Raw genomic sequence first — 72089 nt, 5'->3', positions numbered from 1 at the left:
GTGACCAGGTGGCGAAGCAGGAGAAATCTGCCGGGAGGTGCCGCTTTTTTACGTTAGGGACTATAATTTATGTTTAACTTATCTCTCAGGATAAGGCTTTGGTACTTCCTATTTCAAGGAAACTTAAGTCAAGGAGAGCAGTACGTGTACCTGCGGGGAAGGTGGCAAAAAATGAAGCCAAAGGCAGTGAAGAGAGGGCTAACTCTACCAGAGCATTTCCCACTTTGAATTTTCCTAAAAGTAATTTAGGGAAATTACGATGATGATGATGATGATGATGACGATTACAGGTAAATATCACCACTACTAGCATTTATTAAGCACTTAATATATGCTAAGAACTGCAACAAGTATTTTTCATACATCAGCTCTTTATTCTTCCCAGTATCCCTATAGGTAGATTTCTTTAGTCAGTGAGAAAACTAAGTTTCAGAAAAGTAATGCACTAAGATCACAGGGCTGTCAGTGGAAGAACTAGAACTCAAACTCAGATGTGTTTTCTGTATCCCTTTGAATTTTGGCTACAATTTATTCATCTGTGCTAAATCACAATAGTCCTGACTGAAGCAGTCTTCTTTATTCCTCTCCACTTGTAACTCCAGCTCACCCAGAAGGAAATGAAGAGACATGAAAAAAAATCATAAGAATACACACACATTATCTCTCTCATCTGTCTTTATACATCTATATAGAGTGCTAAAGCAGCATTAATTGTTAAATTATGTAAATACTGAGCTATTTGGTTTTAAACATTTAGTGAGACAGTATGAGAGACTCAGGCATATAAGAGTCATTCTCCCTGGGCTCAGGGAATCTATAATCCAGTTGGAGTGATAAGACAAATGGCACAGTAATGTAGTAATGAAGGTCATATGTATCACATGTAATGCAGTCAGGCAAACACAACGCTATAGGAGTCCAGAAAGGGGAAAGTTCCCTTTGATCATTGGAACTGACTTCATGGGCAAGATTGCAGTTCAGTTAGACCTTCATAGTATTCTGTGAAAATCAGCTGACTCAAACGTAGGGCTTTGTCTGTACCAGGGTTATCGAGCCCAGTGCCCAAGACATGTAGAAGTCAATAAATGTTTTGTGTTAAAAGAATAAGCCAGTGAACTATATCTTGACCATTTAGCTTCTGAGCTTACTGCAACAGATTTATGGCTGCATACAAATCATTCCTTTTGTACAACTGTTGTGTTTTTAAAAGATAATTACATTTACCATTAAGCTTTTGAATGTAATAATCTTCTAACATTTGTGGTTATTGTAAGGAACTCTCAAAAAAAGTTGGAAATGGAAAAAAAAAAAAAAACACCACTCTGACCTGGGAAAGAACTCAAAGTGTTTTTAATTAGACTCATTAAATTGTGCATATCTGTATTTTTCCACAAGTAGAAAGTTTCAAAATCTGGTAGACAAGCAGTTCTTATTCTATTGAAAGAGACTCGAACTAAAAATATTTCTTTTGTCATTAGTAAACTAATATTAGTACGTTATTCTCTGCTAATTACAAATAGCTTAAATCTTCTAGTCTTTCTCTTCCAAGGCAATTGCATTAGTTATCTATTTCTGTATAACAGATTACTCCAAAACCTACCAGGTTAAAAAAAAAAAAACATTTATTATCTCAGTTTCTGAGGGGCAGGAATTTGAGAGCAGCTTAGCTGGGTGGTTCTAGGTCAGCATTTCTCATAACTTTGTGGTCAGGATGTCAGCTTGGTTTTAGTCATCTGAAAGCTTGTCTGGAGCTGGAAAATTTACATCTAGGCTCTATCACGTGTTGATAGGAAGCCTCATTTTATCACTGGTTGTTGGTTGGAGACCTCAGTCCCTTGCCATGTGAACCTCTCCTCAAGGCAGCTCACAGTATGGCAGCTGGCTTCCTTCAGAATGAGTAATCCAAGAAAAAAAGAGAGAACAAGATAAAAGCCTGCCTTTTTATGACCTAGTCCCTGAAATCTCACACCATACTTTTGCTGTTGTCTATTAGAAATAACTAAGTCTATCCTCTCCGCAAAGAGAAGGGAATCGAAGAAGGGGAAGAGAAGCAAAAAATTTGTGAAGAGTTGTTTAAAACCACCACAGACACATATTTATATTCGTCTCTGTACATTGTCATTCTGCTTTAGAATATGAGAAATAGTTTTTTTTTTTTTTAAGAATGTTGTGTATTTTGATATATCTCTCTCTCTATACTACAAATACATTGACACAATGGCATGAGATTGTTTCGAAGGATATTTTGAGAAATGGACCTGTGTGAAACTAATTGTTCTGTGGACTAAATGAAAGTTTATCATGCTAAATAAAGAACAATTTTGCTTTGTCTGAACAACTAATTTTTTGCTTTTTGGACCCTAATAATCCCTAAAATTATCAGGTTTCTTCTTCATGCTACCTGCAAGAAAACTTAGAGTAAAATTTCTGGCCCAAGTTTAGTGAAATTAAAAATCTTTTTTATGTATTTTAAGAACTAATCTGAGTCTCAACTTCCTCTTCTTACCATAATCTGCCCTATCCTAATTTTTTAGCTTTTGTAAATTTAGTATTAAGCATGCAGTTTTAAATATGTCTTCTTATCCTTTTGGGGACAAGACATGCTGTAAATAAGAGTGTGTGTGTGTCTATAACATTCTAAAATAACAGCTATCATTTATTAAGTGCTTATTATTTATAAATCATTTTATGGATATTATTTAATGATTACAAAGATCCTTCGATGTATGAAAGATTAGCTCCATTGACAAATGATGCAGCGAGGTTAAAAACAGCCAGTAATTGGCAGGATCAGGATTCAAACTCATGGCCATCTGACTCCAAAGCCTCCAGCACAACTCAGAGTATACATAAGTAGATGACCATGATGCCTGGCCGCTCTCCCTCAGACTTTCCCAGCGCAGCTGCTGTGACAGTCACTGACCAATCCTGCTTGTTCAGAAGACATTAAGTTGCTGTCTCTGAGTCACATTCTTGAACTGAAACCTTCCTTTTTGTGGTACAAAGGGTTTACTTCCTATTTTCTGTTTTGTACACCCCTCCCCACCCCCGCAACAATAAAAAACAAAAAAATAAGATGGCATTAATGGAATATGAACTAAGATTTATATTTTGGGAAGTCACAAACAGCCTTTTGGACTTAGAATATGTGATAATTATTTTTGAGGGTTCACTTTGACTCTCTAAAATTTCTTTTCACATTTATATATTTGGACTTTGAGATTCAGATTAATATTTCACTTGATAGTCAGTCCTGCTGCCAAAATGTAACTATGGCCTTCTTGTTTTAAAAAAATCCTGTACAAATTACTGAGCCATGCAGAATTTCTGTGTTAATAAACTGATGACCTAAAATCAGCGAGAAGGGAGGCATGCTGCAGACTTCATTTGATCTGTGGGCTGATAAAGGCAAAGAATCAAGTTTATAAGATTCAAATTCCCATTTTGCTTTCAATCTACCTTTTTAAGGTCCAAAGTAATATTGTTTTCACTCTCATTTTCCACATGAGTAACTTTGGAGTAATCTATGCCAGCCGTTTTATGAAAGGTTGACAGAGATGGAAGCCTTTGATAGGCATAACTCTCTGAGCCACATGTTGTCCGTAATATTCATCTATTGACTTGGCTGGGGAACTCAATTTATTCAAAATTGATTCGGTGATTGTAGAGCCTCATTTGCTTCATTTAGATGACGGGCCACTTTAGACCCCAAAATGTAAATGAGGATTCGAAACTATTGTACAAATAGTTTATGCTGTTATAGCAATCTCTTTATATCTGTCTTCGTGTTTGAATTCTTTTAGAAGGTAGATTTAGTAGAATGTTAAAGTATATTAGAAGTTGAATATAGCAGAGGAAAATGAGTCTCAGGGATTAAAGTAGCATATTTTTTAGATTTTATCTAAAGGAAAACAACCTCAGATCTCAAAGTATAAAAGAAATTGTCTTCTCAGCAAATGTATAGAAAACTCTAAAAAATTCTTAGGGGGGATTTTGGAAAGACATTGGCTGGGGTGTCAGTTTTTCTTCATTTTTCTGGCCCTAGTCCTCTGTTCAAATTTGTAATTCCTGAAGAAATGAGCTAAAAGGATTTTATCTGACATAACCAAGTAACTGAAGACAAATTAGGATCTTTAAATTATTCAAATTCTTCCTTAAATTTCTCTTGTCACTTAAACTATTATTGAGGAAAAAAACCCCACAACTATTGGAAATGGTATAGAGTTTCTGGGACACACACAAAAAAGATGTCAGTCAAGGATTTGGGATAATCGTTTATCATTCAACGACTTTCTGACAACCTACTATGCACTAGGCAGTGTTCTAGGTACTGGTGATTCAGCAGTGGAAAAAAAAGTAAATAAAACAAAGACAAAAAATATTAGTTTTCTTGGAGCTTACATTTTAGGGGATAAAACAATATATGACATAAGTAAAACATATAGTTTGTTAAATAGTGGTAAACATTAAAGAGAAAAAAACAGAGAGGGGTTGGAGGAAGTGTTAGGGGCAGGAGAGACTGAAAGTTTACAGTCTGTGGCTAGAGAGGTCTCCATTGAATTGAAAGCAACAAATGAACAAGACAAACAAAAACTCGTAGACACAGACAATAATTTAGCTGTTACCAGCGGGAAAGGGGGAAGGAGGGAGGTAGAAAAGGGTAAAAGATCAAATACATGGTGACGACAGGAGATCTAATTTTGAATGATGAAAACACATGCAATATACAGATGATGTATTATAAAATCGTGCACTCAAAACCTATATAACTTTATTAACCAATGTCGCTCCAATAAATTGAATAAAAATTTTTAAAAAAGAGATGGCATTTGAGTAGAGACATGCCAGGAGGGAAGGAATAAATCATGTTGAGATATGTGGGAAAGGCTTTCCAGGCAAGGGAACAGTAGTGCAAAGGTCCTGGAGTGACAGCCTTTCTGACTAGTGATGGAACGGAAGGCAAGGAGGCCAGTGTGGCAGGAATAGAGTAAGGAAGGGGAGAATTAGATGAGTTAGAGAGGTAACATTTGGGGGCAAGAGGCAGATTCTGTAGAAGGTTGCATGTCATAGCAAGAACTATGGCTGTTAGTGTAAGTCAAGGTTTCCCAACCTGAGCACTATTGACCATTTGTCACGAAGTTGTCCAGTGCATTGTTTCATGTTTAGTGGCATCTCTGGCCAATTCATTAGATTACAGAACTCTCCCAGGGTGAAAATAAAAAATGTCTCTGCACATTGCCAAATATTTCCTGAGGAGCAAAATCACTGCTGAGAATCACTGCTTTAAGTAATATGAGAGGCCACTGGAAGGTTTAGAAGGGAAGGGTGCATGATCTGGCTTAAAATTTAGTAAGATCACTGGCTGCTATTTTGAGTATAAACTTGAAGGAGCAAGAGAGAGCATACAATATTTCTGTAGTTCAGTAGATCCTGAATTTTAACACTGGATGTTATCTATCAGAATTCTGTTGCTATACTCAAGAACCCCTTCTCCTTACCTGGTGAGATCAATAGTTAAAGGAAATTTGTGGCAATCATAAGAAATCCAAGTATGTCATCCCTCTTCTCCTTTATAAAATAGAAACTTAAACTTTTCCTAATTATAAGAAAGAAATCTTTCAGATAACCAGTGTATCAGTAAACTAACACTGGAAGACTGAATTTAATATAAAAATTTTAAAGCTTTTCTCTTATAAAATGGCACTATAAATATAGTAAAATAAGACTATTGACAAACATTATTTTGTATATATTTCTAATATAAACATTTTATTTATATTTTGTATGTACAGATTTTATATATTTGAATATATTATTTGTTTAACATATAAAGGATTAATATAATTAAACAAATCTATTTTAAATTAATAAGGAAAAGAGACTTCAGTAGTAAAGACACATGGTATCAATATGAAGCACACAAAAGAAAAAATATAGATTAATAATATAGAAAAATTTGTTTGACACCACTAAGAATCCAATACATTTAAATGAAATAATGATATACAATTTTTTACCTATCAGACCGGCAAGGGTAAAAGAACATCTTATTTAATATTTACAAGGAACAGATACATCACTGAGCAAAGAGTAAAAATCATAATCCATGAATATTCTACTTCTAGGAATTTTTCCTATGGAAATAATTAGAGAAGTACCCAACAATGTACGCATGTGTTTTGTGGTTGCCACATGAGGGCAGGATCAACCCCTAACCCAAAGAGATTTAGGTGATGATACTGATAAAACCATGAATGTCCAGATATGGGGCAAAATGGGCAAGGGGACAGGTGGGGTTTGAAAGCTATCAGTGATCAAAAATAAAAAATGGAGTCAGATCGTTAGAATTTACTCCTGATATCTGATAGATGATGAAAATGTGCCATGTCTTATTTAACTGAGTTTGAACTTGTGTAAGTAAGCCATTATGACATTCTGTGAAACCTACAACCTAACTGGTAAGAAAGGTAAAAGTTCCATTAAGTGCCTCGTTTAAGAGCTCAGTGTTGTGTACTCTGAGAAATTTGATTTATATTTTGGGTATCTGTGAGGCAAGAAATTCCCTGAGTTTTTTATCCCAATGGGAACAACCTTGGATAAATAATTGCTGCTGCCATTAACTGGAACAGATAGCTAGACCATTGTCAGTAGCCCAAGAGTCTATAAAAATGAGCAGAAAGGGCTGAGTGCTAAGACAGTTTTCTCAAGTTGGTCAGCAGTTCCGATCCTTGGGTGTTGTCTTTGATCAGGGATGTCTCACTTGGAAGATGGACAGTAGCAGCTCTCTAGGGAGCGCCATCATGGGTGCCAACCCTCAAGCGTATGAACTCTCTTTCTCATCACTCGGTTGATTCCTCTGGGCTTCCCAAGTGGCCAGTGGGTCTGAAGAGGGGTAACCTTCTCTGGTGCATTGAATTTGACAATGGAATGAGAACAGGAGAAGCTACTTCCTCTTACAGGTGGAATATACCAGAGATTCCAGGATTTGGCTCTATTTGTAAGTAATGTTTCCATTTTAATAATGAAGTCTTAGCGGCCATGCCAAGCCTTTCGGGTTCTGTCTCCATGGCCCAAAGCATAACAGTCAGCTGGGCATGGGGAGTCATAGGCTCAAGGCTTGTGAGAACCTCCATCTCCACAAGGGTTCAGTATGTGGCCAGAAGTTGCTGCTATAATGGAGTGTAGCCTGGGACTGAGGAGGGCAGTTTCTTGTACCAGAAACACATGGGCTACTATGGTTATTGAGGATGATCCAGAAACTTAAGACATGATGAGAGGAGGTTGCGAAAGCCTCGACAGTGACAGAAGTGTCTCTTTGGGGACACCAATGAGAGTGCCTGTTGTATAGTAATTTGGATAGATTTTAGAGCCTTCTTTTTTGGTAGAGGACACAATTCAGAGTGGGGCAATTTGTAAACAACAGTATGCTGGACTTTTATTGGTTACAGATTATGCTGGAACTGAGACACTTGATTCAAACTGAGTCATGAGGATAGTTCTTGGCCAAGACACACAATCTAGGTCCACTTTATGTAGAGGTCCACTCCCATACTGTTGTCCCTAATGTCTTTTATTGAAACTTGTGAGTTAGGCAGACTAATTCTATAACAGAGGCTTGGTAGAACTCTTATAAATGCAACAATGTAGGACAGCTCAAAAGACAAGCCTTCCAGCAGGCAGGAACACAACTCAGAGCTCATGTTCGTTGGTGGACAGCAACTCAGAGTGTGTGTTTGCTGCAGACAGATGATCCACTTTAGAAGCCAAATGCAAGAGAAAAAAGATTGTCAGGTGGTGGTGGTCGTCACCTAGACCGTCCTGCTTGCAACACCAACTGTATTGTGGTAGCCCTGTGCTGGGTGGGATCAACTCCTTACTCAATTTGGTTCAGATTCTGAGAATGATAATGTCACACATGCACCAAGAAGATAGGAAAATGTTTATTACTCAGATAATAGGACCATCCAGAGTGACATGAACAAGAGGAGAGACAAGTGGCTGTGGTTTTTATTATGATTGGGGTTTGGGCCTGGGGTGAGAGTCCCTCTGAGTTTGTGGGGTTTGAACTTCCCCTCTGATGCCAGAGGCTTCTTTATGGGGCGTGAGAGAGAAGAGGAGGGGTGGGGTTTGAAGGCAGTCAGGGATCGAACATCAAAAATGAAGCCAGACCCTTCATTAGACTGTATTCATCATACTTTGACTTACATTTAAAGATTTAGAACTAACCTGAATACCCGAGGACAGGACTGGGTAAACAATTTTGTAAATCCACACAATGGAACACTATGAGGCCAAAAATATTGTTAGGTGAGGAAATTAAGTTATGCAGCATAATTCTGTTTTTGTGTATATCCACACAGACATCTAAACACATATACACACAATTAGAAGGAAATGCACCAAAATGTTAACGGTATTTACTTAGTAAGATTACAAGTTTCACACTGTTTTTATTTATTTATATTTTCCTTTAATGTATATTATGTGTATAATCTTTTTTTTTTTTAGACTTTTTTTTTGGAAACAGTTTTTTCTTGAAACCTTTGGTTTAATGTCATTTCTAGCCATGGGGCCACACACACAGTTGAGGTAAAAGTTGGCTTTGCTGCCTATGGCTTAGGTCCTTCTGCCTGTGTGTTTCATCATTTTTTTTTTTTTTTTTGGTCTAAAGATGATCCAGATGGCCAAAATGTTATGTTGTGTATATAGCTTTGCTGCATGGTCTGCTTAATTCTAATTTACCATGGTTCAGCACATCTTGAATTACTTTTGTGTTTATTTCATAATTTTATAAAATGCCCAAATTTTTGAGGTAGAAAGATAGGATTATTCAGTTACGATGGTAAATTACCTGACCTTCCACTTTTTAGTGCCTTCCCTAGAAAATGATAACATCTCTATAATAAAGTTATTGAATTCTGATGATTAAATAGGGTGAGAATTTGGTCCATGATAATGATTACTTCATTAGTAAAGCAAATTTGTAGAAGAATGAACATTTGTAGAAGACGTAGCACAAATGAAGGTTAATAAATGTGCCGATTAAAAACTTCTTTGCATGCTTGAAAACAGCATTGCTTTCTATTGACAATGAAATACTTTCATTTTTTAAAAAAATGAAAGATCATTAAACATGTATTAACACTTTTTAGAGTATTAATACTAATTTCTTAATCATAATTTCTGAAAGAAGTATATGTTTAAAAGCTTTTCAGCAGGCAATCTAAAATTAAGAAGTCTTATGTGGCATTTACTTTCATTACAAGAATATTTAAGATGTAACAAAAATGTACAATGAGTAACACTGTAGAGCCTTTTAAACTGGAAAAAAAAAGGTTCATTGAATTCAAAATTCTGGCAATAACTGAATATAATACATTCTAATTATTTTAAAATTGATAATTTATATAATGCACACTTACCATTTAAACATAATCCATAAATCAGAAAACTTATCTTCCAATTGCCAAACATAAAGAGTTTACATAACATAGTTTCTAGAGAGGTCAGTGTCATAAGACTGAGAGAAGAAAATACATTCATTACTTATCTATTATGTGCCATGCGGCTTGATTGAGTCTTTACCCATATTGTTCATCTAGTTGTTGCTTTTTAAAAATTCATTATTTTGACGACTTTTCTTGAGAATACATTATGTGCCAGTTGAATGAGGGGTCACAGTCTCTTCCTTGATAGAATATATACTTGTCTATATAATTTTAGTCTTATTACAAGTCTTCGAATGAAGTCTTTATAGTTGACTGATGGGCAGAGCCTGTCTTCCACTTCATTTTCTCAGTCTCCCTCATAACTAAGAGGTGGACACATTGACCCCAGACTTTGAATAGGAAGAGAATGTCCTGATGAAGCAGAAACAATTAAAAAAAATCTTTGCCTTATCGTCTTCTCTGGTCTTCCCTGAAATCCTGTAAACCACCTATTATCCTTTAAATAAAGTCTTCCCTCCCTAAAATCAGTGTCTTGCTCGCTTCTAGGAATCTGAGTCATTTAATATTATTTATCTTATTTCACCAAGGAGGGAACAAACTCAGAAAAATGTAAGATCAGTTCGTCTTCAAAGCCGATGCTTTCTTTTTAATATGTCATGCTGTAGAGATGGCTTCTCTTGACAGCAAAACTGACTCTAGGTTTAATTTTACCACCTGCTGGAAAATCACTGGTGACTTATTATAGTCTGTATGCTCTTCTGCAGTGACAACTCTAATGAAGGCAGGAACAAGCTTTATCATCTTAACTCAGATTTTGTCTGTGGTACTAGAATAATCTTCCATTCATTCAATTTAGTGAGAAAAACAGTACAAGAAATGGCTGAACAAATAAAGCTCAGCACTGTGAAAGTGGCTAATTGACTTATTGCATGTTTTACTTTTCAGGTCATTGTTTTGCTATCAAGTATAAAATCACAGTGTGAAAGTAAAACCTGGTCATCTACTAGAGAGGGCAAAGCTGTTTGAAGTGTTGCAGAGCTGGGGCTGAGGCTGTGGTAACATGGTGCATTCCACACACTCCTGCTGTTATGCAGAACAGGCTCTTGAGATTAATGTTTGTTTTGAAGTTAATTAGCCCAATGTTAACCTCATGTGCTTTTGATTAATCGGTTTCACACTGGTGGACTCCCATATGCATGCATGATCTAATGCCAACACAGAAATGGAAGAACGCAGGCCAGTGGTGGGGAGGGACTGGTGGCGAGATGGGAGGGGGGGGGAAGTCCTGCCATAAGATGGCACTCCGTTCTCTTCATTCTCAATCGTGTCCAAACAAAAATCTGATTACACTTTACAGTCTCAGAGGAAAAATTTGTGTTTTACAACCCACGTCATGATTTCATGATCTATCACATTTCATGTTTGACCTCACTTCTGACAGTTACAATATGTGTGTTTTGTTAACCTCGGCATATATTTTGTGAAATTATGAGAGTTGTTATAAGTCTCTTTGTTGCGTACCAGAGGCTTTTCTGAGTAAATGCTCAGTTTTTCAGATTCTGTCCTTTCCTGTTTTCTTCCCAAACTGAGTTCTTGGCCTTTGGGCAGTTAGAAATGTATATGTGATGGAGGTAGGCAAGGCAGCAGATCTGCATGAAAGTCTCAGAGTTGTTTTCTGGGTCCTTGCTGGGTCTCTGCTTTATGGTGACTCTTGTCCATGAGGTCACTGCTTGGCCCGCTGGCCCTACCGCTAAAGCCTATGGCTGGAGAGTATATTAAAAGAAGTTGTCACTGCTGTTCCCCTTTTCTCCCCTCCCCTCCTGAGCCTGCCCTCTTGCTCTGCCCATCCTTCTCCTGTTTCCCCCTACTCGTCCTGTTCCCTAGAAGGAACCACTCAGGCTTGTCCTCTCTCACAGGGTACATAAAAACCTTTGGATACCGTCATATAAGGGCGGCTGGCCTAAGTTCTAGAAAGATAAACTCAGGCTGCGCCATGTTTACTGTGTGGTGAGCGCTCCACGTGGGTCTTTTCCCATAAATGGGAAGCCAGGCAAAAGCCCTCCCACTTGGTTTTCCCCTCAACCTGTCAAATATGCCTCCTGCCCCAACCTGAGATTTTGGTTTGACCACTCATCACTGCTAAATCTTTTACTCTTTCTCTCATCTTCTGGGCTCCTTCCTCCTTCTCAGGATGACATCTGTCCCATCACCATCTCTGGGTCATGATAGGTGGTCAAATTGCAACAAAAGAAATTGGCTTAGTTTAAGAGAATTTCCAAAATTTTTATACTGTGTTTGTGTGTGCATTAGTTCTATTGAAATCGGATATGTACATAATATTTTTCTGCACCTTGTATCTGTAACTTGGCATATCTTTCACACCATTCTCTTAGGGAAGTAGGTCTATATCAATGCTTCAATGATTTTGGAAAAAACAAGAGGCAGGCATCCATAAGTGAAGCCTAGCTACCTGCTTTTCTCTTCTCTAACTCTTTCCTGTCCCCCAGAGGGAACCATTTTTAACTTTTTATAGTTTCTGTTTATATTTTTCTGTCTCTATATCACTAGAAAGTCCGTTCTCATTGTGAAGAGGGAAGCGGTCAGCCAACAGAGAAATTCTCACTCCACCTGGAGATGAACTTGGAATTGAGTCCAGGGGTTATGAGGTGATGCGTCAGTTGCATCTGCTACGCTGTCTCTATGCAGACTTATAACCATCTATTTCTTCTCCAGAGCTCATTACATACTAACTATATGGGCATGATTAAATTTACTATAGCATCTAAATTAAGCATGCCCAATTATTTGCAGATGTCTTAAAATGTGAAAGCCACAACATTTATAATAAAGATTACATATATGTATTAGGTATTTGAAACTGATAAATTGAATGTATGACTCATGAGATGTGATCAAAGCTTTGTCTCCCAGTGCCCCTTTCAACTTTATTCAATGGAGGAAGACTTTTCTCAGGTGCTCATTAGTTATTGAAGTTATAGACTGTCCTGGAGTCAATTTATGTCACAAAATAGGCACAATTTAAAAACTAAAAGCATCTGGTCCAAGCTATTAATTAACACTACAATCTCTATTCAAAGACACATCTTCTAACCTTCTCCCAGCTGGAACCTGAGGCATAGTGATCACCTACACTCTTTTTTATTCTGTCCTTCAGTGGCTGTTCTCTACCCCATCAATGATGAGGCATGGGAAGAGAAGAGAGGTAACAGGATGCAAGTGTTGGCTGGATGGCTTCATACCCTCTGGGATTAGCATGGTTAAAGCCCACTCTTTCAATTGTGGTTCATTATACAGGCTCTTTTAAGACTCTCAAACGGGGACCTCTAACTTGCTGTTTCCTTGACCCAGGAGATTGTCTGTCTACTATGATTAGTGACTTGAGCCTCCTGCTAGCTTCTTGCTGCAGGATCTCTGCCCCATCTATAATAGGACTCAAGGTGACCTCTCACTAGCTCTCACTTTATTGAGGCTGCAGGAGCTTACCAAAATATTTGTTAGACTCATAGATGAAAGATTACATATCAAATAGATCTTGAGAATGTATGTTCTTGCAAGTTGATGTGATTTCTAAAAGAGCAACAAGCTAATCATATACAAGGAGAATAAAAGCACGCTAATTTTAGAGAGAGCATTCTTATTGCCAAAGGAAGGAGATGTTAGTTGTATAGCGATGAGGCCAAATGGTGTCTTGGAAGTGAATAAAAAATGATAATCTGGTATTATGTGGTTTTCCTAAAGTTAGTCAAAGAAGGAACCAAGAAAAGTATCATTAACAATTTTAGCTATAAATACAATCGGAAAGCTCAAACAAATTAATATATATTTATATGGTCAGTAGAAATAATGGCTATTTTTTGGAAACGTAGTATGTGATAAGCATTGTGTAAATGCCTTCTGTATATAATCATAATAATTATCCCGTCAACCTAGGTACTATCGTTATTCCCCCTAGTAACTGGGGGACTGAGAATTAGCAAGATTATGTGAGTTTTCCAAAGTCACACCAGTCGTAGGTAGAGGAACCCAGATTTAGACCCATATGTTCAATTATACTCTCAATCCTTCCCATTATATTATATACTTCAAAATCCTCTCTAATTCCCCTTCTTCCTACAACCATGCAAATGAAGACATCAAGGCATGGAGAGATCAAGAGATTATTTCATGGCCACACAGTTTTTGACAAAGCTAGAACCAGACTCCAGGTCCTTTGATATTCAGTCCCAGGATGATACATGTTAGGCATCAGCAGGAGTAAAAAGAAAGAAAAATGAAGAGGTAAAAAAAGAACTGATGTAGAAAAATGGGAAAAAGCTAATACAAGAAAAGAAAAATAATAATTAGAGTTAACTAAAACAAAAAGGCATTTGTGGTGGGCAGTGGGAGACACTGTTGTATTTTTCTGTTATCTACCCAGAGTACTTGCATTCTATTCAGCTGAACTTGGGAATAATTTTATTCCCAAATTCCCAGTATTGTCTGTTTTTCCCCAGTGGGCTGAAATCTAAGCTGTGTTGTTTTTACATACTCATGAGCCATTGACAATATCCAAGTTGTATGGTCAGGCAGGGGATCATTTAAGATAAGATTATTAAGGGCACGCTCAACAGAAAAGTCCGCTATGGAAACAAATTGGCATTACCTGGCTCTTGACTGAGGGCAATTAGATGGCTATAAATTTGGATGCTCTTTTCCATTGGATGGCACCTGAGAGTCACACAGATTACAATGACAGCTCTATCCTTGTCCTTGCTTTGAAGACACCCTTCTCTACTTCTGGGGTCACCTTTGGTGTGAAATAATAAATCCTAAATTCTTGAAGGGTTCTTTGCTTCAAAAAAAGGACAACCTGGCTCATCTTCAAGGCTGAAGACATGGTGACCCCAGGAAGTGTGGGGAGTTAAAGAAGAAATATCTTCCTCTGCAATATCTATATGGATAGGTAGCTCCAAGCTCCTTCTTAAAATGGTTCCAGGAAGTTGTACAAAGTGAAAGCTTGTCAAAAAGTTGGCAAAAATATTTTATGTTCCCTTGATAGGAAGACCTAAATTTAATGAGCCTCTAAAACCAGGATGTAGACTAAGGGGAGACAAACTGCATTTCTTCCAGATGATCTCTCTCTCTCTCTCTCAACTTAGCAGCGATTCCTCAACAAGTCTTGTATGAAACCTCTGCAGGCAGTTGGCATTAGAGAATAGAATGTTTCTCTTGCCAGCAAGAACAGATAGGATGGTAGTCTCAGCTCCTGTTCAATTCCTTTATAAATGAATGAGAGCGGGAATCTAGATTCCATTCCAGGAACATGGTCTACCGTGTGTCTAGCCATGACTGATTCTAGCACAGCTCTCCGTGGGTGGTGGGAGTAGGCCAATACAAGCTTAGTCCTATAACTTTTAAGTTTTTATGTCTCATCCCATGTTTGATGATGGTCTTGTGATTTTTTCAGAGTTTATCTGGAAAGTGAGGAATAAGTCATTTTTAGATTCTGATCCCACAAGTCTACCTGGGGTCCATTTGAAATTCTCCCAATTTGGTGCATCACTATCCAGATCTATTTTATATGATATAGCTAGGTGGAGGTCAAGGTTGTGGAGTCAAGGGAGATATATTTTCACTCATGATGCATACTCCTAAATCCATGCTAGGGGTTCTCAAGTGGAAACATGAGAGCTAAATCTGGCCTTTTATGATCAACATGATGTTTAATTATTTGTCATCATTCAAAAATGAGAACATATTATACTTCAATTGGGTATCTGTTTTTTTTTTCTTTAAAATCTCAAGTAGCAATAATTAATTGGTGAAAAGTAATGGGCGGACATTTAACGAACATGTCCTCTCCAGCTCATTATAGTCCCCACTATTTCCCATTGTCCCTTCAACATGACACTGTGTCAATTGCTATATATTATCACATGTACTCTAATCTTATAGTCTAAAAGTATGAGAATCAATAATTTTGACTAATTTGAGCACAGCCGAATTGTCTATAATTGCTTCACATGTTCTGCTGAATTTCTACAAAAGAATAAAATGATTAGAAAAGAGTTGAATGAGCATTGGAATAGAATAAACATGTAAAGTTAAGTCAACCTATATACTTTAAAAGGGCATGAAGATAGTCATTAATAAAAAACAGTGAGGCAGTGATGTTAGTTGTAAATTGCCACAATGAAGACCAATAATTATTGCTAAAATATCTTTTTGATTTTTGACTTCAGTGAGACAGTGTCTAAGGACACATGAGAAATGCCTGAAACCCTGTTTTCTAGACATGGCCATGGCTCATTTCTTCATCTCCTTCAGCTCTGCTCAACTATCTTCTATTGGTGAACCCTTCTCTGCCCACACTATTTAAAATCTCAACACTGCTTACTCCCATCTCTTTTTCCCTTCTCTGTATTATTTTTCTTTGATGCAGTCATCACCTTTTAAAATATCATATTTTAAAAATATTTGTTTATTATTTACCCCATCCTACCTTAACTAAAATGTAATTTCTACGAGGGCAGACATTTATATTTGTTTGGTTCATTTCCATTACCTTAAATTTAATAAGTGTTTAATCAGTTTTTTTTTTTGAATGGATAGTTACTGAAGGAAGAATCAGAATTTGTTAAATAAAGAATGTGTGCGTCCATTTTAATAATATAAACTAATTTTTCCTAAATAAACTTTTCTAAGTTTTGAAAGTTGCGAATTACTTAAAAACAAGTTAAATCAATCATTTGCTTATTTTTTTACTATAGTACTTTGCATTGTTTAAGATGAAACAGAAGTGATCTCAAGGAAGATTACAGAAGATAGTGTTCCTGTCATATATTTTAATGTAGAATTTTCCCAGAAGAGTATGAATATTTTATGATCAGCAAAAACCATAAATATTTAGTGTTTATTTTTAATGTCTGGAATTTATAACATCTGGACTAAGGACAAACCTTAGTCCAGAGGGTTAACAAAAGGCTGTTATGGGACAGCAATTGTTACCAATTGCTACCAAATGGGACATCAATTGTTACCAATTCAGTCATTCGGAATCTCAATATTTACCATTAATTTCATGCTTCTTTGCTATGTATTTACCAGAGCTGAAGAGTAAAATTGCTAAATTCAGACAGCATCTTTACCCAAGGAGAATTCTGTATATATCCTAAGAGATTATTATAAGCAAAAGTAAGCTAGTCAAAATGAAAAGGAAATGGCACATTTAAACTTTATTCCTTTTTACGTAATTCAGAACTTTTGTTGTTTTTCTGTCTAAATCAATTTTTGGCATGCCTTTATTTTGCTTTTTTTAAATCTATGTTTAATATCACTGAGAACATTGCTTAAGGTTTGTTCTGATTTTTATGACTTTCTTTTCCTATATTTTTTAAAGCAAGAGAATGTGTTTAAGGTAACACATGTAATAATATGAAACCTGTTTAGAAAGGGTTCTAAGGTGATTTATAAAAATTGTCTGAACAGTTTTATGAGATAGTTGTGGAGCAAATAGTTCATTTGTCCTAGTTGATACATTTAAGATGAACTTATCTCCGTTCACCAAATGGTGTATTTTAGCTTTTTCACACATATTTTCTATGACCTACATCCCACTGAAGTAGCTGGGATAATTTACAAACTTTGGTATCACAGATAGATGGCAGGAAGCAGAACAGAAAAGATCCCGAATTTCTCAGCTGTTAGATGAATGTGTTTAGGTCTGACTGTAGTAGTGAAAGCTTGAGGAAGATTCTGTTGTATTATGGCTTTTGTATTATGACTGTAGAGCAATAAAGAGCTTCTATTAGAATACTCAATCACAATTTCATATCATTATAATTGTGGGCTTACGTTCTGTAAGCCTCGGTTTCCTCATCTGTAAAATGGGAGTCATTTGACATATATATATTTTACCTACCTGTTTGTACAGAAGGTCTATAAGTTATATATTCTTTTCAAACCATATGAATTAGGCATTAACTCTGCCTTTATGGTATTGATTAGAGAGGGTTAGTGACTTAAGATCTCATAACTAGTAAGTGGCAGAGTCTAGGGAAGCCTGACACAGCTTCCAATACTGCATTCTCCCCATTATGCCCCCTGAGAATCAGCACCTGCCTTATAGGACCCGTGCCATCCAAGAGATAAAGAAATAAAGAGTGGGAAATATTGAGAGACCAAGAGACATTGAAAATAAGAGGGAGAACAAATGAGAGAGAAGTGATAGCTCAGGGTCTAAAGATATTTTATTTAAATAATTTTTATTAAAATATATTTGAAATATAATATCAGTTTCAGGTATACAACATAATTATTTGATATTTGTATATATTTTGAAATGATCACCACAGTAAGTCTAGTTAACATCTGATACCGTATATAGTTATAACTTCTTTTCTTGTGATGAGAACTTTTAAGATCTACTGTCTTAGCAAATTTCAAATCTACCATACCACACAGTATTATTAACTATAGACACCATGTTGTACATTACTTCCCCATGACTTATTTTTAACTGAAAATTTGTGCCTTTGATCCACCTTCTCCCACTTTAGCCCCACCCCCATACCCCATCTCTGGCAACCACCAATCTGTTCTCTGTATCTGTGGAGTTGTTTTGTTTGTTCGTTTCCACATGTGAGATCTGTCTGACTTATTTTACATACTGTAATGCTATCACGGTACATCTATGTTGTTGCACATCTCAGGATTTCCTTCTCATTTATGACTGCATCCTATTCCATTGTATATACATGCAGAAACTTCTTTCTCCATTTATCCATTGATGGACACTTAGGGTGACTCTATGTCTTGGCTATTGTAAATATTGCTGCAGTGAACATGGGGATGCAGATAAGTTTTCAAGTTAGTGTTTTCATTTCTTTCAGATAAAAATCCCAGAAGTGGGATTGCCAGATCCTGTGATATTTCTATTTTTAATTTTTTAAGAAACTCCATATTGTTCTTCAGAGCAGCTTCACCAATTTATATTCCTCCCAACAATGCACATGGATTCCCGTTTCGCCACATCCTTGCCAACACTTGTTATTTCTTGTCTTTTTGATAATAGCCATTTTAACAGGTGTGAGGTGATCTCATTGTGGTTTTGATTTATATTTCCCAGATAATTAACGATGTAGAGCACCTTTTCATATACCTTTTAGCCATCTATATGTTTTTTTTTTTTTTTTTAATATCTATTCAGATTCTCTGCCTATATTTGAATTAGGTTGTTTGGGGTTGTTATAGAGTTGTATAAGTTCTTTATATATTTTAAATATTAATCATTTGTCAGATACATGATTTGCAAATATTTTCTCCCATTTCGTACATTGCCTGTTCATTTTTTTGATAGTTTCCTTTCTGTTCAGAGGCTTTTTAGTTTGCTGAGGTCACATTTATTGATTTTTGCTTTTGTTGCCTTTGCTTTTGTGTCTAAAGATATTTCGATTTGAGTGAAAGTGTTGTGAAGCCTAATCATGAAAGCAAAGCTGTCATACTCACATTTTACTTATCCAAACTCAACTACATGTGTTCAATATAAAAAATCATCTAATACCTATTATAGGATGGACATTACATATTAGCTAATTATCTTTATTTGGTGCCCACCAACCACACAAACAAAAAGCAAAAACAACAATTCAATCTCATGTTAGAGAAAAAGCATGCACAAAATCACAGTGTAGTTAATGATGATTTAATGGTATTTGAGGGTAGTTTTGACAACATGCAGTTTCCTCATTGCGCACTTATTTTAGAAGATAACCCATATGTTAGAGGTGATTTCATTGTGGCATTAATATAAATGGTTTTCTATGAGTTAGATTAATTTCGCATAATCTAATTTATAGAACTGGATGTTTTTCATGGTGATATGCTTATAAGTCTGTTATTTCCTAGTTTGTTCCTATCTATGTAGTTTGCAACTTATTCACATATTATATTCAGTGCATAAATGATGGTTACTGCTCTCCCAACCCCAGAAACTGCAATGTATTCGAAATATACACTCTACATTTATAATGAAAACAACAATACAATACCAACTTGAAAGCGAATTACCCTGGATGACACATAAAGCAGAAAAACCTACCCAGAAAAATGCTTTTGAAAGCCTTGGAAGGAATGTGCCACCAAAATATAAATATGTTTTCACTTAAGAAGAAAAAAAAAAATCTCTGGAAACTGGTTTACATAGGATTTGGAGTTAACATTCCAGTTTTCCAACTGATTGAAACCATTGGCTATTTTATTTACCAACGTTCTGTGGATTTAGTACCATCTGCTGTTCATTGTTAGGGTATGCAAAATTCCTGGGGTTATATATTCTCCAGCAGATTTCTTTGTTATGGTCCATTTTTGTAGGCCTGTTGGTTCAACTTTTGTTGGTAGCTCTAGTATTTTTACTAAAATCTGTGTTTTGATATAGCTCTTCCATGACCTGAACTAAAAATTCCTAATTTACAGAAAAAAAAGCAAAGCGTATGTAAACTATAATAGCTTAAACTATTCTGACCCTGTTAACTACATATTACTCTTTTGCTTTCGATAACTAGATTTGTTTTTGTTTTTTTTCCTCCTAATTTTTATTTGTTCCTCAAACTAAAATCATTTAACTTTGTTGTTACTCAAGGTATTGTTAAGTAATACTTCACTCCATCAGACCATTAAGAAAGTTCACCTTGAGCTGTTGCTTACTGTTTTGGGTTGGTTTTATTGTCCTGCCCTCTTCTCCAATAAAAAGATGTATTGGAGTCTTAACCCTCCAGTATCTCAGGATATGGTCTTATTTGGAGATAGGATCTTCAGAGAGATAATCAAGTTGAAATAAGATCATTAGAATGAGCCTTAATCCAATATGACTAGTATCCTTATAAAAAGAGGGTAAATTGGGAAACACACACACACACACACACACACACCCACCCACCATCCCCGCCGCCATGTGAAGAATAGAGTTATGTGGCCATAAGCCAAGGAGCTACCAGAATCTAGGAGAAAGGCATGGAACACATTTTTCTTTAGTGCCTCCAGAGGGAGCATGGCCCTGCTGATACCTTGATCCCAGATTTCTAGCTTCCAGACCATGAGACAATAAGTTTCTGTTAAGTCACTCAATATGAGGTACTTTGTTATGGTAGCACTAGCAAACTAATATACTTAACTCACTAATCTTGGTGCCCATTCTATCTTATGTACCCTCCTGTCTTCCTAAACTTTCCCAATTGTTTGCCTTTTTCATTGTTATTCCTTTATCATGCACTGCCCTTCTCTGACATCATATAGTCAAAATTTACCTTCCATTTAAGGTCCTTCCTGTTGCTCAAAACCCAGATTATTTATGAAGATATCTTTTTGTGCTTTTGTTTCCTTCAGATAAATATAATAGAGTTTAATGAGGGTTTTTTTTTGGTATATTTTGAATATTTACTTTTTGTCAAATATTATTTGCAAGTATTTTCTTCATTTCAGTAGATCGTCTTTTCGTTTTGTTGAGGGTTTCTTTTGTTGTGCAGAAGCTTTTTAGTTTGATGTAGCTCCACTTGTTTCTTTTGCTTTTGTTACCTTTGAATTTGGTATCAAATACAAAAAATTATCTCTAAGACCAAAGTTAAGAAGCTTACTGACTGTTTTCTTTTTGGAATTTTATGGTTTCAGTTCTTATGTTTAACTCTTTAATTCTTTTTGAATTAACTTTTGTGTCTGGTTTAGACCCAATTTTTTAATTTTTTTGCATGTGACTTTCCAGTTTTCCCAGCACTATTTATTGAAGAGACTGTCCTTTCTCATTGTATATTCTTGGCTCCTTTGTTGTAAATTAATTGACAATATAAGTGTGAGTTTTTTTTCTGAACTTTCTATTCCATTGTTCCATTGATCTGTGTATCTGTTTTTATTCCAATATCATACTGTTTTGATCACTATAGCTTTATAAGATAGTTTAAAATCAGGAATTGTGGTGCTCCAGATCCTTCCTTCTCAAAAGTGCTTTTGCTATTTGGGGTCTTTAGTAGTTTCATACAGATTTTAGAATTGTTTGTTCTACTTCTGTAAAAAATATCATTGGAATTTTGGTAGGAATTGCATTAAAACTCTAGATTGGTATAGGTAATATGGACATTTTAACAATATTAATTTTTCCAACCCATGAGAACAAAATATGTTTCAATTTATTTGTGGATTTTAATTTTTTTTCATAAATGTCTTATAGTTTTCTGTATACTAGTCTCTCATCGCCTTGGTTAAGTTTCTTATTATTTTATTCTTTTTGATGAAATTGTAAATGAGATTGTTTTCTTAATTCCATTTCTCATTGTTTGTTATAAATGCATAGAAATGTAATAGATTTTTGAATATTGACTGTGTATCTTGAGATATCTTGAGATCTTGAGAGATCCTGAGAGATCTTGAGAGAGAGAGAGAGAGAGAGATCCTTGTCTGGGATTGCCATCAGAATAATCCTGGCCTCATATAATGAGTTTGGAAGTGTTTCTCCCTTTTTTTTTTTTTTTTCTTTTTTGCGGGGAAGAGAGTTTATGAAGGATTTGTATTAATTTTTAATTTTTTCTTATATATTTGGTAGAATTCACCAATTCACCACTGAAACCATCTGGTCCTGGACTTTTATTTGTTGGGAGGTTTTTATTACTGATTTAATCTTTTTACTAGTAATAAGTATGTTCAAATTTTCTATTTGTACATGATTGTCATGGTAGGTTTATGTTCCTAGAAAATTATCCATTTTCTCCTCAGTTGTCCAATTTGTTGGTGTATAATTATACAGAGCAGCCTCTTATGATCCTTTGTGTTTCTGTGGTATCAGTTGTAACATCTCCTCTTTCGTTTCTGATTTTACATCCTCTTTTTCTCTTGGTGAGTCTAGCTAAAAGCTTGTCAATTTTGTTTACCATTTCAAAAATCCAGCTCTATTTTTTTAGTCTCTATTTCTTTTCTGATCTTTGTTATTTCCTTCCTTCTACTAACTTTGAGCTTCATTTGTTCTTCTTTAGTTCTTTGAAGTTAGGTTGTGCATTTGAAATTTTTTCTTATTTTTCATCAGTCATTTATTCCTGTGAACTTTCCTCTTTGTATTGTTATGTCTCCCTTTAGGTATGTTAGTATTTGCTTTATATATTTAGATTTTCCTATGTTGGGTGCATAAATATTTTCAAATGTTATATCCTTCTGTTGGATTGACCCCTTTATCATTACATAATGACCTTCTTTGTGTCTTATTATAGTCTTTGCCTTAAAGTCTATTTTGTCTAATATGAATGTTGTCCCAGCTTTCTTTTGGTTTTCATTTGCATAAGATATCTTTTTCCATCCCTTCACTTTCAGTCTGTGCGTGTTCCTATTTCTGAAGTGTGTCTCTTATAGGCAGCATATGGAGGGGTCTTATTTTCTTATACATTCAGCCACTTTGTGTCCTTTGATTGAAGAAGTTAGTCTATTTACATTTATTAATAATTGATACATTTATTAATTATTTCATAATTATTAGATGTATACTTATTGCCATTTTGTTCATTGATTTCTGGCTGTGGTATGCTTAGATTCCTTTCTCTTTATGTTTTGGGTATATACTAGTAGGTGTTTGTCTTGTGGTTATCATGAGGTTTATATAAAACAACTTATATTTATGTAATAGTCTATTTTAAGGGGATAAAAACAAGTATGAACGCATTCTAAAGCTCCACATATTTACCTCCCCCCCACACACATGCCATGGTTTATGTTTTGAGTGTTATAATTTACATATTTTATCTGGTATAACTATTAACAGATTATTGTAGTTATAGTTAGTTATATTTACTGTTTTGTTTTTTAAACTTCATATTAGCTTTATAAATGATTAACTCACCTTTACAACATTAGATTATTCTGAATTTTACTATGTATTTACCTTTACCAGTGAGATTTATACTTATTTTTTTCCTATTATTAATTAGTGCCCTTTTGTTTCAGCTTAAAGAAGTCCTTTTGACACTTCTTTTAAGGCTGGTTTAGTGGTGGTGACCTTGTTTAGCTTTTCCTTGTTTAGAAAACTCTCCTTCAATTCTTAATGAAAACTTTTATTCTTTTTATAAGTACTAAGTGTAAGTCTTTTTTGTTCCATTTCAAGTAGTTAATAAAATTTGAGATACAAAGTTACTTGTCATATAGCTTTGTCTTTCTATACCATTGGGTATGTAGTATAATTTTTATTAATCTATAAATTGTCCACAGTTGTGATTTTAGATTTTTCTTTTTGTTCTTATGGGTAGAAAATTGATTTTTATTTTCTATGGTTGGGATATATTTTGTTTGTTTCATTGAGTGTTTTAATATTTAACCTTGCTATATTATGGGAGTTATAGATTTTAAGTTTTTGTTTAAATTCGAGGAGCTGAACAATTTTAGTAAATGTCCCTTGACAAAAATATGTGTTTATTGCCTTTCTAGAATAGGAAGTTAATTATATCTTTTCATTGATCTTTATTTACATAAGTAAGAAACACTTGTTTCTTTCTCTTCTCTCTGTACTTGATTTGTCAAAGATTGTAAGTGGTCTGTTAAAATCTCCCACAATAATATTTTCAGTCTCTGTTTGTGCATTTTGTTTCTATGTGTGTGTGTGTGTGTGTGTGGAGGGGGAACCCCTGTGTGTCTATGTGTCTGTGTATCTGTCTGAACCTCAAAGGATTGAGTGAATCACATACTTTACTACGTAGAACGGAATCACTGATGGTCCTTCAAGGCCCTTCTCTTCTTTTATGTATATTTTCTTTAATTTTCATTCTTTATCCCATAACCCCTTGTCAATTAAGCAACCTTTCTAATTGGTTTGACAGATGTCCTTCTGTTTGTATATATGTTTGTGAATTATGTATTGTTTTATGTATTTATTTTATTTTTAAATTTTCATAAATGGTATTGTACACTGTTTCTTGATCTGTTTCTCACTTTTCACAAAGTATTTGCTTATACAACTATCAATTTTACGGTATACATTGTTTTTAAAATCTGCTTGTTGCTCCACAGTGATATGTATATATCCACTACATTAATCCACTTACTCTCTCAATAATGGGCACACAAATTACGTTCAACTACCTGCAGCAAATCTGCATAAATTTTCTTACACGTTTCCCCTATGGGCTTAATTCTTTGGGATGATATAAAGGCAAGAGAAGGACCCTCAGATATAGGAATATCAATATTCTTAATTTAAGTAGGTGATGTCAGATTTATCAAAATAGTTACACAGTCTATATTTCCACTGAGGCATGAAGATCACCATGTCGCTAATCCCACCAATATTTGGCATTATCCAGCTTTGTAATTTCTGACAGTCTGAAGTGTATAAATGATATCTCATTTTAATTTTCATTTCTAATTATTTATAAGAGCAGTGGTCCTCAATCTTTTTGGCACCAGGGACCAGTGCTCCTATGAGAATCTAATGCCTGATGATCTGAGGCGGAGCTGAGGTGATGATGATAGTGCTGGGGAGCAGCTGCAATACAGATGAAGCTTTGCTCATTTTCTGTATTTTGCTTGCTTTTTAGACTTTGCCTATTTGGCATTATGAGTATTCCTTTGTCTTATTTGTTTGCAAAGTTTCTTTTGTAGTCTATACCCAAGGTCAGCAAATTTCCATCTGTGGGCAAAATCTGACTTGCTGCCTGTTTTCATAGAGTAAATAATCTAAGAATGTGTTTATATTTTTAAATGATAGGGAAAAATAAAGAGAAGATAGATTTCGTAATACATGAAAATTACATAAAATCAAACTTTAGTGTTGATAAATAAATTTGTATTGAATATGGCCAGCTCATTGATTTATGTATTGTGTATTGCTGGCTTTATACTAAGGTGCAGAGTGGAGCAGTTCCAACAGCAATCATATGACCCACCAAGACTAAAATATTTAACTGTCCCTTTGTAGGAAAACTTTGCCGACATCTGGTTTGAGAGAGAGTTTCTGATTGATTTCAGACATTGTAAATTCCTTCTCCCAATTATGTTAATTTTGCCATTATATTTTTCAATCAATAGCCATTATTTTGATTAATCAATGTTTACATTATTTTTATCTGATATCCTGTTCTTTTAAGGTCACATTTAAAAAGTTTAGTTTCACTCCTATGTGGAAAATACACAAAGGTATTTTCTCAAATCCTTTATAATTAGGTTTATGATTTAACTTTTACATGTAGGTGTCTTATAAACCATGATTCTATCTTTGCAAATTATGTTAATGAATGCCTTTTCTGTGTCTGTTGAGATGATCATAAGTTTTTTATTCTCTCTTCTGTGAATATGGTATATTACATTGATTTTTCATACATTGAACCAACCTTATATTCCTGGAATGAATCCCACTTGGTCATAATGTACATTTTATATGTTGCTGGATATGGTTTTCTAGTATTGAGGATTTTTGTGTCTATATTTACAGAGGATATTAGCCTATAGTTTTATTTTCTTGTCTGTCTGATTTGGGGATCAGGCTAATATTGATCCCATAGAATGAGTTAGAAAGTTCCTTTCTCTTCTATTGAAGAGTTTGAGAACTTTTGGTGTTAATTTTTCTTTTATTTGATAGAATTCATGACAAGCCATTTTTTCTGGGATTTTCTTTGTGGGAATTTGTTGATTATGTAATCTCTTGATATGAATTTATTCAAACTTTCTATTTCTCTTTGAGTCACTTTTAGTAGTTTGTATCATTCTAGGAATTTGTCCATTTTATTTAAGTTATATAATTTGTTGGCATAAAATTGCTAATGGTACGACCTTATGATCCTTTTTAATTCTATAGTTAGTAGTTACTCCTCTTCTTTTATTTCTGACTTTAGTAATTTGAGTCTTCTCTTGGTCAATCTAGATAAAGGTTTGTCAGCTTTGTTGATCTTTACTAAGAACTGACTTTTTATTTTATTGATTTTCTCTATTGTTTTTCTATTCTCTATTTCATTTATTTACATTTTAATCTTCATTATTTTATTCTGTTTGAATTTGGGTTTTCTCTTATTCGTTTACATTCTTAATATAGAAAGTTAAGTTGTTTTGAGATTTTAAAATGTTTTTTAATGTAGGAAAATTTCCCCCAAGTACTGCTTTAGCTGCATCCCATAAATTCTGCTATATTATTTTTTCATTAATCTCAAGGTATTTTCTAATTTCTCTGATTTCTTCTTTCATCTATTGTTTATTTAGTAATATTTAGTTAATTTAGTTGTTTATTTTCCACAGATTGGTGAACTTTCCAAACATCCTTCTGTTATTGATTTCTATTTTCATGCCATTGTGGAACATTTTGTATGATTTCAATCCTTATTATTTATCTCGAGTCTTATCTTATGGCCCATCCTAGAGAGATGTTCTGTGTGCACTCACAAAAAATGTATATTTGGCTGTTGTTGAGTGTAATTGTCTGTAAATGTAAGTCCAGGTAGTTTTCATTGTTTTTTGTGTCTTCTATTTTCTTATTAATCTGTGTAGCTGTTCTACCCATTATTGAAAGTCAGTATTGAAGTCTTAAATAATTAATGTTGATCTATTTCTCTCTTCAGTTCTGTCAGTATTCGTTAATGTATTTGAAGCTCTGCTGTTGCATGCATATAAACTTCTCATTGTTATATCTTCTTCATCGATAATACACAAAAACTTTGTTCTTATATATTGCTATTCTCTCCCCCGTTCTTTGTGGTATTATTGTTATAAAAATTTCATTCTTATATACTATGTACCCATCAACATTGAGTTATAATTTTTATTTTATATATTTTTAATAAGATAGGAGAAAAAAAAAGCTACAAAAGATACATTTATGCCATCCCTGTCCTTAACATTTACCTATGTACTTAGTTTTGCCTGAGCTCTTTATTTCTTCAAGTGGGTTTGTTACTGTATAGTGTTCTTTTATTTCTGCTTGAAGAAATCCTTTTAGTATCTCTTCTAGTGACAGATTTTCTGTTTATATATTAAGTTTTTCTTCATTTTTGAAGGATACTTTTGCTCAATATAGAATTCTTGGTTGACAGTCTATTTTTTAGTACTTTGAATGTTATTCCACTTCATTCTAGCTGTTAATCTTATGCTGTCAGAAATATACTGTTAATCTTATTGAGGCTCCCTTGTACATGATGGGTTCCTTCGCTCTTGCTATTTTCAAGATATATACTTTTCATATATAGTGGTAAAAACACTGAACATGAGATCTACCTTCATACCATATTTTTAAGTGTACAATACAGTATTATCTATAGGCATAATGTCATACAGCAGATCTCTAGAATTTATTAATTTTACATAAATGAAGTTTTATACCTGTTAATTAACAACTCCCATTTCTTCCTCTGTCAAAACCCTGGAAAATACCATTTCACTCTTTATTTTCATGAGTGTGACTATTTTGGATAACTCGTAAAAGTGGAATCGTATTTTTCCTTCGGTAACTGGCTTAATTCACTTAGCATAATGTTCTCTGGGTTTAACTTTGTTGTTGCTTATTGCAGAATTTTCTTCCTTTTTAAAGCTAAATAATATTATATTGTATGTATATATCACTTCTTTTTTTTTTTTTTGCATCATTCTTCTTCATTCAGTGGCCGCCCAGATATTTCCACACGTTGGCTTTTGTGAATAAATGCTACAATGACATGGAAATACTCTTCAAAACCATGATTTAAATTTTATTGGCTAAATACCAAGAAATGAAACCTCTGGATCATAGGGTAATTCTATTTTAATTGTTTGTAATACTTTCATACTGTTTTCTATAGTGGCTGTACCATTTTATATCTCTTTCAAACAGGGAAGAAGTGTTTCAATTTCTTTACATCCTCTCCAACACTTGTCTTTTGATTTTTTTTATAATAGCAATTCTAACAAGTATGAGATGATAGCTCATTGTGGTTTTAATTTTTATTTCCCTGATGATTAGTGATGTTCATGTCACCCTTTTCTTACCATGGTAGATATTCTGTACATGCATACCTCTCTTTCCATCAAGAGAGACAGTTATTTTTTCTCCGCTTGAATCTGTGCTGGCCTATAACTTTCAATAGAATGTAACAGAAGAAATGTTATGCTAATTCAGGCCTACTCTTTAAGAGACCAGGCAGCTTCTATACTATCTTAGATTCTAACACACCAGCTAAGAAGTCTAACCTTCTACTTGAGAGAGATAGGTCCAGATTCCATGAGGAACCAAACAAGGCCAATGTGGAAATTCCAGCCTCAAATAACTGATTCCAGACAATACCGATTGGAACAGAACAACCACCCAGCTGATCTAAGCCAACCCACAGAATCATGAGAGTAAATAACTACCAAACCTCACTTCTTAAGACATCAAAATTACAAGCTTTTTGCTATATCCAAGTATCCCTTCAAGCTATGCTTTGTGAGCAGGACTAGAGGGTCTCTAAACACTCAGATCAGGAAAATAAAGTGCCCTGATGCTCATCAGGGGTGAGGAGGGTGGACCTTATCAAAAGTTAGCAAAATTCAAAAAGGGTTTGAAAAGAGGGTTCTAATAAAATATATTTGAAAAGTCAAATACATATTTGAAAAGGAGTTATGATATTTGTCAGAAAAGCAAAGAGAAATATATTAAAGATCGGTAATGTAATTATGAAGTTTGTTCAAGTAATAGACTAATAACTTTTGTTCAATTTTTAACTAAATGTATAACATGAGATTTTTTGAATGGGCTGATTTCCTCAATTTTATAATTTTTGTTTTTATGTTGACTGTTTCTAGTAATTAGAACCTACTGTAAAAATAAGTTGTAATATTTTTCTCTATCTGGCTCATTCCCCAGTATCATTTTTATATATCCCTTCAAGTTTATGTATTACTGTTGGTAAGAGGGGAGGGTTGTTTAGAAGACTGAGACTAGTTTGCTCTCTAGGACAGGCATACTTTGAAGATATCAACTGAATGTTGGTACTATGACCAAGACTGGTCTGGGGAGGAATCATTTATCAAAGAAAATAAAAATGTTATGCTGTTAACATTGTTCTATTCCAGTGGATTATATTTATTTTTAAGGTCAGATGAGGAAGATTTGATTAGTATTTGTAGGGTATCTAAAACCAGGGTGGGTAATACAGAGAATATTTACAAGTTTAACACACCCATAATAATTTGATATTTATATATTTTGCCTTTTGTAGATATTTGAACTTTCAGTGTTTAAGATTTTTAGTAAAAATTCAAGCATAATTGTCAGTTTTCCAAATAATTTTTCCATGTCAAGAATCTTTTTTATCTTTGGTTTTCAATAGTTTGATTATGATGTGGTTAGGTGTGATTTTTTTGAGTTTTTCCCACTTGAAGTTTGTCGAGTTTCTCTAATGCGTTAATATTTCTCAACAAATCAGGAGGTGTTCAGCTATTATTATTTCAAATATCCTTTCTGCCCCCCCTCTCTCTTCCCATTATGTATGTGTTGGAACATTTGATGGAATCCCCCATGTCTCTAAGGCTGTGCTCATTTCTCCTCTCTGTTCCTCAATTCTTTTCCTTGAAATATCTTCAAGTTTCCTGATTCTTTCTTCTTCCAGCTCAAATTCCTTTTGGGTCCCTTTGGTGAAAATTCCATTATAGATATTGTATTTTCAACTATAGAATTTCTCTTTAGTTCCTTTTTTTATAATTATCTTTACTGATAATCTCTACTTGGTGAGATGTTATTTTATACTTTAGTTCTTTAGAGATGATCTCCTTTAGTTCTTTGAACATATTTCAAATAGCTAATTAAATCTCGTCTAGAAGTTATGTTTGTTTTTCTTCAGGAAATTTCTATTAACTGATTTCCTTGTTCATTTGCAAGTGTTTTTGTTTTTGTCGAAAACTGGACATTTTGAATAATATGGCAACTTTGAAGCTCCAATCTCCCTCTTTCCCAGTGTTTTTTGTTTTTACTCTCTGTCGTCATTGCTGCTGTTTGTTTAATGATGCTCCTGAACTAATTCTGTTAAGTCTATGTTCTTTGTTGTGTGGAGCCACTGAAGTCTCTATGCAGTCTAATGGTTGTATAATGATTTGACAGTGATTTCCTTAAATGGCTGAAATCAATAAGTCTCCCAGTCTTTGCCAAGGGGCTATGTATGTATGTTGGTGAAAGCTTTCCACCTTCAGCCAGGCAGTTTACAACCCTGCCTTAGCCTTCACTTCCTTGAAGTTAATGTCAGCCAGAGGTGAGATCTGAGGTGCTTTCTCAGGATTCTCCTGAGCATGTGCACAGCCCTCCACATGTGTATGGCCTTCTAGATTCCTAGGAATATGCTGGGATTTTTAAAAGCCTCAAATAATCATCTAATTTTCTTTTCTTTTCTTTTCTTTTTAAGTTTTTTGATCGACTTGCTGTTTGTCCCAGCCATTATTTTCATCTCAGGCAGTTGAGACATTAAACAGTTGCTGCTAAATATCTTTGACAAGCCCCTCCAGGAAAAGACTATTTGCATTAGGTAAACTTGAGTCAGATCTTTTAAAGGGTTTAAAGGGAACTGCCAGACAAGTCACATAATGACTGTTATCTGGGTCTTTGGAGAAACCCCAACCCTATTCTGCTTCCTCTAGTGGCTGTTATGCTGCTGGTCTTCCTGTGATTGTGGGATTGTGGGTTTTCAGAGCTAGCACAGCTGGAGAGAGGAGTATGAAAATAGGCCAAGTTCAAAATCTGCAAGATCATTGTTCTTAGAGATTCAGCCATTTTTCTTGAATAAATGCTCCCCAGATTGTGTTAAACCTTTAGTTAAATCTTTTTCCAAGATTCTGAAAAATTTGATTTGACAATTTTTGCCAGTGTTTATGTTGCCATATAGAGGAGAGGATTTTAGATGATCTTTAGTTCATAAGTTCAATTGACTTCACTCATTCATTGAATAATTTTTGATACAGAGTTATCCTTGGATAACACTAAATGATTATAATGCATAATTTAAAAATATACTGTTGGAACTTTTAAAATTTTATTTGAGATTTTTGCATCCAGATGCATAAGTGAAATTATGCTTTTCTTTTTCTTTTGTCATCTGAATTTGAAATCATAGTTACATTTGTCCTAGGTGATATTCAAACTAAGGTATCATTCAGAATGACAATGAATGTTCACTGATTAATCATAATGGATAATCAACCAATCAAAATGTTACCAACTGATACAGCTATATAGGTAAGAATTGACTGAATATTACCTTTCCATATAAATTAGGCTATTTTCTTGGGCATCTTCTATTAGAGTGTTATTGTCTGTTTCTTGAAGGTTGGCAGACTCATCTATAAAACCTAGGTCTATTGGCAAGGGGATGAGGGAGTTGTTGACTCTAAGTTTCTTTAATGGTTCTTATTCTGTTCAATATTTCTATTGATTTTTGATTCAATTTAGACATTTTATACTTTTCTAGGAGTTTGATTATTTCATGTAGGTTTTACAACATATTAATAAGAAGTGTTTATAATACTCTTGCTTTTGCCTTTGCCTCATTTGTGACCTTTGTAGAATTTTTCCCTCCTAGTCTGGGATCTAATCCACAATCAGGCATTACATTGAGTTTTCATGTTTCTTTAGCCTTCTTTAATCTGGAATGATTCATTAGCAATTTCTTTGTCATTCATGCCTTGGCATTTGAAGTATTCAGGTCAGTTATTTTTAGAATGTTCCTCAATTTCATTTTGTCTGATGTTTCTTTATAATGAGATTCAGGTTATACATTTTTGGAAGAAATGCTACTAATATCATGTCCTTCTAGGAGTCATAATTTTCTTTTTAATGCAAATGTTTAAAAATATGTCATATGGTTTCCAAAACTATAGGATTCTAAAGCAATTATTTTCTTACAAATTTCCAATTTATTACATAACGATCAGAGGACAGAGTATTTATATTGACTTTGAAAAATATTGAAGTTTTTTTTTTGTAAATGTTTTATGTGTACCTAAAAAAGAATATATATTACAGTGAATAACACATTCTCACTTTTATTTACATTATTTTCCTCTTTCTCACTGAAAAGCTTAACATTGGGGAGGGAAGTATGAATTAATTTCACTGTTACCTTGTTGCTCCTTCATCCATTTGTGTTCAGTCTTCCTCTATATCCATCTTAGATTTAGTGATGAGGAAGAGCAGGAGAGGAAGAGAAAGCTTTTATTTTCCTATTACCCACATCTATATTGATGCTCAGTAGTTGTTCAAAGTGGATTGTTTCTCTTAAGGATGGTTCTAATGGGTGCCTCAGAGATTTCTCAGCTGGAAATGCTTGACTATCATTCCCTGATGCAGGCAGTGACTGTAGCTGATGGCTCGTTGTCTTTTCCCACCATACCAGGCTTCTGCCTCTAGTGGTAAATGTGCCCTTCTTTCTACTAGTAGCATTGCTATTTGAGCTCCAGATGACTGGCATCTAGCTCTCCATTCGTTTTTTAAAGTGCCTCATTAGACATTAGGACATATCCCTTTCTTTTACCTATGAGGGAGGGGAAAGAAATGCTACAATACTCTAAAATGTTTTACCATGGAAATTTTCTCTCCTCATCTCTTTAACTTACTCATATTTGTCCTTGAAGTAATCATGGACATCAAGTACCATCAACTACTTAGCAGCTGCTTCAAAGATATTTAGTCCATCATTTTGGAATAGGAACTACCATTTTGATTTTGCCTCAGGGACTCTGCCAAAACAGATAGAAAGAGATCCATTTTAATATTTAGTTATACACTCAGTATGATACTAATTATGTTCTCTAACAACAATGCAATGAAATTAGAATTTGAAAAGAAAATTAAAAGGAATTTTTAAGTCAATAAAAACTTACTATGCAGCTATAATAGTTAAGATAGTGTAGTACTGGAACAAGATTAGACATATAGACAAATGAATAGAATAGAGAGCCTAGAAACAAGGCCATACATATGTGGGATCACAGGCTATAACAGAAGTATTAGTATAAATTAATTAACAAAGAACTAAGAATTATAAATGGTTCTTGGAAAACTGATTATCCAAATGTAAAAAACAATAGCTATCTGCATATATAGGATTGGGTATATGAACCTAGGATGAGAATGATACCTAGCACCTTCAGGATAATGCTTTTACTGAGGAAAGGAGGAAGGGGATGGGGTTTTAGAGTCATAAGCTGGGCTGCAACTATATTTAATGTTTGGCTTCCTTAAAAAATAGCCTAAAGAAAATATGGCATAATGTTAATATTTATTGTATCTGGGTTTGGGTACATGAGTTTTCATTATGTTAGTCTAATTTTCCATATGTTTGAAATATAAAAATATTTTTAAAAATCTCAGCAGGGTGAAACAATGTGCTGACAATAACAAGATAAAATATAGGAAAGATAAATAAAAAAAATCTAACCTTGAATTAAATAGAAACCCCACCAATTGGATATATACACAGTAAGGGGCATGTGGGTTAAAAGAAGAATTTGTTTAAATACCGTGATTTGATTTGACTACAGTTTCATGTATCAATGCCACTAAGGCCTGCCAACAAATCTAATTTTTCATAAAGCTAAGCAGTATGAGTAAAATGTCTAAAGCAGAAAACTGATAGTAGTATTAGACATTGCTTCGGTCAAAACTTATGTTGCTCAATTTTATAGAAACTAAAAGCTATTTAGAGGACAACGACTAGAATTACGAGAGAAACTCTGGGTTGTGTCGTGTGCAGCACCAGCTAATGCTCGGCTAAGGGAAGGTAATGTTCAGGAGGAGTATGGCAACCATCATTGCTTATGGCTGCCCTGTGGAAGTGGGATTTGGCTCATTTGCTGTAGCCTGAGGGGATATTGCAAGGAGATGATTATAAACATCATATTTCACCCCAACATAAAGAATTTTCCTATATGATATGGTCTTCCTCAGAAAGTAGTAGATTCCTCACCGCTGGAGTTGCTTAAGCAAAGATTCTGACTATTTGGTTTTGAATTGTTGGTTGTTGGCTAGACCAGAACAGTGATGCCGAAATTTTGGATTTCATGGACCAGTACAACTTCAAATGAATACTTGGAGAACCAACAAAGAGTTTCCAACTTTCTAATTTGTTAAGGAAGATCGTTACAGATAAATGAAAAACATACACGGAAACTACTTATTTCTACCATCGCTTTAACATCACAATTAATGAAGTACATCATCCCAGAATTTTTTTTCTTTTCAAGGAGAGAACATCAGCTACTTTGCACTGATATATTTTAAATAATATATTTATATATGTTCAAATAGAGGAAAATTTTAACACATTTTGGTTTTTGTTGTATGTAACTGTTTCCTTGATAAAATATCAATTCAGGAGCTCATACTTATAATTGTATGCAACGGAGTGTAATTCAAATATTCAAGCTTTTTTTTTTTTGATGTCTGATCTTATTTGTTAGTCTTACAAAATCTCATTTTTGATTGGACTCAGACTTAGAGGTAGAAGCTCTCAGAGAGGACAGTCTACATCTCTTGGCCATCTGTTCCTGGCATTTCTCTTTGCTTCATTCATTCTCTTGGCCAAAAGTTTAGCATATTCTGCTAAACTTATTTTTTTTAGTATGCTGTTTCTTCAGAGCAATCTTTCCATGTTTATGTTGCAGGACACATGGAGTGACAAGACGCTGAATCTTGGGTGTTTTGGTCCTAGGTTTCTTACTTTCTTTGTTTAGGGGCTTTCATACAACATTGATGGACGTCATCTTCTTTAGAGAGTTTGAAAAGTTGGCAGATTCAGCTAGTTCTTTTGGGCCCCAGGTGACGAGGCACAGTAGTGTTAATGAGACCAGGAATGTCTTTCTCCCCTTTTCTCACAATGACCAAGTTGAGAACACTCAGATTGGCATCCACGATTCAACTTTGAACAGGCCTGTGCTCTCTTTCCCCAGTCTTCCTCGGTCTATAACAGGAATGCCCCTTACTCAGTAGCAGTGGGTCAAGGCACCCTGCTTCATGGGGAAACCTAGTTTGTCATTCCCATCATTGATTCAAAATACATAACTCTTCCATTCTTCACTCAGAGTATCAGCAGCAGCTTCTGTGCCCATACGCTTCTCATAAAAGGTACAAAGTTTTCATTCATCATCCACTTCAGTGAGCTTCTGGCACTAGTGCCTGGAAAGAGATGTTAACATCAGCTTTATCCTGAAGTGGCCGACCCCCTCCAAGGTACCATGAAAAGGGCTCAAGCTATTCTCAAAATTTACTTTTGTTTATGGTCATTGTCAACCATACTGCTTGGCTTAGAGGTAGAAGCAAATTCCAAATGTCATTTCACTTAATTTAGAATTTACAGGTGAGCTGAGAAAAGCCAAAGGACAATAGCTAGTATAGCTCTGGCACCCTTTTTGTGCCTTTTTTTAGGCCCAAGCAGGTCAGGATCTAAGAGCCAGGTCTGCTACAAAGAGAGGAGCAGGGCTAAGGGCTCCAACTAATTCTTTACAAAGAAGACCTCCCGGCCCAGAAATAGGAAGAGATACCCCACTAACTAGATTCACACACAGCAGGAGGAGTGTGGTCCAGATGGCTGCTTACAATGAGGAACAATAAGGTCAGAAATCAATAAGACTGTGCTTCCTCACAGATTGGGCTGATCCAAGGAACAGCTGCCTTTCTTAACCTCTGCACTTGATATTTTGAGTCATAATGTTTTCTTGTAAGGAGCTATCCTGTGCATTATAGAATTTTTTGCAGTACCCCTGGCCTCTGCTCATTACATGCCAGTAGTACTTCCCATGACTCCAGCTGTGACCATCAAAAATGTCTCTGGACATGCCGAATATTCCCTAGGGGGCAAATTGCTCCCAGTTGAGGGCCACTCGTTTAGAAGATCTTTAGACTTTTCTCAGCCTGGAGATGTAAGAATCAATCTTGAATAGCACTGACATGTATAAAAAAGGATTCGAATAGTGACCCTAGAATCACTTGTTTTTATCATCTTTAAGCACAAATGAAGATCAGGTAGGGGATAAGGGTAGGCAGTTTTTTGAGCTCTCACCTATTGAGTCAGAGATCTTTCTTGTTTTGGACATGATAAAAATATCTGGGAACAAGTTTCAGCTGCATATGAGTGTAGGGAAACTGCTGAACCTTTAAATGCTGTTGCTGCCCTCTTTGCATTAATCAGTCTTGATGAAGGCTATGACCCTTTTATCATGCTTTCTTCTTTTAAAAAAATAATACCCCAAAGTACTCGGAAAACATTTTTAAACTTTTGTAGTCTGACCATTACATTTCCATCATCCTCCAAAAGCCATCAAAAAGTTAACTTCATTATTTGGGGAAAATCCCTACTTATGTAGGCAGCTTTCTCTCAAACACATACATATGGCTTCTCTTATTCTAGGTTTGGCTTTATGCCTGGATCAAAAGTAGGAACTGATCTGCACTTGCTTTTGAGAAAGGGATTTGTGAACTGATTTTGTTTTCCAGCGCTGTTTTATAGAAATCTGCAAGTACATACTATGCAAATGTAAGTTGCCACCTTTGTTCGTCCCAATGGAAAATTATACTTTGTATGAAGGGACTAAAAACTGTCTATAAGACACCATAGGGACTTGAGGAAACGTTAAAGGGATGAAGTGCTATACCGACGAAATGAATATTTTCAGGGATTTAATTATGCAGAATAAGACAAAGAATAAAGAACACAGATGTTGGAGCAAAGCATTGTTCACATGAAGATACTTATTATTTGGTATTAGAAAAAGTAAATCATATAATTTTCATACAGGCTAAAATCCATTTCAGTTTCTTGATAGAGCTGTGTATGGTATCTGGATCCTGTGCTTTCCAGAATTTTGACTCTTGCTTGTCCTCAGAATCCCATTTATTTTAATAGGAGAAAGAAATCCAAGGCACCAATTATGGTAGATGAATGTTCAGTGGTCTGCTATGTGCAGAGGTAGCTCAAAGAACGTAGACCTAGTAGACCAGTAGTTCTAGAATTACCAGTAGTTCTAGAATGGGTTAGAAGTCATTAATTGCTTAGAATAATGGTATAATGGGATGGAGTCAGAGTGACATGTTTTGTTTGTGAATGGAGCAAGACTCCTTGTTTCAGGTGTAGATATTGTCAGAGGCAAACCCAGAAATAAACAATTGAAAAACAACCTTTAACATTTAACATCTCCCTGTGGTCTGATACATGGTTCTTTTACCTTTTGGGATGCTTTAGAATGAGGAATGACCTTTCAGGAAGGTCAATGTCACCCCTGGAGTTTTGGGTTGGCAGAGGTCTACTATGTATTCTCTCACCCACTTTTTCTAGGAAGTTAAATGGTTTTGATCTCATCTCTTGCTTTTTTGTTCATTCTTTTCCTTTAATAACTATCTGAATGCAAATTCATCTAATTTTGTTGCTTTGTTCACAGTTGTAAGAAATTTCCTAAATATGATGTGTAAATGTTTGACTTTAAAATTTTTCCTTAGAATGCTTAGAATTTGACTATTGTCTAAGGTTTTTCATATCTGTATCAGATGAATGCCTTTCTGTATGAATTTATTACTGCTAAATATGCAGGCTTTTTATTACATTTCTATAAACATCCTATACACAAAGTTAGTTTTCATAGTAACTATACTGTTATCAAATTTTCCTTGCATTTTTCTCATAGGTTCTTACATGAGGTTAGAAACCTTTTCTGCTCTCAAACTGGCCATGGGCTCCCTTGGAGCAAATGTTGCTTCAGGATAGATGGTTATTAGAAAACCCACCCAGCAGCCCCAGGGTAGCTTGAACATTCAAGAGCTCACTGGGACCATGGCCCTAAGAGATAGGATGAGACCTATAGAGACAGTGCAATAGGCAGATGGGAAGAGGAAAAACTGTGATTATGGTGTCTGCCAAAGAAAGAAGGAGGAAATGAATTCTCTTTGTGGCGACACTGGAGGAGGTTTAAGGCAGTAAGTATTAAGGCAGGCAGGGATGCTTAGCATCTGATAAAGTTATAATAAAGACCTCTACAGAGTCATTTCTTTGTACACTATTGACCCAACCTCATGTTATGAGGAATTTGATAGAAAGGCAAAAGAGCAGATTGCTAGCTTCTTAACAAACTAGTTAATAATATGTTAATAGTAGCTTGATATGTCATTGTCTGCATCTCATGCATTCCCAGGAGTGTTGGAAGAACAGCCTATGTCAAGTTAGAAAAGCTCTAAGAATTAATAGCCACAGAAATTCATCTAAGAGAGCACTGACATAGGTCTCACACCAAGAACTGTGGCTTATTGGTGGTGAGCCATTCCAGGCTTCTGTGTAATCTCTTCTACATATACTTCTGCAGCACCTGGATACGGTGCCTATTTTGTTCACCAGTCTATCTCTAGTGCCCTCAATAATACTTAACACATAGTAGGCTTATAATAAATATTGTTGAAAGAGACTGATATTCAGTAATCTTAAGTATCTCATTCAGGATTGTACAGCTCAAGCTAGCAAGCATCAAAACAAAAATTCTAATCCAAATTTACCTGGCTTAAAATTCATGCTTTTCTTTTTCTTGTGTTTATTCATGCATAATATAATCTACTGTATCTTTCTTACTATTTTTAGCAAAGCAAATTATGGGGTACATCAAACAATACACAAAGATCTGATTAAAATATTGTATAAGAGTCAATACATGTAAATAATGAACGATTTTGCGAAGCATAACAACACCAACACCAGGAATCCACCATTTAGATTAAAAACCAGAACATTATTGACATCTTTGAGTTATATGTGTATTCCTCTGAAATTCCATTCTTTTACTTCCTCTCTTCTAGAAGTAACTGATTTATTATTCTCTTTCCTCCTAAAACAAAATTTCTATATATGTAGCAACCCCTAAGGAAAAGGCCATTTGTAAAATTTATAGCATGTAATTTAGGTAGTTACATAATTATATATGTGCATATCATATATTAATTAAATAATATGTAATTTTTTCCAACTTGCTTTTTTTCACTCAACATTGTTTCTATAATTCATCTATATTATTGTCAGCAGCTATAATTCATTCATTTTCACACCTATATAATATTCTGTGACTAGGCCATAATTTATTCATTTTCCTGTCAATAGAATTTTGTTACCTGATTTTTTTCTAGTCATTATTTCAATTACTACTTTCAATTATATGATTTTTGTACATGTATTCTGGGACTCATGTTTCTCTAAGTTTTGTTTCTAGGAATAAAATTCCCAGGTTATAGGCAAGTTTATGTTCAGATGTACAATATAATTGTTACCAAATTAGGTGTTCCAAATTATAAATCCCCTAGAACTGTGTATATTTTTCATCACTCTACTTCATTGACAACAATTGATATTATCAGAATTTAAAATTTTAAATACAACACACAATTATCTCACTGTGATCTTAATTTGCACTCCTCTGATTACCAAAGGGGCTGAGCCATTAGTGTTGTCTTTCATTTTAAATGCCTGTTTCGTCATTTGTTTTTGTGAGTGTGGAGGGGAGGGGGTTGTCTTTTTCTTGGTGATTCATAAGAGTTATTATACTTAATGGATACTAATCTTTGTTGAATCTATATGTTGCCAACAGTTTGTATTTCCATTTTCTTTATGAGATCTTTGATAAACAGAAAGTCTTCCTATTAATGAGGTTAAGCTTGGCAATTTTTTCATTTAAAGTTAATATTTCCTCTATTCCGAGATCATAAAAATTATCTTTTATATTTTCTTCTAAAAGCTTAAGAGTTTCCCTTTGCATTTAAAATTTTAATCTACCAGGAATTTATATATGTATCATAAAAGCAAAAAATAAATTTTATTGTTTATATAATTAGCTTAAATCCTTCATCCAGTGATCAGTAATATCACTATCAAGTTCTATTATGCATATCTGTTTCTAGGATCTCTATTCTGTTGAGTATGCCACTGGTCAGTTGATCTCTCCTTGAGTTCATTCACACTATATATTTGATATAGCTTTATAATAAAGCTTGGTAGGTGGTAACACAATTTTGCCCACCTTATACTTCTTCAGCTATACTTTACCCATTATAGGGCCTTTGCTTTTTCAAATAAGTTTTAAAATTAACTTGTTGGGTTCCTCGAAAATCTAGTTAAAATTTGATTAACTCTGCAGTGAAATTTAAAGAGAACTGACATTTTAATGATATTGAGTTATCTTGTCTATGAACATGGTATATTTTGATTTTTATATTTATGTTTTAAAAATAGCTTTCAATAAAGTTTTAACCCTTTTTTCCTTGGTGTTTTGCATATCATCCTTTAAAATGTTATTGTATTCATATATTTTTGATAGAAATATTTTAAATTATGCTTTCTAAATTTGTAACTGGTGTATATTAACACATGTATTTTTGGTATTATGTCAATCACTTTGATAAACATTAATTCTAGTATTTTATTGTTAGATTCTTTGAGTTTCTATCATGTTAATAGTGACATTTTAGTTTCTTTCCATATTTATAGTAACTTGTCTTGCAAACTAGATAAGACCTCCAGTATATGTGGCTCTTAAGAATCAGAAATGTAGCTGGTATGAACAATTAAATTTTTGATATAATTTTGTTTAAATAGCAGTTGCAGCTAATAGATACTATATTGGACAGTGTAGATCTAGTATTTTTGTTCTGTCAACACAGAGTTAGTCACCATTTTTTTATATTTCTTTTTAGATTAGTCTATGTTTAATAATATCTTTGATCAATATTTCTTTTTGCAATTCATAAGTTATTTCTAGAATCCTTCTTTATCATTCAGAATGTACATTATTAGTAAAGGTCTGTTGGTGGCAAACTATGTAAATGTCTATTTTGATTATGACTTTGAAAAATAATTTTTATAACAGAATTCTATATTGATAGTTAATTCTCTCAGAATTTTGAAGATATTATAGTAAGAACTTTTGACTTCCATTGAAGCTGTTAAAAATCTATTGTTAAATTTTTTTTCTTTATAGGTGTTCTGATTTTTCTTCTCTGCCTTTTAGATATTTGCTTTACCTTTGGTGTTCTGAAGTTTTACTGTAATGTTTTACATATAGATTTTTCTTTGATTATTCTATTTGGTATATATTGTGGATCTTACACTCTTAGTTTCTATCATAAGTGCTCAGTAATTCTCGGCCTAATTCTCAACCCTTCTGTTATTGCCTCTCGTGTTCTCTCTGTATTATTTTTAAGGGACTAAAATTAGATATACATTTGACTTTTTGTGTTTATTCTATCGTCCATAGTTCTTAACCTTTATATTTTCATGTCCTTATCTTTCAGTACTGCAAGTTCTTCAGTACTTGCTTCTAGTTCATTGTCTTTTTAGCTATATCTAATGTTATTTCATATAACTACTGAGCTTTTAATTTCAATGAATCTATTTTTTATTCATAAAATTTATATTTTGTCTTTTTACAATCTGCTTGGTCATTTTTAATAATCTCTTGTTTCTTTTTTTTTTTTTTTTACTGTGTTTTTAAATTGCTTTAGACATTTCATAGCATGATCATTCTATATTTTCCATTGGCTAATTCTAATATCTCCAGGTTTGGGTGGTCAGTTTATTTTGTTGTCTGATGACTCTTTCATGGTGACCTATTTCACTTATTTTTTAAAAATGTGAGCTAATTATACAAATTTTGAGAATTCAGAAGGTCTAACATAAGATGGCTTTCTGCCACATAGGATCTGATTTGCTTCACTGGAGCCAGGACCACATATCTCCACAACCACTTTAGTTCCTATGGAGCATCCTGCTTTAATATTCAGCAACCTCATCTAGCAGAATGGTTTGTCTTTCTGAGCCCAGGACTGCTATTAGAATTGGGAAACCTTGACTTTTGTATTTGTTTACTGGCGCTATTCAGAGTTTATCTCACTGTCTGTTCTCTTCCCCCCACTTACTCGTTCTCTTCTCCTCCACATATCTTTTATCTTCATCTTTGAGGACTTCTTAAGCTTTATATTGAACACTATTCTGCTTAAAAAAAACAAGTATGTTATAATTATGTAGGCTCTCCTTGATTGCCATAGGACCATCTGGAACATCTTTCCCATGATTCTATTAATATCAGAAATCAGTCCATGACTTTTGATAGCACTCAAGCTTCTTCTAGAGCCCTGCAGCATTGCTGGGTTTTGAAGTGCTTATTATAAAGCCTCCAGCACTGGGATTGCATTGATTCACTTTATATGGCAGACTTTTTTGAGCTTTATGAAAATCTAATTATGTTATCTATCAGGTAATTAAACTGATTTTTTTAAAAAGAAAATATGGACAAAATAAAATACCAGATTATATCTGAAAAGAGGGCATAGGTTATATATATATATGGTCTTCCTTGGGAAAATAGTTTCCAAGATGGATATAAATATGGTTTAATTTTCCAAAATTCATCCTCCTGGCCCATATTATCTAAAGATATAGAGGAAGATGGCTCATAGAAAGAACTAAATTTGGAGTCAGAAAAATGACCAATCTTAGCTTAGATACTAAGCATTTGTTTTTCAATAATGTAATTTAATTCTATGAGCCTGCATTTCCTCATTTGTGTAATAGAGATGATTTCTATTTCACACAGTTATAAGAATTTAAATCAAACAAAATAGTATATGTGGAATTACCCATGTTGGTGTCCAGTAAAGGAGAATAGAATATGCCATCCCCAAAATTTGCCTCTTTGGCATCAGGATTATCTTGAACTGATTATTTTTAAGAAATAGCAGATAGAACCTCTGAAAACTAAGCAGTTGTCCCCTTTGTAAGAGACCTTTACATGTGTAAGGGAAATCTCCACTTATAAGTGCGTTCCCCCTCTCTGTACCAGGAAGAAAAGGATGTTAACTTTAGAAAGTTTTATTAATGGAGAAACAACAACTTAAATCTGCGTAACAGCACTACCCTTGCTTACTGTGCTTTGCCTGATAACCTCCCACAACTGCCTCTTTTGTATTTAGCTGGAGATGATATTTAAGGTGATTGGTGGGGCCATTTTGGGGAGTTACTCAGTTTTCCTGGGTATCTCCCATGTATACGTGCTGTTAAACTTCTCTTTGTTTTTCTCCTGTTAATCTATATTTTAGGACAGAGAGGTCTCAGCCAAGAACCTAGAAGTAGAGAAGGGAAATGATTTTTCTCTCCTATACAAGCACAGAGTAGACACTTGGATAGTATTAATTTTTCTTTCCTTCTTCTGAGATCTTTGAGCTAATGTGATTAAATGTGTGATTTCTAAACTATATCTTGAACTTTTATTAATATTCATTTACTTCTAAGACAAGTATATCAGCCTTATCTCTGTATTAAATTGAGAGTTAATTTTAAAAAATAGTGCAAAGTGAACTCCTACCTATACAAATTAAGTTACTTTCAAGATATGAAAAGTTAGGTCTGATTGTAGTTAAAAATGTGAACAATGCTTATGTAGCTTTAGTTAGGCAACATCTGGAACTGATCTTCAGAACTTTGATTAACAGAACCAACCTGATGAATCCCAGATGTTGAAACATGGTTGTGTTTCTTAGACTCACTGGATTATGAGTGTGAATACATGGAAGGAAGAAAAACATTTACAAGAACTAGGTGTCAAAGTGGCCGAGGGCGTATTTGGGTGTTAACTTAGTTGCAGGGGTAGGTCTTTCTAAATGAACAACCCTTTTAAAGTTTTATACACGTTATTAAGAAAAAGGTTCAATCTTGGATAACCTCAGTAGTATGTCTTAATAACTTTGCTCATGTTTGTTCCTGAAGAAATATGTTTTGAACATCTACTATATCTATAGTCCTGTGATCAGAAAGACAAATAAATAATAATCATTCCCTGCCTTTGAGTCACTTAGTTTAATGAAAGAGGCAGGCCTGTGAACAGTAATTATAACTGTTGTATTAAAGGGCTGAGGGCAGAAATTAACCACATTTGCCAGGGAAGATAGAGGAGACACTGTGTTCAGAATTTCTATATATCACTTCTGCAAGCCAGAATCAGCTGTACTAATTCATGTGGGGGAAGAACACAATTTTTCTACCCTCAAGGTTCTTTTGGCTGCTCTAATAATCAAATAGATATGAGACAGATTAGCAAGAAAAATAACCAAATTTAATACATACATATGTATGGGAACCCCACATACATGAGCTCAGAGATAGAACATGGGGATATAAAACATTCTGAGCTAAGGATGAGGTAAGGGGCCTCAGAGACTTCAGAGGATAGTCGCAGAATAAAAAGAACAGATATTTAGAAAATAGAAGTTTGTCTTAACCTATAGATAGGTCAAAAAATGTTATATCGGATAAACTCCCGGTATGGGCAAGGCTCCTAATTCAGATCTTCCAGGTAATCAAGGGAGGGGAAGAAGCTTCTACTGAGCCCTCAGCTAAAGTTGCCCTTAGCATACCATAGAAGCACATCTTGGGAGGTTAGCTCAGCACCCCCACAAATACAACTTTCACATACTTGTATGTCCCATAGATCATCGGACTGTTTGTCATATTGTTAACCACACACAGACTTCATTTCTTTTTCCTCTGATTCAAGCAGGCTTTGTCTAGCATAAGGGCATTGTGACTCACTAGCTTTTCCCACCCTTATCCTTCTACCTTTGTTTGCCTACTTCCTTAATCATCAAGCTTAGGACCTAAGGTTCTGGCTGGTGTCAAATCTTTTAAGAATAAAGCCTCAGGTATATAGATCACAAGGACAATAAGTTTCCACTAAACTAAGGATAACATTTGGCTTCAGGAGTGTTTCAGCCTCAGGCCCATCAAGACAGAACAGCTTCACTGATCACTTTCCCATGGGACCAGACAGGATGACGCCTTGGCTGATTCCAAAACTGGACACAATGACCAATTACCACAGCCCCATCCAATCAGTAGCGCCCATGACCCCAACTCCCTTAGTCTCCATGGCTATGATTTTTCCCTATATAATTTACCCCCTCAAGGTACCTGGAGGGCCAGGTCTTTGAACGGTTGATGTGTCTCTAGGACTTGCAACTGTCTGAAATAAACCTTTACATTCCTTGCTATGAAACCTGTACGTATCTCATTAGCCTTAGATATGCACAGGCAGATGGACCCTATACTCTGGTAACAATGTCAAAAAATAAGTATTTTGATAATTCAATTCAGTGTCACATGATTAATCATTGTATAGACTTCCCACTGTTTGGTAAAGCTTCTGGAAAAACAATAGTTTAGTCTTTTTTTTTTCCCTTCAAATTATGCTTTAAAGTGAAAGAATGCCTTTGCCTTTTACAACCTTCTCCTTGCTGTCATGTATGCCCAATGCTGTACACAGGAAGGAAAAATCAGAAATGTTCTGAGTTCTAAACTATTTTAGAAGCCATTTAGGGCAAAGGTGTAACTTTTGTGCCATACTTTAGTTCCCACACAATCTGCTCCATTTTTCCCCCAGGGAAATATCAACTCTGAAAAGAAACAAACATGTGTCCTCTAAGGAGAAGAACCCAAATTACTGCCCGACAGTAATTTTGAAAATTAAATGCATTGTTAACAGCCTGCTTTCAGAGATAGAAGTGGAGATTAAGTATTAAATAGTAACCTGATGACAAGACTAAAAAGGCTAATTCTTACACGAAGTTTCCAGTGAAAACTAATGGCCCCTCAGGCTCAAATGCACCCCAACTCCTTTTTTTTTACCCAGCCCTGACTAGCAATTTTTTTGCTTGTGTTTTGTATTTTATGTCTCAATACCTCCTTCACTATAGCTCATCAAACATAAACTGCCCATTTACTCCTGTAAATTTTCTCTGAAGTAATAAATATAACTGTTCCCACCTCTAGAGAACCTACACCAACAGACCAGGGCTGTTCCCTCTTCTTAGTCTCCTGAGCCATCAATCCTTAACCCAGCAAATGTCTACTTATCCTTTAAAACCTGGTTTAAATGTCATTCCTCAGAAAGGGCTCCCCCAGTCCTTCCAGGCTTGGTACAACTTACTTGCCACACACCCCTATATTACCTAATCAGATGGTCCTCATCGTGTCTGTATTTGTAAGCCCAGTGTGTCTTTCTCAGGTGATTGTAAGTTTCAAGAGAATGGGAACCTTTGTATGTGTATTCATCATGGTATCCCCAGTTCCTTATATTCATATAGTAGATACTTATTGAAAACAACACTTAAAAAAATCTATCATTGTAATAGTTTATGCCCTTATAATATCTTACCCTGTTTAGAAGGTATACCTTACCTTACAGCCTTGGACACACTGTTCTCTTTGCCTGGACCAACTTTCTCCTGAATGATTACTTCTTGATCTTCAAATCTCAGCTGAAACCTCACCTCTTCATGGAGACCTTCCCTCACCAATCTAAATGAGTGAGTTATTTTCTATTACTTTACCTTTTTTTTCCTTCATGGTGCTCATCATGATTTATAGTTATATATTGATTTTTCTCTCATTTACTTATCCAATAGCTAAGTTGAGGGCAGGAATGTGCCATCTATTACCTGGCGAGGTATTGGAATAATTCTATATTTTTTTCTAAATAAATAGAAGTTTCACATGTAAATGTTTGGCAGATGTCTCTCTAAATATACTGTATGTTTTTTTAGGCACGAGGGCTATAGTATTTTAGTATTTAACATGCTTCTTTATATACATTAGGAGTTTATATATTTTTTTATTAAATGAATATTTAATGTTTTAGGGTCATCAAAAGGAACTTTTGCAATGTCTTATTATATAAAGCCTGACATTTATATTCTTGATTAGAAAAAAAAAAATCCAAGTGAGAAATTGCATATCTAAAACAATAAAACATCAATTACCAAAACATAACTATATAAGTTTTATTCAGTAAGTATTAAAGCCTGGTATGCAAAGGTGCTATTGACTTTTCTGAATTAGATGGGGACCATGTACTTGAGCCATTTTATTGTAACTGGGGTGGCCCTTGCCTCAACATATTAGGGGATGTTACTATTGGATTTCAATCCATCATGAGAAAAGATGATTGACACCTCTACTCACCTATTAGGAGTACAGCAAATCTAAAACAGTCTCCTTTCCAGAGGTCCCTAGGGCTAATCGAACATAGCCAGACCCTTAATGCTACCCCAAGAATGAATAGGTCCCCAGGTACGCTAAGGCCCATCCTCTCCTGAAGCTCCTGGGCAGAGTCACCAGACACTCATGAGCCCAGGGGCTAAGCTGGGTTCTCTGTTAAGGGTACTATTGGGTACATTGGGATGATGCCTCTTTAAAACTATTCTTCCTTCACTTTATTGGTACAGTCACTTCCCACGCTCCAGGACAGTGTAAGGGAAGAAAGATAATTTGCATCCTATCCTTCTAGGGTCCTGGCTGAGACGCACCCCTCTGTAATAAAAGATTAGCAGGAGAGAATAAAACCAAAAGTTTAATAACATGTATACCTTCTGTATACATGGAAAATACCCAGAAAAACTAAGTAAAATTACCCCAAATGGCCCAACCAATTCCCTTAAATACCCTTTCCAGCTAAAGACAAAAGAAGATAGTGGGGTGGGAAGAAGGGAGCTAGTTATGGGAGGTTGTCAGGCAAAGCATAGTAACAAGGGCAGGGTTGTTATGCAGACTCAAGTTGCTACCTTTTCCCTGGACAAGAGTTTCTGGAGATTTAGGGTCATCCTTCCCTTCCTGGTACCAAAAAAGAGACATCTTTACAAATGGGGATTTTCTTTATAAATGTAATGTTCCTAACAAAAAGGCAACTTCTACTCTGTTTTCAGAGATTCTCCAGTGTCTGCTGTTTCTCAAAAATAATCAGTTCAATGTAATGACCCAGAGGCATACTTTGGGGTGACATATTCTGATCCCATTCAACAGCTTCAGAGGGTGGGTCAAAATGACAGGAGTGTTGGCCAACTCTTGGGCTCAGAGCCAACTCTCCCAATCCTAGGGCGGCTCTTATTTTAAAATAAGATAAAAGTTCTGCTTTCTTTCCAAAGATAATGGAACCACCAAGTCACACCAATCTTTGCTGTACAGCAACTTTTGATAATTCCAAGTACTTTTCTCTCCTGAGGGTAGGAATGATGAGTCAGTGTTTGCAGAGTGCACCCCACTTCAGTCACTCACCTAGCCTCCTTTGAGATAAATCACATTTTTAAAAATTCTTTTAAAGCATCTTTCTTGCTAAGGAAAAGATCCCAAGTTTAATCTGTTTTAGGAACATCCAAATATAGTAATGTTAGGCGAGATTGGATGTTTGCAGTTACAAGGTAAGGAATGATACATGCTAAAGGTATTAGAATATGCCACCTCAAAACATGCCTCTTTGGCATATGGATTATTTTAAGCTAAAGGCCATTGAGAATAAGCCGAAGCAGGAAAATCTCTCAAAACAAGGCATAAATTCTCCTTTTGTAAATTAAATTTCTGCTTATAGAGATGTCACCCTCTCTAGCATCAGGAAGACTCTTAACTCTTATCAATGAAAAGGGCATCTACTTAAATCTGCATGACAAACCATACTAAACAACTCCTGTTTACCACACTCTCCCTGGTCACCTTCCCTTAACTGCCTCCTTTGCCCAGAAACCCATATTAATAAATTTTTTTTTTCTTGTTAATCTGTCTTTGACCAATCTAATTTTCAGAGTCCCAAACTGGAGAATCTAAGATGAGTAGAAAAAATGATTTTCTTCTTCTCCTACAGTCGTATAAAATTAAAAATACATAAATAACATATAACACAAGCTCATGGGAGAAATCACATTTACTTGTGGAAATCAGGACAATTATGAAGAAAATGGTCTTGGAAGTCCACCTTGAGAACAGGACAAAACTTGAACATGTAGAAAGGTGGCAAAGACCTCCAAGTGAACAGATGTAAAGGCACAGAAAGGACATGACTGGGGAAGAGAACTGGAAAGTCAGTGCTAGAGCCGGATCACGGACATCCTTGACTGGCAAATGAAGCAGACTCAACTTCAGTCGGGAAAAAGAATTTTAAGAAGGGCTATAATATATGTATAGAAAGGATGGATTCAGGAACGTGGTTGGAAACTATTAAAATATTCCAGGAGAGAAGTTAATGAGAGTCTGATTTAGAGTAGAAGCAGTGGGAAAGAGGAGAAATATGGACTGTATTAAGAGGTACAGGGACAGATGGTGCTGGAGAGAGCAGAGTTAAAGGAGCTGCTGGTTCCTGAAGGAAAGATTAGCAGGCATCATAGTGCAACTCACCCCAGAGATTCAGATTCTGGTTCTGCCTCAGGGAGCAATCATTTTAAACATCTTTTCCTAAAAATTTCCTGAATTTTTTTTCAGAGTTAGAATATAACTTATACAAAACCATTTCACCTGCCCAGAGGTCTTCTGTGGACATGCTTTCTGTCAGGTGCAATTGCTTTTTTTTGCCCAGCGGGTAAAAATTTACTTTGAGGCATCTATCCTCAAGAATTGTTTGTCCTTTCTTTTATTAATTAGGGAAATAAGAGATCAACATGTAGTAGCTGTTAAAAGAGGCTAACATTTTATAAGTTGGTTTCATATACTTGTTTTCGTTTTATCTTGATCATAGCACCATTAGAGAGGCTTTGCTGCTCTTTCATACGTAACTGTACTTTGTTTAGCTGTCATCGAAATTATCTGTGAAACCAGAGAATAATAAAAAGCTACCCACAAGCAGCTGCAGCAAACCCGGTAATACGAATCCCAATGGACATACATGGGCACCTGTAGTTTTAAAGAATGTGAAACAAGGACCACCAGCTTGCTGTGTCAGAGCCCAGGTTCTGTGGTCAGATCTGGGCAAGTTACTTAGCTTCTCTGAGCTTTAGTTTCCTGGTCTACATATGTAATGGGGTTACAGTGATCAATTTCATTAAGTGAAAGGAGAAATGGTGGAATCAGTAACAACTCATGCTGCATTTCTCGTTTCCTTAGTGCTAGACATTCACTAAGTTTCATATGCAATATCTCAGTTCATTCTCAAAATAGCCCTGGGGTAGGTACTAGCAGTTTTTCCATGTTATGGACAGAAAATTGAAGGCCTTTGAAACATTAATTTGCCTAAATTACAAAGCTAGTAAAGTGCCTAAACTGGGACTTAAGTCTTTTTTGGCTGATATTAAGTTGGTGCTTGTAACCATTATTCTATACCTTCTTTGTAAAGTACTTAATACAGTGGCCAGAAGGCATTAAGTAACAAATATATAATATTACTATTATTTTCTTTAGTTTCAAATCAAATTACAACTTCAATGGCATATATATGTACTCCGCAAATTATTTAATGGATCTAAAGTTTAAAAATGTCAAGCAGAGAAGAATTAGATGAAAGTAACAGATTTTAGAGGATTAACGTAATAAGATACAAAACAGAATTTAGAATAGATTAGAGAATTAAAGAGAGAGAAGTGATGGAGTGGGGGAAGGACCAGGAAAGGAGCACCATCATGATACCATTTTTGCCATGTGCCTTAATGAAATGGGAGGGCAATGGTTGCAGCAGACCCATTTACAGCTGGGAGTCTATACTACAGGCAACAAATGATGGTACCACCACCAGGATGGGCAGTAGGCCAGCCATCTTATTGTGCAGACTGGCTGAGGGGATAGTGCGAATTGCACAGAAGATTTGTTGTTCACCAGTACCCTGGAAGGAGACCAAGGTAGAAACCCTGAGAAGAAAATGGTAAAAATAGTGATACAAGATTCTGTGGGATTCTTACTAAAGTGTTCCACACCACAAGGGTCTATGAGCAGTCAGTGGCTTGAAGAAAATAGTGCACTGGAGCCACCAGCATGCTGGAGAGAGAGAAGCCTTAGCTTGTGAAAGGGAGAGGTCTATCGTATTCAGCAGGGGGAAGTTAAAGTCACTGGTCAGAAGTTCTGAGGGCTTGAACTTGATGTCTATAAAACAGCACAGGGTTCTGAGCGAGCTTGGCCTCCAAGAGGGGAGTAGATTTCATAGCATTTCCCTGTTGTCTCAGTAGAATCACTGCCTGATGAGTGCCAGTAAACAGGTACGAATTCCATCATGGTTCCATATTAGTTTTCTGATTCCTAATATCTTCAAATATTTGCAGGGAGTTACATTCCGAATTTAGTTGGACCTCCAAGTTGCATCTGTATCACCTGTATCGCTTGTTGATGTCTCCTGAAGCGTCTGGAGCACATGGCTTCCCCAGGAGCATCATACTTCTGAGCCACACTCAAGACAGTTATACTTTTCATACCCACCTCTGTCTGACCAAGGTAAACTTTCTTAAAGAAAAATGGTGCCAGGTGGAGATTGAACTTGATGAAAAAAATGGTCAGTCATTCCCAAAAGTACGGTTAAATCCACATATAGAGTTTAACAGTTATACATGTGCTATGCCTATTTTGACATGGTTTCTAAAATGATGAAAATGAACCAGAATATTGTAGATCTGTCTGTAGACAAACAAGTTTGATTTGCAAGGCAAAACAATAATCATGCTTTTGTTTTCTTACACTGACCAAGAGTTTGATTGATTACACTGAATGAACCAGTGATATTTGTGCTGTCTTGTCTGTGGGCACAGGGTACACTGAACCATGCCAGCACAGGTAAGCAGAGAATGTGGTTGCTGTCACTTTTTATTTGTTCTAGTCAGTATTGTCCATATTTAGAACATTAATAGCACAAAGTTCCTCACTGTGAAGCTTTCACATTCAGAATTTCAATTAAAAAAATGCAGTGGCTTTTTAAATGATCTATACGGACAATCTAACATTGTTAACCGTATACGAAGAACATCCTGTAATTGTGTCCCTTCTTCCACCCCCTTGCATTTTAATAACAAGCGTGTCTTTGCTTTCTTCCAATGCTACTTGAAATAATCAATCTGGGCCATAAAAAATACGAGAGGTTCACCTAAAAAAAAAAAAGTTTGGCAAGTTTCGAGTGAAAACAGAATTATAATAGAAAGCACTACGCATGCCTGCACTGCTGAGAGTGACCTCATGTTTTCATAGCCGCCCAGGGCTCATGCATGAGGAGGGCCTGTCCTGGATTCTGTGTGGCTCTAGATAACTTTGTTTTCTTCTTCCCTGTGTCTCAAGGCCCATGAGACAACATTAGCCCTTCTGGCTCTAGATCTTGCTATTTATCTTTTTTGCGGGGAGGGGTTGGGGCTTTCTTCTGTTTCAATCCTCATATTTTATTTCTGTATGAACAAAGCTAAATTCACTATTAAAAACTGAGGGAGTGAGAGCTCATTACCACTTTTGAACACCTGTTGTGGGTCAGGCACTGTAGGTGCTTTGTATGCTTTATATCTAATAAAACTCTGTGAGCAGGGTATTGATATTCACATTTTATAGTTGTGGAAACTGAGCCTCAGAGACTAAGGAAAATGCTGAGGTTATATAGCCAGTAAGTGATAAAGTTGCCAGAAGACCTTAGGACTGTCGCCTTCCAAAGCCTGCGCTCCTTTAACTGTGCTGAGACTGTCCGCCCCTTCTAGCTTAGCATGGGTTTCCATCCCAGGCATGGGATACTAATCTTCCAATGATGACTAGGGGACTTCTGTCTTTAGCTAAGGATTAAGTTTCTTCTTTCATTTTGCTACCTTTCTTTGGCCAGCCTGTCTGGAAACTATAGCTCTAACTGGGAACCCACTAGACAGTGCATTCCTGTCTGACTTCAGATGCTCTGCTCTTTGCGATCTGCCACACTTCCTGTCAGTGTGATTGATCAGTTATCACCTATTCACCAAATGCTAGAGGCTGCAGCAAAGTTTGAACTTTAAAGGCTGAGTTTCTTGAAGTGCTTTCAAACTTATAATTGAAATTTTCTGATTTACCTTAAATATATCTCAGATGCTCTTTTCTAAGTTGTCCTTCCTGAGACCAGTATTAGTCAGAATATAGTTAGAAGAAACAAAAATCTAGCCATTTGAAGCAGAAAATAATTCAAAACAAGGAAGAAATAGCCTCTAGGCAGGTCCTCCAGGAATGACCCTCAGCAACAATGAGGAGCTCTCTCCAATCAGAGTTGCTGCTCCTTGACTGTGATCAAGGGGGTAAGAATCATAAGGCCACTACACTGCCTTTGCGAGTGTGCTGGACAACCCCACCCACGGCAGCAACTAGGCTCTGGGGCACCACCTCAGACAGACCCAACATTTATGGCTGTGATGGTTCCCAGAAAACAGCAATAAAGTACATCATCGACTTCTGACCCACTTCTATCTTCTGGACAGAGCATGAGTGGATCGCATTGGAAAACTAAAAACTGTATTTCAAACACTCTTGTATCTAGGGTTCTAAACATCAGCCAGGTTCACCAATCTCTGCCACACAGAAACATTCTACAAAACAAATGGACTAGAGGACCAGTAAATCTATTCTCCACATTAAACAGAGGGGCGTATTGTAAACACTGACTTTCTTTTGTATTAAAGTGCGAGAATTTCTGGCAAGGAGTTATAATAATGCCAACAACAATAAACCAATAAAACTGAATTATTTGGATGATTGATGTCTTGCCCTACTGAGTGTATATAATATGCTTCATTGATGATCGTATTTGATGAAGGGCTTTCCTTTATCAAATGCATAAATAACCTCTTAACTGGAGATCTGTCTTAAATATTCTGTGACTGTAACTGCACATGAACTTCATTTCTTTAATATAGTTTTTCTCTGATTCAAGCTGGTTTTGCCCAGATAATGTCATTGTGTCTCACTTTCTTCTGCCTCCCCCTTATCCTCTATATGTGTGCCCCTTTAATCATTGAGCTTTAGGACATAAGATTAATGGAGCTTCAGGTCTATAATCAGGACAATAGGGTTTGGTTGGACTTTAGACCAAGGATAACATCTTGACTTTAGATGTATTTCAGCCAATGGACCAGATGGGATGGCAACATGGCTGATTCCAGAACAGGACACAATATTCAATTACCTAATCCCCTTCCAATCATTCAATCACAACCCCAACTCCCTTAGTTTCCATCACTGATATTTCTCGATTTAATCTGTACTCCTGAGACTTTGACACCCGTACTCCTGAGACAGGCCTTTGAGCGAGAGCTTACCTGTGTCTCTGGGACTTGAAGTCTTCAATAAACCTTACTTTCTTTGCTGCAAAACCTGCACATATCTCTTCTTTAGCCTAGATGTATCAAGGAAGCAGGACCTTTTTTTGTCCTAACAATTCCATGTAGAGGGGCTCAATGTGTTAACATAAGGTCTACGATCCTTATGGTATAGAGAGACTGGAAGAAAAAGGAGAGAGATCAAATGCCAGACCTGTATTATATTTCAGATTAAACTGAAAAAACCACCACTATACAGGAACTTAAAACTAATTCAAAGCTAGCTTATCAAATATAGAGAATAGTGGGGTCACCAAGCAACAACGAGACCAAAGGCTAAGGTTTATTAAAGAAAACGTTTCTAGATTTCAGAAATAGTAATTAATATTAATGATCTAATTCAAATTGATAATTTACATATAAAATTTTCAAGATTTTAAATGACACCGTGTCCCTTAACCAATTTATCGCTAGAAACGAGTTATTAAAAGAATAACAAGATACATTTACCCCCACAAGTGAGATCTTTTTCTATGAATTGTTATTAATTGGGTTGTAAACTAGTTACCTCGAAACACTTTATCAAAAACATTTACATATAATAAAACAGTGCAAAAAACAAATCATTAATCTCTGAAGAAAGATGTATTTTGGTTCCTTTAAATCAATCTATCTTTCTTGTCTACTGTTTCTGGTGGGTGGCAGGGGAGAAGAGAAAGTCGCTAAAGCTATTCTGCCATATTTTTCCAAGCCATTTTAAATAGGTTTTCATTTTTTAGTTCTTAAATAACAACAAATTTTTAATTTTATTTCCTATTAGGCTATTTGGTTCAAGAACTTGAGTTCTGGGAGTTCTGGTTCAAGATGGCAACACAGGAGAATCCTGAGCTAACCTCCTCCCAGGAACACACCAAATCTACAGCTACATACAGAACAATGGCTTCTGAAAGCAAAAGAAAATCTAGCTGAGCAACTTTTACAAATCAGGTGTATGAGGAAAAACCTACATGGAAGCGGGTAAGAGAGGCAGAGACACAATCTTGCCATAAACCTCACCCCAGACAAGTGATCTACAACTGGAAGGGAACTTAAAACTCTGAGCTTCTCCCTGAAGAATGAAGGGTTTGAACCCTACATCAGATACCTTAACTTTTAAGTTCTGCCCCTGAGAGATGAGCCCGCAAAACATCTAACTTTGAAAGCCAATGGGGCTTATGTCCAGGAGACACACAGGATATAGTGAACTGAGAAATAGTTCTTAAAGGGCTAATGTACATAGACACACCTGCTCCAGAGCCCAGCACAAAGGCAATCAACTGAAAAGAACCCAGATTTTCTGTGAAAGAGACTCACTTGCTTGTCTTAAAGCATCCGCCTTGAGGGCTAGTCATCTAATTTAATATACTTCTAGGGGCCCACTGAAATACTCTCCAAAGATAGAGGCCAGTAGGCACTGTAACCATGTAAATCTTTGCTTCTTTAAAATGTTTTTTTTCTTCTCTTTCTCCTTGATTCAAACTGGCCTTGGGCTCACTTGCTTCTTCTCTTTCCTTATCCTTCTGCTTACTGCATGCCCACTCCCTTATCAAGTCCTTAGGTCAGGATCAAGTCTTCTTTGACACATAGCCTCAGGTCTATTGACCACAGAAACAGAATTTAGGTCAAACTAAAGATAACATCTTGAAGCTCTACACCCATGAAGGCGATCTAACCTATGGACATCCCCTTGAGACCATAACGTGCCCATAACATGCCATGACTGACATCAGGACCTGATGCAATGATGAACTACCTCCTATTCTAGCCTGACCAATCAGGAGAGTCCACGACCCCAACTCCCTTAGCTACTAATGAGTATTTACAATATATGCCCTAGAGGCCATCAGGGAGCCAGGTCTTTGAGCGCTACCTCACCTGTGTCTCTGAACTTCACACCACTTCCTTAAATAAATCTTTTTCTTTGCTGCAAACTCCCGTCTGTGTCTCTTTTGGCTTTGACGTGTACAGGCAAAATGAACCTCTTGAGTTCAGTAACAGTACTATATTTGTGCTTTTCCTCTGCCTTGCTTCAGATTGCTCATATCTCCTGGTAAGAGTGTGGCTTACACAGTGTGGCTTATGCTCATGGGTCCTGCAGGGCTCTAACAAACAGAGAAAGAGTTTTTAACTGGCTACCACCCACAGGAAACAGCAGAGAGGCAATAGACTAAAGTGCCAGCCTCTCTGTGAAAGAGGCCTAATAGCTTATCTTCATAGCTGTGGTCTGAAGGGCAAGCTTCTGTGGAGGAGAGACTGCCCCATGACGTGACCACTGCTGCACATGCAAACCAGATCCAGGCAAGAACAAAGATTGCATCCCATAAATCCCCTCAGAGACTATCCAATTGAACCCTCCCCTATGCTGCAAGCATGCTGGTTCCTGGAACAGAATATTGTCCTGCCCCAGGCAAGCATATAAGGCATTTTCCTCTTTCTTGGACTGGACATGCCCCAGGACTTCCATGCATCCTGACCTGTACCTTTATAATTCTTTAGTGCCTGCCAATTGGCATGAAGGATATCCACTTTATCTTGCTACTGTCCAAGATGTGCCTCATATGTAACTTTCCCTTAATAAGCTGTTAGTTGCCAGACTGGAGTGGCCTGAAAAATATAATAGAGGGGTCAATAACACATTAGATGATGCAGAAGAAAGCATCTGTGAATTCAAAGACAGTGCAGTATAATTCAACCTTCAGAGAAGCAAAAAGAAAAAATAATTTTAGAGTAAAGTTTGCTTAAGAAACATATAAGATGACATCGAGTAGACCATTCGCATTATACAGTTCCCTGAAGGAGAGAGAAAGGGGAAAAATATATTTGAAGAAATAATGGGTGAAAACTTCTCTAACCTGGGGAAGGAAACAGACATTCAGGTCCAGGAAGCTCAGAGGGTTCCAAATAAACCCAAAGAGATCCATGCCAAGACACATTATAATCAAAATATCAAAAGTTAAGGAGAGAATCTTAAAGGAGTAAGAGAAAAACAACTTGATATGCACAAGGAAACCCCAAAAAGACTATTAGCAGCTTTTTCAGCAGAAACTTTGTAGGCCAGAAAGGAGTAGCATGATATGTTCAAAGAACTAAAATGAAAAAAAAAAAAAAAAACCCTGCCAACTAAGAATACTCTAGCAAATTTGACCTTCAGAATTGAAGGAGAGAGAAAGGGTATTCCAGACAAGCAAAAGCTAAAGGAGTTAATCATCACTAGGCAATCCTTGCAAGAAATGTTAAAGGGAATTCTTTAAACTGAAATAAAAAAGCACTAATTAGTAACAGGAAAATATGAAAGTATAAATCTCACAGGTAAAGGTAAATATATAGTAAAATTCAGAGTAATCTACTGTTGAAAGGATGCTGTAAAGCTAGTCTGAAGGTTAAAAGATAAAGTAGTACAAATAAGTAAAACTATAATAATTTGTTAATGGACACTCAAGCTAAAATGATGTAAATGGTGACATCAAAAACAAAATATTGGGGAGGAGAGTAGATACGTAGAGCTTTAGAATGCATTCAAATTTAAGTTGTTATCAACTCAAAACAGATCATTTTAGATATAAGTTGTTTTATGTAAGCCTCATGGTAACCACAATGCAAAAACCTATAGCAGATACACAAAAGATACAGATAAAGGAATCTAAATAAAGAAAATAATCAAATCACAAATAAGGGCAAGAAAGCAACAAGAGAATTGCAAAACAGAGAAATCAATTAACAAAATGGGAATTAGTACATACCAATCAATATTTACTTTAAATGTAAATTGACTAAATTCTCCAATTATAAGACATAGGGTAGCTGAATGGATAATAAAACAAAGACCCATTTATATGCTGTCTAAAAGAGACTTATTTCAGATGAAATGATAGAGACTGAAAGTGAAGGGATGGAAAAAAAATTTCCATGTAAATGATAACCAAAAGAAAGTTGCAGAAACTATACTTACATGAAACAAAATAGACATTAAGACAAAATGTATAAAAAAATCATTATATAATAATAGGCCAATCCAACAAGAGGATATAATATTTGTTACATATTTATGGACCCAGCATAGGAGCACCTAAATATATAAAGCAAATATTAACAGACCTAAAGAGACAGATAGAACAATACAATAATAGTAGGAAACTTTAATACACAACTTTTATCAAGGGATAGGTTATATAAGACAAAAGATCAGTCACGAAACACTGGCCTTCAAGATGTCAGAGCAGGTTGACTTAAAAGTTATAACAGGAACATTCCATCCAAAAACAACATAATACACATTTCTTCTTAAGTACACATAGAACATTCTTCAGAATAGATCACGTTAGGCCACAAAACAAAGCTTAATAAGCTTAAGAAGATTGAAATCATATCAAGCATCTTTTTCTGACCACAGTGGTATAAAACAAATTACAAGAAAAAAACTGGAAAATTCACAAATATGTGGAGATTAAACATACTACTAAATAACCAATGGGTCAAAGAAGAAATCAAGAACAATACTTTGAGACCAATGAAAATGGAAAGATAACATACCAAAATTTGTAGAATATAGCAAAAGCAAATCTAAAAGTTCCTATCAATAAATGTACATCGAGAAATAAGAGATCAAATAAACAACCTAACTTTTTACCTCACAGAACTAGAAAAAGAACAACAAAGTCATAGTTTGCAGAAGAAAGGAAATAGCAAATATCAGAATAGAAATATATGAAATTGAAACTAAAATGATAATAGAAAAGATCAATGAAATGAAGGGCTTTTTTTTTTTTTAAAGATGAACATTTACAAACCTTTAGCTAGAGTCACCAAGAAAGAAAGAAGATTCAAATAAGTAAAATCGGACATAAAAAGGAAACTTCACAACTGATAACACAGAAATACAAAGGATCATAAGAGACTACTATGAACAGTTATGGGACAACCTAGAAATAAATTCCTGGAAACTAATAAATGAGACAATCTAGAAGAAATAAATTCTTAAAAACATGCCACCTACCAAGACTGACTCATGAAAAAATGTAATCAATCTATTCAGATTTTCTTAGTAAGGAGATTGAATCAGCTATCAAACACCTCCCAACAAATAAAAGCCTAAGACCATATGACTTCATGGGTCAACTCTACCAAACATTTAAAGAATATAAATCATTCTCAAACTCTTCCGGAAAATAGAAGAGAAAGAAACACTTCCAAACTCATTTCATGAGGTCGGCATTACCCTAACACCAAACCGTACAGGGATGTCGCAAGAAAAAATACAGGCTAATATTCCCAATGAACATAGATGTAAAAATTCTCTACAAAATATTAGCAAGTCAAATTAGACAATACATTAAACGGATCACACACAATTATCAAGTGAATATTATTCCAGAAATACAAGTATTATTCAACATTTGCAAATCAATGTGGTACACATTAACAAAATGAAGGCTAAAAATCATAAGATTATCTCAACAGATTCAGAAAAACATCAGCAAAATACAACATCCATTTATGATAAATCTTAACAAAGTAGATATAAAGGGAACATACCTAAACATAATAAGGGCCATATATAACAAGTCTACAGCTAATATCATACTCAATGGTGAAAAGCTGAAAGTTTTTTTCTAATATCAGTAACAAAACAAGGATTCCCTCACTTGCCACTTTTATATAATATTGGAAATCCTAGCAAGAGAAACTAGGCACACACGCACACACACACGCACACACACACACCAAAAACAAATATGAAAGTGAAACTGTCAGTATTTACAGATGACATATGATATATATTTATATATATTAGTTCTAACAGTGTTTTGATAGAATTAGAATTTATATATATATATATATATACACACACACATATATATATACACATATATATGTGTATATATATATACACACATATATATATGTGTGTATATATATAATATATATAAATCTAATATATATATAATATATATAAATCTAATATATATGTGTATATATATATACATATATATATGTGTGTGTATATATATATATATATATAAATTCTAATTCTATCAAAACACTGTTAGAACTAATAAAAAATTTCAGTAAATTTGCAGGATACAAAAATCTATAATGAAATCTCTTACAATCTACACACTAACGATAAACTATTAGAGAGAGAAATTAAGAAAACAATTCTATTTATAACTGCATCAAAAAGAATAAAATACTTAGAAATAAATTTAATCAAGGAGGTGAAAGACCTACACACTGAAAACGATAAGATGTTGACAAAAGGAACAAATGGAAGGCTATTCTGTACTCATGGATTGGAAGAATTAATATTGTTAAATGTACATACTAACCAAAGCAATCTAGATTCAATCTAATCCTTATCAAAATTCCCTGGCATTTTTCACAGAAATAGAACAAACAATTCTAAAATGTGTATGGAACCAAAAAAGACCCCAAATAGCCAAAGCAACTTATTGTTCTGAGAAAGAACAACAATGTGGAAGGTATCACACTTTCTGATGTCAAAGGATATTACAAAGCTATAGTCATGAAAATAGTATGGTTTTGGCATAAAAACAGAGACATAGGTCAATAGAACAGAATAGAGAGCTAAGGAATAAACCCACCCATGTATGGTCAATTGATTTATGACAAAGGAGCCAAGAATTTACAATGGGGAAAGAACAGTCTCTTCAATAAATGATGTTAGGAAAACTGAACAGCCACATGCAAAAGAGTTTAGTGGACCACTATCTTACACCATATATAAAATTTAACTCCAAATGGATTAAGAGTAGACCCAAAATGATGAAACTCCTTGAAAGTAAGACCCAAAACCATTAAATTCCTTGAAGAAAATATAGGCTATACAGTCCTTTACATATGTCTTGATTATAATTTTTAATCTGACATCAAAAGCAAAGAATAGCTAAAAGTTTTTGCAGAGCAAAGGAAACCACCAACAAAATGAAAAGGTAACCTACTGAAAGAAAATATTTACAGACCATACATCTGATCAGGGGTTAATATCCAAATAATAGATATACAAACTCAATAACAAATTAAATCTAATTAAAAAACAGTCAAAAAATAGGTAAAGACACTGTTCCAAAGAAGATGTACAGATGGCCAATAGGTACATGAAAAGGCACCAACATCACTATTTATCAGGGGCATGCAAATCAAAACTACAGTGAGCTACCACCTCACACCTGTCAGAATGGGTGTTATCAAAAAAAAGATAGGATATAACAAGAGTTTATGAAGACATGGAAAAAAGAGAATTTGTGTGCACCTCTGGTGAGAATGTTAATGGGTACAGCCACTCCCCAAAAAAGTTGAGGTTTTCTAAAAAATTAAAAATAGAATTACCATATGATTTAGCACTCTACCTCTGGGTATTTATTCAAAGGAAACAAATACACTAACTCAAAAATTAGTCTGCATATCTATGTTTATTGCAGCGTTATTTATAATAGCCAAGACAAGGAAGCAACATAAGTGTTCATCAATCAATGAATCGATAAATAAAATGTGCTATATGTAATCAGCAAATTATTATTCAGCCTTATAAAGAAGGAAATCTTGCCATTAGTACCAACACGGATGGACTTGGAGCACATGATGGTAAGTAAACTAAGCCAGAGAATATAAATGCTGTATGATCTCACTTATATCTAAACAGCAAACCAATAAAAACAGAAAATGTGAGGTTGCCAGAGGAAATGATTGGGGATGGGAAAAATGGGTGATGAGGTTCAAAAGGTACAAACTTCCATTTATAAAATAAATGTCATGGGGATATATAGCATGGTAATATATATAGCATGGTGACTATAGTTAATAATACTGTATTGTATATTTGTAAATTGCTAAGGGAGTATATCTTAAAAGTTCTCATCAGAAAAATAACTATTGAAAAATGTTAAATAGACTTATTGTGGTCATCATATCATAAGATATACGAATATCAAATCATTATGTTGTATACCTGAAACTAATAAGTTATATGTCAATTAGATCTCAAAATAGTCTTGAGTCTTGGAAATTGGATTTTTTAAAAATATACAATTTATATAAATGTAACTGCTAAGCCTGTTATAGCTCATTTAATTTTATCACAAACTCATGTGCATCATTTCAGCAGATGTATTAAGCAGTTATATATTTCCACTTGAATGATACCATGTCTGAAATCAAAACTGAATCTGAATTTAAAAGATAAATGCAAAGTTATTACTATTAGAAGTAGCTGACAGAATTACTTATTTCCAATGGAGTTATAAAGGGAGGTTAGTTTATTGAACAGGTTTGAGGTCATGTTCTTTTGATACAGAGCCTGAGAGAATTCATATTTTTTTGAGGGAGTATTCACATAAAATCTGCAAGAGGAAATAAATTGAAATAGGGAAGGTGAACTAGAGCAAAACCGGCAGTAATCTGTGGGGTGAAGCAGCTGCTGTCAGCTGAGGACAGTTCCCCAGAGAAGGGGGACAGCTATAAGCTTTTGATAGTCACACGGCGGGTGGTGGATGCATATATTGGCTTGGAAAGGGCATGTGGGATGGAGACCACACATCTATTGCAATGCGGAAGAAGAAACTACAATTAGCATAATTCACAAGAATCCTAACAGTTGTTTTCCTCTGGCCCAATGTAAGAACTAAGCTGATGAAAATGGCTGTTGAAAGGGTGAGTCTGAATGATTATCTTTGTACTACGGAATCATCAAACCATAGATGACTGCAGGACCAGGACGAGGCGCCAAACAAAGGGCAGTCGGATCCATATATTGGCCAAGGAGCTATGACAAAATCAAATTTAAAATATGACCTGGAACAATCGGCTTTCTTAGTTTGAGTATCTGATATAGGCAGTATTGGGAGCAGAATTTGAAAAATCAGATCATGATGGTATACTATATAGGCTAAAGTTGTGAGAGAAGCAGAGCTATAAATAAGCAACGGCTGTGAGGTAGAGAAAAGGCATATAGAAGAGTAGAGACTGAGGAAACCTAGTTGCCGGAGAAATGCAGAGTGGGAGACAAATCAGCAACTCAAAGCGTCGCTGAGTCACACTGGTAGAGCTCCAGAGCAAAGAACTGCAAGTCCTGATGTTACTTTTACCAGATTGGGAAAGATTTTACAAAACATGATCAGGAGACACTAGGCTGAATACAAATGGCACCCTGGAGAAGGTGAATACTGTTTGCCTAACCTTGTTTTGCCAAACACTGAAATGCATCTGATATGCCCCAAAGTGGAATTATTCTGCATAAGAGAGACTAGAGAAGTCTGGAGGCCAAGGTGCTGCCAGGAGGAAAATGGTAAAGATGGTGACTTTAGGATACAGATACCTGAGCAGAATTTTAAAGTTGTTAATAGTGAAGTGTGAGGTGTACACCGATTTATAGTGTTTTTTGTTTGTTTGTTTGTTTGTTTTTTAGGAAGTGTGATTCAACTATGGGGATGAGGAATCAGTTGACATTTAGACTACCCAATATTACTTGGTAAGTGTCCCGAGAGAGGTGTACAGAGAATTCCAACTGAACTCACAGGAAGAATACTTGCCAGTCATGAAGGATTTCTAGAGGAGCAGAAGCCAGAGAGAGGCTCAAAGATTGGACGTGGCTGGCCTGGTGAAGAGGAGAGGCATGCAAGTCATTGTTCTAGACAATAATAAGAAATATAGGTCCCTTTATAGTGTTCTTCCTGAATATAAGATATTGGACATTCTGATCTCCAGGTAGAAAAAAGAGCTTGGGTGGCCTGGGCCAGAGTTTAGAAAGGGGAGTCATTTCTACTGTGCTATGAGGTATCTGAAACAGTGATAAGGTAAGGAGGCTGGAATATGGTTAGTTTATCATAATTCACCCCCTTTCCCCCATGAGAATATTCTATAAGAGGTATTAAATATACAAATTTTTAAGTCAAACAGAATGGAAAACTCCTCAGGAACTGTTAGATCTTCCTTATCATTTAAATTATGAACTGTTTGAACCAAAAAAAAAAACAACGTGTGTTTGTGTGTGTGTAAACATACCTATAGATCCAGTTTTATAAGGTTAAGGAAAACTTAGACATACTTTGTGGTTTCTGCATTTGCCATTTGCATTTAAGGTTTGGTTAGTTGATTTCCTGAACATGCCATTAAAATTGATCTCATGATATAATGAAACAGCTACAAAATATACAATAAAATGAAATAATAAAACAATAACAAAAAAGATGGGGTGGTTAGATTGAGAACAAGTTCATAGCATAATGAACCCTTATTGTGTGTGATGGTGGTGTTAGTGTGCAAGTGTGAGTGTATTTGTGAGTGTCTAATTTTATGATAAGGGAACATTTAATATTAATTCAGCAGAAACATTTCAGTAATCAGTGACCTACCTAGCTATGAAATTCTTGAGTTCCTTTTGGAAACACTGTATAAAGCTACTACAGATCTTTCCTCCACCTACCTTCTGGAGAATATCTAAGAGATAATTTCACAGCTTTTGGTGCTTCTAATGCTAATATCAGACACTTGGAGCCTTTTAACTTAGGATGTAATCTTTTCTCTGTTCCCACTGAGTGTTATAAAAAAAAAAAAAATACAGCCACTACAAGAAAAAGCATTAATCGGATTAGTTCAGGGTCAGAACTTAAGTGAATGCTCTAAAAATCAAAACTGTGTGCCCTAATGTGATACTATGTACTTATAAACAGGGCTTATGCCATCAATCACTTGCAAAATCTTGCCAATATTATTATTGCCATAAAAATCGGAGAATTGATTAGTGGGTTACTTAAAACTGTAATCTCAGCCTTTGGAGGACTTACTTAAATCAAATTTAAGAAGAGTTATTTAATATTTGTTTTAATAGAGGTTTACTTAGAAATTTAAGATTAGAAAATAGTTTCGGATAGTGCTGTTGAAACCAAAAAGAAGTTGGCTATGTGCCTTTTTCCCAAGGTGGTCATATTTCCCTTAAGGCCAATTTGTCATTGATCAAATATCTGTCCAAAACCATTCATGTGTGTTTTGAGAACCTACAATCAATCACACTCTCTGTTTGGATAGGCAACTATTGTTTCCTATGTAAAGATGAATGATGATAGGTGAATATAATAATTTTAGTTTTAACTTTAATGATGTCTATTTTTCTGAAACTGAAAAAAATACCAGGATGGTATTTTGTGCTTTTGCCTTATTTCACAATTAAGTTCTTTTTAGCAACTCAGAAAAGGAAACAGTCAAAGGGTATTTAAAAGTCTTATGAGTTTTTTTTTTTTTTAATGTCGTGCTAATGGCAATTTCTTATGGAATTGTTTGAATATACTGCCAATGATAGAACTGGATGTTTATCAAAATAAATTATTGAAGATTTTTCATTTTGAAACATTTTGTTTTGTTTTGTTTTTGAGGTACCAAAACCATGATGCTATTCTACTATTTGAAGGTCTCACGTGTTCTACTTTTTATCTCCCAGCTCTTCCCTTCCCTACTCTAGCCATAGAATACATAAAGTATATTGTGCTAATATATACATGAATTGGAATTTTTAGCCTTTGCCAATATAGGATAAATAATAACTTTAAATTGAGATCTCTAGAAAAAGATATATACCATAGGTAAAGCTTTTCACTTAATCATTCTCTCAATTATTCACTAAATGTTAATTGAACAAACATCTGTTGTCAGGCACATTTTACATTGCACTATAATTAGTTTTATGATCTCTTATCAGACTGAGAATTTTTACCTCAGTGGCTAGGATAATGGCTAACATTTAGTACATTTTATATAGCTACTTGACAAGCAAGTAAATGAATGTTAAGATTCAATAATGATTTTAAAAAAGAAAAGAAAAAGAAAAAAAGACACCTAACATTTATTTAGCCTGTAGTATATATTGGATTTGTTGTGAACCACTTCATTTATGTTTATTTTATTCAACTCTTACAGTAAACCTTTAAGGAAGTATGAAAATAAATAGAATCAGGGAAATGTAGTGATTTGCTCAAAGTCAGTGAGCTGGTAAGTTGGAAGTGGAAGCTGAACTCACGTTTGTATGATCCCAGAGTCCATGTGCTTAGATTGCACTCGCTGGCCACCAAGCAGAAACTCTTCCCACTCTACAGGTTAAATGAGAAAAAAAATTTTCTTACCACTCTATTATGTTAAAAGAAAATTTAGTAAGTCTCAAAATAGATTCTATTGAGTATTTCTTTTAATGAAGTAGAGACTACTATGCTTTCTGTAAAATTAGGATGGAGGACTGCAATAGTTATTGTTAAATATTGCTGTAAAAATGCTACACAATCAAAAAAGGTAAATTTTAATAGTAAATATAGAAAATATATATATTTTTTGTAATTGATATTTTTGGATACCTAGAAGCATCAAAAGGCGGATACTTAGAAACATCAAAAGGCTCAACTAAAATTTAAGTAATTTATTTAAGTGGCAAGATGAATGATACACAAAAAAGCAATGACTTTAAAAAAAAATTCATTCAATAAATATCATGTGAAGTTACTATTCTAAATTATAGGAATACAACAGGGAACAAGAGACAAAACTCCTGCTCTCATTGACCTTACATTCTTAAGGGAGGAAATAAATAATGATATTTATTCTAGGAATTAGTGCATATATAGTGCTTGTGGCCAGATACTCATTTTCTAAGTGCTTCTCTGTCTGTCTCACACAGACACACACAAACTTGTTTAAACCACATGACTTAATAGCCCTATGATATATGTTCTATTATATTCTTATTATACAGATATGGAAAATGAATCATAAAAAGGTAAGAAACCAGGGTCACAACAGTGTGTAGCGGAGACAAGTTTCAAATCTAGGCAGTTTATGCCCCTATGTCAGGTCTGATAAGTGGTATAAAGGAAAAGTAAATCATAATAGAAGATAGAGTGGCAGGAGTGCTATTTTATTTAGATTATTGAACAAAGGCCTTGGGATGAGATGAAATTGAAAAGAGACCTGACTGAAGTAATAATTTATTCATGATGTTATCTTGGGATTAAAAGAATTCCAAGCAGCAAGAACAGTAGATACAAAAGGCCTGTGGTTGGTGGATACTTGATATGTATTAAGAATACTGAGGAATTCAGTGTAATCAGAGTAATGCAAGCAAGGGAGAGAATGGAAAAATGGAGAATGGTCATAGAGTTAGGCTATGGGCCATAGTATGGGATCTGTAGACCAGTATGGATGTTGGGTTATTCTGTTAGACATGGGAAACCATTAGGAGAATTTGAGCATGTATCTGGCGTATTACATTTTTAAAATGCTCATTATAATGACTTTATAAATATTAGACCATAGACTTGCAGGATTGAAAGCAGAGATTACATAAGAAGCTTTTACAATTGTCCAGGAAGAAGAGCACTTGGACCAGGTGTTAAGAAGTGGGTAGTTTTTAGGTGACTTTTGAAAGTACCACTAAAGAGATTTATTGAAGATTAGCTTGTTGGAAAGGAAGAGGAAAGATAAATACACAGTTTTGGGCCTATGTAATTGGATGAGTAGTTGCTGTTTACTTAGAAAGGGAATACTGGGGGGAAAACCACATTGAGAGTAAGGAAAATTCAGGAATTTTATTGTTTTATTTTATTTCAAATTTTAGATGACGATTAAGCATCTAAGTGTAGATGCTGAGTAGGTAGTTGCACATATGAGTCTGGAGACTGAGACTATAGCTATACATTTAAGAAGCATCAGGACATAAACAATTTTAAAATTGAGGGCCTGAATGAGTTCCATTAAGGATGAGTATAGACAGAGAAGAGGTCTGAGAATTGAGTTATAAGACATTCTGACATTTAGAAGTTGAGGCAATGAAGATGGTTTAGAAAGGATCTTGGGGGAAAATGGCCAATGAAGTAGAAGGAGACTTAATTGCCTTGTGTCCCAAAAGCCAAGAAAAAAGTTTTTCAGCAGAGTTATCAACATTGTGCTACCAGTGGATTAGATAGAATGGGGGCTAATGACTGGATATATTTATGAGAAAGTTACTGATGACCTTGTCAAGAGCAGTTTTGGTGCAGTGTTGGCAATAACCCATTTGAAATGGGTCTAAAAGAGAATGGGAAAAGAAGAGATGGAGAGAATAGGTATAGTAAACTCCTGAATTTTGCTGTAAAGATGATAGTTTATGGGAACATGTAAGATTAAGGGAGAAGTTATATCAATATTAGAGATATAACATGTGTGCGTGTTCATGAGAGGGATTCAGTACAGAGGAAAAATTTATGATGTAGGAGAAAGAGGACCATTTGCTGGAGTGAGGTTCTTCAGTGAACAAGAAAGATGAGGTCCAGTGTACAAGTAGAGCATTTAATTCCATAAAAAAGTATATATATTTTAGCCATTATAATAGGAGAGGTGCATAATATATGAATTAAAATGTAGAGGGTTGATAGATTTGGAGATGGGATGATGTAGAAGTTCCCTCTTGATTGTTTCCATTTCTACATGAAATAAGGAGCAGAATCATTTACTGAGAATGAAGAAGAGGACTGTGTCCTGACTAATGTGACAGAATTTTGAGATGAGACCTTTCGGAGAAAATCTGGCTTAGATCAGGTCATGATGATAGTGCCTTCATCATGGCATTAGTACTCTTTATAAGAAGAAATACCAGGATGGTGGGTTAAAGATAGAAGTAAAGAAGATCCTGAACTTGCCTTGTATGGACACACCAAAACTTTAACTGAAAAGGACCTGAAAGCTAGCAGAAAGCTACTCCATGAGAAGGATGGAAAGAAAAAGCCACAACAAAATGGGCAGGGGGGCAGAGAATAGTCTTGTCAGGATCCACACCCTCAATTCAGTGACCCAAAAGTGGGAGGAATATCACAAATGTGCACTTCTCTCTGAGGAGCAAGGCATTCATGCCCCACATCAGGCATCATAGCCCTGGGCACCTGCACCAGGACAACAAGTCCCCCAAAACATTTATCTTTTAAAACTAGTGAGTTTTATGACCAGAAAAACCAAAGGGCTACAGGAAACTAGGACTCCACTCTTAAAGGTCCCATGCACAGACTCATTCACTCCAAGTCCCACTGCTGAGGCCATATGTGAAGGAGAGTTCATTAACTAATCTTAAGGCATGGGTCAGATAGGCAAAGTTATATTAGAATTATCTCCAGGGATGAAAGCACTGGTGAGCACATTTTCCTTTACTCTCTTTCTGTCCTGCAGCCTAGCACTGGTGGGTGCCATTTCAGGCACTCCAATCTACCCTGCTAACACTGCTAGTTGCATGCCAGTGTTCCCCTGCAGCCCTGGCCCAGGGCTCCTCCAAGATGGCCATCGCCATACCAGAAACTGAGTATGCACATTCCGCACAGGGGACATTGCTTGAATGTCTGGCACTGGTGATTAGGATGGCCTGTATTTCTGGTCCACATGGGACTTATATAAGGCGAGAGACAGTTTTTGACAGGCTACCACCCCCAGGGCCCTACACAGACAACAGATTGAAACATACCCCCAGTACTCCAGTGACCACTCCCTTCAAGATGGGGAGAGATAGCTGTTTTGCCTAATACAGAGACACAGAGAGTCAAGGAAAATGAGAGAATGAAATATGTTTCAAACAAACAAACAAACAAACAAAAAAAACAAGATAAAACCCCAGAAAAAGAACCCCTAATGAAAAAGAGATAAGTAATGTACCTGATAAGAATTCAAGGCAGTGATTATAAAGATGCTCAGCAATACTAGGACAGAATGGATGAACACATAGAGAATTTTAAGAGATAGAAAATATAAAATAATTCCAAACAAAAGTCATAGAGCTGAAGAATACAATAATTGATCTGAACACACACACACACACGCGAGGGTTTCAAAAACAGACTGTATGAAACAGAAGAATGTATCAGTGAGCTGGAAACAAAGCATTGGAACTTACACAAACAGAACAGCAAAAATAATTACAAGAAGTGAAGATGGCTTAAAGGACCCATGGGACAACATCAAATTGAATAATATTGGCATTATCAGGGTCCCAGAAGGAGAATGAGAGGAAGAGTCAGAAAAAATATTTGAAGAAACAATTGCTGAAAACTTCCCTAATCTGGGGAAGAAACAGACATCTGGGTACAGGGAGTCCAGAAAGTTCCAAACAAGATGAACAAGATGAACAAAGAGATCCATACCAAGACATATTACAATGAAAATGTCAAAGGTTAATGATAAAGAGAAAATCTTAAAAGGAGCAAGGGAACGAAATAAAAGGAGGGTGGTATTTATAACAATGTAGAGCTTTGGATTGTATGCAAATTTAAATTGTTATTAACTTAGAATAGACTGTTATATACATAGAATATTATATGTAAACCTCATGGTAACCAGAAAGGAAAAATTATAGTACACGCACACACACAACATAAAGCAATCTAAACATGACACCAAGGAAATTCATTTAACCACAAGACAGAAGAAAGAAACAGAGAATCTACAAAATCATTTAGAAAACAATTAACAAAATGCCAATTTGTACATACCTATCAATAATAACTTTAAACATAAATGGACTAAATTTAATATATATCCTTCTCAAACTCGTTCACAAAATTGAAGATGAGAGAAAGCTTCTAAACTAATTTTACAAGGCCAGCATTTCTCTGATATCAGAACTAGAGAAAGATACCCCACAAATGAAAATAATAGGCCAATATCTTTAATGAATATAAATGTAAAAATCCTCAAAAAAATTAGCAGACTGAATTCAACAATACATTAAAAATATCCTACACCATGGTCACACAGGATTTATCCCAGAAATACAAGGATGGTTCCATATTCTCAAATCAATCAATGTGATACATTAACAAAATGAAGGACAAAATATCATGATTATCATAATAGATACAGAAAAGGCATTTGACAAAATCCAATGTCAATTTATGATTAAAACTCTCAACAAAGTTAGTATAGAGGGAATGTACCTCAACACAATAAAGTCCGTATATGACAAACTCACAGCTAACATTATACTCAATGGTGAAAATCTGAAAGCTTTTTCTCTAAGATCAGGAACAACACAAGGATTCCCACTCCTGAAATTCTAATTCTACTTAGTATTGGCAGTTCTAGCTAGAGTAATTAGGCAAGAAAAAGATACAAATGACATTTAAATCAGAAAAGAAGAAATAAAACTGTTGCTATTTGCAGATGACATGATAATATATAGAGAAAATACTAAAGACTCCACCAAAAAGTCCAAGAACTAATAAATTCAGTAAAGTCACAGGATATTAAATCAATATACAAAAGTCTGTTGCATTTCTATACAGTAATAACAAATTACCTGCATGAGCAATTAAGAAAACAATCCCATTTACAACTGTATCAAAAATAATAAATACCAAGAATAAATTTGATCAATGAAATGAAAGACCTGTACACTGAAAACTATAAGATATTGGTAAAACAAATTGAAGAACACACATAAATGGAAAGATATTCCACATTCATGGATTAGAATAATATTTTTAAAATGTTCATAATACTCAAAGCAATTTACAGATTCAGTGCAATTCCTTTCAAAACACCAATGGCGTTTTCCACAGAACGAGAACAAATAATTTTAAAATTTGTATGGAACC

At 35.2% G+C, this 72089-nt stretch overlaps 1 long non-coding RNA gene and 1 pseudogene across 2 annotated transcripts; one reads left to right on the top strand and one right to left on the bottom strand.

The window, feature by feature from the left end:
- Positions 1-34862: 34862 nt before the first annotated feature.
- LOC120595582 (40S ribosomal protein S6-like) lies at positions 34863-36224 on the bottom strand (annotated as a pseudogene).
- Positions 36225-46309: 10085 nt separating this feature from the next.
- Positions 46310-64147, top strand: LOC120595493 (uncharacterized). 2 transcript variants are annotated; one of them, XR_005650874.1, is made up of 6 exons: positions 46310-46466; positions 46647-46767; positions 51469-51637; positions 55268-55464; positions 61926-62088; positions 63908-64147. It is a non-coding gene; the product is annotated as an uncharacterized LOC120595493 (long non-coding RNA). The 2 variants fall into 2 exon arrangements; XR_005650875.1 differs by lacking the exon at positions 51469-51637.
- The last annotated feature ends 7942 nt before the right edge of the window (positions 64148-72089 follow it).

The sequence above is a fragment of the Pteropus medius genome, unplaced genomic scaffold (genome assembly GCF_902729225.1).
Source record: "Pteropus medius unplaced genomic scaffold, Ma_sr-lr_union100, whole genome shotgun sequence".
Classification (NCBI taxonomy): Eukaryota; Metazoa; Chordata; class Mammalia; order Chiroptera; family Pteropodidae; genus Pteropus; species Pteropus medius.
This window is presented reverse-complemented; position numbering and strand designations above follow the sequence as displayed.